Source organism: Sarcophilus harrisii, chromosome 3 (assembly GCF_902635505.1).
Source record: "Sarcophilus harrisii chromosome 3, mSarHar1.11, whole genome shotgun sequence".
Taxonomy (NCBI): domain Eukaryota; kingdom Metazoa; phylum Chordata; class Mammalia; order Dasyuromorphia; family Dasyuridae; genus Sarcophilus; species Sarcophilus harrisii.
The window spans coordinates 599621752-599682699 of record NC_045428.1 but is presented as its reverse complement, the minus strand read 5'-3'; the positions used below and the strand labels follow the sequence as shown (position 1 = coordinate 599682699).

The window sequence follows — 60948 nt, the reverse complement described above, 5'->3', positions numbered from 1 at the left end:
ACCTCCCTGAGTGAAATAAGGACGGCTTCTGAAGTCAGAGCTAGACACACATTTTTGCAGTGGCTACAAAGAAGAGGAACACTGCAAAGTTAGCGTAGGGTTTGCAATCAGTACCAATCTAATCAATACATTAGGAGACCTACAAAAAGAAGTGAACGAGTCTCATGGCAATGAGATTGCCATTTGCAGGAAAATGCCATACTACTATCACAGCTAGGATGGCAGGATAAGGTACCAAACACTGAACTGCAAACATTCAGACTCTAACACAGAGAGTGCAGCTCCAATGGGCAATACACATTGTCCAAATTCCAAACACATGCTTGCCTACAAGACTATTTTATGGAAAACTCAAACATGGCGGTCAGAAAAAGTACCACAAGGTCTCTCTCGGTCTTTCTTAGGAACTTTGGAATTGATCGCATGACATGGGAGACACTGGGTCAGGACCACCCAGCATGGCATGCCCTCATCACAGTGGGTCCTGTGCACTACCAGCAAAGCAGAATTGAAGTAGCCCAAAAAAACTGTAAGAAGCACTTATCCCTACAGCTCCTTCCTTCTTTCTCCAGAGGTTGAACATCAGTGTGTCCGTGTGTGGGGACCACAAGCTGAACAGATGTCAGTTAACTGCTCCCAAATTTGCATATCATCCTTGCACAGAGCCCATGCTGATCTTCGCTGTAGCATTCCAGTTTTAGGACGTGCGCCAAAGCGAGCGCTGTTAACTATTCTCTTTCTTTTTTAAAAATTATTATAGCTTTTTATTTACAAGATATATGCATGGGTAATTTTTCAGCATTGACAGTTGCAAAACCTTTTGTTCTGACTTTTCCCCTCCTTCCCCCCACCCCATCCCCCAGATGGCGGGTTGACCGATACATGTTAAATATCTTAAAGTATAAGTTAAATACAATATATGTATACATGTCCTAACAGTTATTTTGCTGTACAAAAAGAATCGGACTTTGAAATAATGTACAATTAGCCTGTGAAGGAAATCAAAAATGCAGGTGGACAAAAATAGAGGGATTGGGAATTCTATGTATGGTTCATAGTCATCTCCCAGAGTTCATTCCCTGGGTGTAGCTGGTTCAGTTCATTACTGCTCTATTGGAAGTGATTTGGTTCATCTCATTGTTGAATAGGGCCACGTCCATCAGAATTGATCATCATATAGTATTCGCACTGTTAACTATTCTCAAAGCAACTTTGATGACGTTGACTGAGAATAGCAGCAGTAACACTTGTAACAGCAGTGTGAAGAATGGACAGTGGATAGCCATGCTCATCAGAGCCCCCAAGAGGAACTAAGAGTGTCAGGAAACCACTCAGTCCCATCCTGTTCTAAGAGTATTAAGAGAGCCCAGAAGGAGAAGATTCTACTTGTTCAAGATGGGACATGAAATTTATACAAGGTTTTGCAATCATTCCTTTTATTTTTCTCTTCTCTCAATAACTTTCCTTCCCTAATTCTCTCAGCCAAAATTTGTGCCAAAAACACAGAATGGTGTCATGAGGTGGTTGTCCCCTCCTTCAGGTTTGGGGTCTGTCAGCTGGAGAAAAGAGAGATATCACAAAGTGCATCTGGGGTCCCTTGGAGCCTCCAACACAGCAACTGCTTGTGGAAAAACCACAAATCAAGAACTATCAAAATAAGTAATCCTAAAGGAATTTAAAGAACATACATTGAGCTTAATACACTCCAGCCAATTATTGCATTTGAAAGAGGGCATAAAATATCTTATCCAGGAGAAGTATGAATGGAAAAGATGATCCAGTCATGTAACAATGGACAATAGAACAATATTGCTGAGTTAGTGCCCTAGAAATATTAAAAGATCCAGAAGGCAGCCTTGAGTGCACTGAATGGATTCTTTATGAGAATTTATAGAAACATTGAGGCTGAGAATCCCATATGATAATCAGGATACAGTGTTTCTCAATATAAGAGCCAAAGAAGCTCCCAATCAGGATACAGTGTTTCTCAATATAAGAGCCAAAGAAGCTCCCTCTAGTATATCTGCTCTCCAGTCACTTTACCAATGTCTAACTTGCTGCCATCTCAATCCCTTTCTTCTTGTGCTGACTTCACAAGTGGAACAGAAAGCTCGTTTAATTTACAGTGTAAAAGTATTTCCTGATTTCAGAATAAATCTGGAAAAGTTTACACCAACTGATACTGAGTGAAGTGAGTAGAAGAGAACATTGTATTCAGTAATAGATTTAGCTATTCTCAGCAAGACAATTCTGAAACTGGAGTCTGAATAGAAATCAAAGCTACTATTTTCACTTTTATGTTTTCATGGTTTTTTTTCTTTTGATCTGTTTCTTCTTTTACAACATGACTATTATGAAACATAATTACACATACATCCTGTACTAAATTGCTTATCATTTTAGGAAGGGGGAGGTAAGAGAGGAACTCCAATTTTTTAACAAATATTAAAATTATTTTTATATGTAATTGAAAAAGTAAAATCCTCTTAAGGATCCACCCCAAATGTTCAATAAACTGTAGTCAAACATTCCAAGCTAGTATTGATATGATCATCCGGTCAGACATAGTGTACCTTCACTCTAACATAGTCATTTTGGTCTTCAAGAATAAAGGACAATAACCAACTGACCTCCACCGACCTTCCTCTCTTCTCTCTCAACTTTCCTTGACTAATTTTTTTTGGGGGGGAAATCGGGTTTTTTTTTTTTTAACATGATTTTTATGGAAATGTTTTGCATACATTTTTATGAGGGATGGGAGTGGGGAATAAAAGGAGAAAATGTGGAATTTAAAAAACAAATGTAAAAGAAGTTTAAACTTAACTGGGGAAAAAATGTCTTTTTATTTCAAAAATATAAAAAATGATGCTGACAATGTTACCCCATGCAAATGCTTTTCAATTTCATAAAATCCAAAGCATCTTTGAGTTTTGTTTTTTTTTTAATCATAAGACTGCTTGTCCTTTTGATGCTTATCTTGGTGCCATTAAGATATTACTTTAAATCTAATGTCTATAGAGCTCTTCAAGTTTTCTAATGTCCTTTCTGAATAGGAAATCACTCCTGCATGTGTTCTCAGATTAAACACTAGGTTTTTTTTGCAAATCTATTTGGGGTTTTCTGCTTTTATTTTGTTCAGTACCAAAAAGTAACCTTTTAGCACTCTGACATGGCATTAAATCTGGAAAACACTGATTAAATCCTCCAAATTGCCTCATTTCTTTAAAATGTTTTGTAGTTTCATATAGTTCTTCAGTGTCTTCATAGGTACTTGCTAGATATTTCTACTTTTTTGTTGCGGCTTGAAATTTCTATTCCTTCTTAGTTTCACAAAGAAACAGAAAGTTATATCCTAGTAACCAGCTTCCAACTCTCACGGAATGCCTGAGTTTAAGTAAATTATCACAGTACTCACAAAATAATTAACTCCTCTTGGTATTTCTTAAATTTCTTTTCCTGACACCCAGCATGTCCAGCACTAGACCCCATAACAGCAGAGACAAATAGCCGTTTCTTTTCCTGAGAAAATTTCAGCGTCTCTCTCAAAATAATGGTAATTCAGATAACTTTGATCATATTAAGGGATACCTGAGTTTGAATGTGTTAGCACATCTTATCACAGGCTTTTCAGCACTGTGATAATTTCAATATGAGCTACCCAACTTTTAAAAATACATGTTTTATTGAATTTTTATCTTTTACATCAGTTTTCTTGGAAAGACTGATACAAAACTTCCTTGTAACAAAGCAAAACAATCAAAACTTCCAAGAGTGATTGTAACTTTCAATGTATGTTGTTATCCCCTTCCTCAATGTCATGAAGTTTCCTAAAACCTCCATTAATCAATTATGCAGTTTCATTTCCATATGGTAGCGTTTTAAATCACATTAATGTAGTTGTATATACTTTTAAGTCATTCTATATCTTCAAATATTCCCAGATTTCTCTGGATTCTTCTATTCAGTCATGTCTTTACAAGTATTCCATTATGCCATTTTTTTTGGCCTTTCACAAATCAATGTGTACTCACTCATTTACTACCAAAGTGCTGCTATGAAGTTTAATACATGATCTTTATATGGGATAACATGCTAGAAAATGGGATCTCATTTTACTTGCATAATTTCAAAAATTGCTGTCCAGAACTGACCAATTCAGGCCCATTTATGTTTTATCAGTGTGTCTGTTTGATAAGGATTCCTTGATCCAATGCAGGGAATGAATCTACCAAAGGGGGGAAAAAAGAAACTAACTTCCAAATGAACTATTCACAAGGAGTCAGCTCAATTAAGATCATTGCTATTTAGAAAATCCTGGACCGTATTACTGCACTGGGTAGCTAAAAGGGTTAGTTCTCTCTTTCTCTGCCAAGCAGGCTGGTATCAAACTGCAGAACTAGCCTGATGGAAACTGATAAAATTCATCTCACTTCTAAATTATCTCACCATATTATGGATTACTAGAAACCGTCTAGTCCTGACAATTATCAAAAGAATCCTCTGAAAAATCATCAAGAGAGTACCTAGCCCTTTTCTACCATACATCTAACAGAGTGAACACATAGGAGGACTGGACTACTGAACATAATAAGGACTTATAAGGGAATAGGAAATGGGCACAAAAGGTACTTCTGGGCATAGGGACTCTTCTTAGTAGATAGTATTTTGGTTTATTATATAGAATAAAGTGTAAACATAGGGAGTGACATGCAAAAGGGACTTGGAAGAAATGCGCAAAGTGCACTACATGTGGATTGGTTTTGTCTTCTGGGATTTTCATCTGCCAGTATATTGCAACTGTGGTTTAATCCCACTGATTATTGACACCAGTAATGCTCGAGTCCAAAGAGAATTTAATTAAGTTGCCCGTTTATGCTTCATTATACTATGGTTCAAATTTCCCAAACAAGTTGTAGTAGATTCATTGAACCAGGGTCCAATTGTTATTCAGACCCAGCTGGGAATTTGCTGAAAACGTCACCTTCCCTCGCAAGAAGTAAAACCAAATATATGAAAGTAATGGAATATTATTGTTCTATAGGAAATGATGAGCAGCCTCATCTCAGAAAAGCCTGGAAACACTTACAGGAACTAATGCTGAACAAAGAGAGCAGAACCAGAACGTTATACATGGTAAACAACATTATGTGAGGATCAACTGTGATGGACTTGGCTCTTCTCAACAATGCTGTGATTCAAGACAATTCCAATAGACCTGCCATCTGCACCCAGAGAATCATGGAGACTAAATGTGGATCGAAACATATTAATTTCACCTTTTTTTTGTTTTTCTTTCTCATGTTTTTTTCCCCTTTTGGTCTGATTTTTCTTGTACAATATGACAAATATAGAAATGCATTTAAAAGGATTGCACATAATTAATCTATATCAGATTGCTTGCTGTCTTGAAAAGGGTGAAGGTAAGGGAGGGAGAAAAAATTGGAATACGAAAGTCTTACAAAATGAAATGTTGAAAACTACCTTTACATGAATTTGGAAAAAATAAAATACTACTGAGAAAAAAATAAAATTAAAAATTAAAAAATACTTTAAAAAAAAGTAAAACCAAAAGTTCATTATTCTCAAATTCCTATTATTAAATGGGATGGTTTCTATCTCACAATAGTTAAAACAGAACTCCTTCAAGTTAACTTTGAGTTCCAACTACTCATAATTGCAACTACTATAATTGCATTCCAGACCTCAGGTCAAATGAGTAGAGTGGACCCTTCCAAGCAAGTCCCAGGATTAATTATTTCAGAGAAACTACACTATCCATTCTCCTATTATGATAGGAAAGCCACCTGTTATTTAGTGACTATTTTTAATCTTTTGCTATCAATTTATTAAAATTACTTATGAAACTTGTTCCATAGGGGCTGTTTCAGAATCTAGTCATACAATTTCAACAACTAAAATAGGCAGCATTCTATATTAAAAATCTTTTATTATTTATTACTATGATTATTACTTTTCCCTTTGATTCCCGAATAACTTGTGAAAATTTTTTTTAATATTTTGACTTTCAGTATTTAACAAGTAACAAGACTAAAGGAAGCATAGACTAGTGGGTGGGGCACCAGACTGTCAGGAATACCTGCCTTTAAATACTGCCTCATATACTTATTGGCTATATGATTCTGGGCAAGTCACTTAATAACTTTTCCTTTGTGTCGTCTATAAAATGAGGCAGATGGACTCGATGTCCTTTTAAAGTCCTGTCCAGCTTTAAATCTATGACCCTTTGATCCTATGAAGTATATCATTTCCCATACTAAAACACCACAGTAAAATTTCCACATGAAGCCTGTAATAAAAAGTTAAAATATACATGCAAGAATCAATCCATGATTGTAGTCATAGTCTTAGTTATAGATGAATTCTGAGGTGGTCGGTTTCCCTATGGGTTGAAATTAGAGCTTTTCCACAATGATCACATTTACACTAACTGTCCAACAGTATGCAACCACTGATATTCTCAAATGTGTCCTCTCCAACCTCTCACTGATTATTATACTTAAGTGATTTATCTCTAGTATGAATTTTTTTATGAGCCTTATAAGTTTGCTTCTGCCTAAAGGACTTCCCACATTCATTACATTCAAAAGGTCTCTCTCCGGTATGGATTCTCTCGTGTTCGGTAAGGTAATGCTTCTGAGTAAAAGCTTTTCCACATTCGTTACATGTGTAGGGCTTCTCTCCAGTATGGATTCTCAGGTGTTTGCTGTAGGATGTATTGTAAATGAAGGCTTTTCCACATACATTACATTTATAAGGCTTTTCTCCAGTATGAATTCTCTGGTGAACAACAAAGGATTCTCTCAGGCTGAAATCTTTCCCACATTCAGTACATTTGTATCGTTTCTCTTGATTATGAGTTTTACGATGTATGCGAAAGTATCCCCGGTTTCTGAAGGTTTTCCCACAGTCATTACATGTGTAACGTTTTTCTCCATGCTTTTCCTTATGCACACTAAGTCCTCCCCTGTCTCTGAAAGCTTTTCCACATTCACTACATTTAAAAGGTTTCTCTCCAGTATGAATTCTTTTATGAATGTTAAGCTGTCCCACCACCCGGAAAGCTTTACCACATTCGTTACATTCAAAGGGCTTCTCCCCAGTATGAATCATTTTATGTTTTTTAAGATTTGCCTTCTGGCAAAAAGTTTTCCCACAGTCAATACACTCATGGAGCTTCTCTCCAGTATGAATTTTCTGGTGACAAATAAAGGATGTTTTGTCAGTGAATTCTTTCCCACAGTCATTACACTTATATGGTATCTCTCCAGTGTGAATTCTCTTGTGTTTCTTGAGGCATATCCCTCGACTAAAAGCTTTCCCACATTCATTACATATATAAGGTTTCTCTCCGGTATGAATTCTTTCATGCTGAATAAGAACACAATTATCAATGAAAGCTTTCCCACACTGTTTACATTTATATGGTTTCTCTCCAGTATGAATTCTCTGGTGTTTACTAAGGTTTCCAAACTGTCTAAAAACTTTCCCACATACATTACATTCATAGGGTTTCTCCCCAGTGTGAATTCTCTGGTGTTCATTAAGGTGTTTATATTGGCTAAAAGCTTTCCCACATTCATTACATGTAAAAGGTTTCTCTCCAGTATGAATTCTTTGGTGTTGATTAAGGTGTCCTTTTTGGCTAAAGCCCTTCCCACACTGATTACACTTGTAGGGCTTTTCTCCAGTATGAATTCTTTGGTGTTTAACTAGGGATGAATCAATGCTGAAAGCTTTCCCACAGTCATTACACACATAGGGTTTCTCTCCAGTATGAATTCTCTGATGTTGAATAAGATGTGCTTTACGTCGATAAGCTTTTGAACATTCATTACATTTAAAAGGCTTCTCTCCAGTATGGATTCTCTGATGCGCAATAAGGCATGAACTACTGCTGAAGGTTTTCCCACACTGAGTACATGCATGATGTTTCTCTCCATGTAATCTATGATACTGAAAAAGGTCTGAGTGATAAATGATAGGTTTCTTGCATTTATAGTTACAAATTTTCTTCCCTAAGGAATTCCTATTGTGATCAATTATGTCTGACAACTGTTTGAAGCTTTTTCCAAGTGTGTCATGTTGATGGTGCTGTACTCCTGTAGTTCTTTGTCTGGGAACCAGAACAGACCCTAACTTGAACCTTCTCCCAAAAACATTCTGTTCATAAATATCCAATTCATTAGAAGATGTTCTGTGACTGACTGCAATTTGCTGGGACCACCTCTCCTCTTTTCCCTTATGATCTTCCAACCAGACATTAAAATCCCAAGCTTCACCTAACTTAGAATTCCAAATGGGATTCTTTGTGAATCTCTCTTTGGTTGATGCTCCCATAAAAATGTCGTAATTTACAGATGGCTCCTGGATCTCATATCTTGCATGCTGAATAAAGGAGTCTGAAATAAGCAAAAAAAAAAAAAAAAAAAAGTGAATATTCATGTTCACTTTGCTGCAAGGAAGGAAACTTCTTTTGTTTTGTTAAGTTCCATCCTTCATCAAAGAGAAGGATAACTCATTGGAAAAAGGAAGAACACTTTTTTTTCTCAGAAACTGAGTAAGGAAGTGTGGAAGAAAATGAAATGTTAACAGAGTATCTAATTATTGAGGGTTATTTAATTAATCATTAAATTCAAAATAGCATTTCCCACAAAAGTTATAAATTTGTTATTGTCTTTTTAAGAAAAACATTTAAGATGTCAGAGAAAAAGTCTTTGTAGTGAGAATTTTAAAAAATCACTTGGGAAAAATGGTTCAATGCAAATTACTTTTCCACATGGAGTCAGGGAAAGGTTTCATCAATGAGATTCATTTGGATGAATGTTTAAGTCAGCTGAAAATTCTAGAGAGTTCATGAAGAAGCTGAGAAGCTGCCAGAGTCTCCCTCTCTCTATAGTACCTCACCTTGGAACCTCCTCATTGTCCATGGATTTAATTACTGTCTGCTGATAATTCTCCAATTCTCCTTTTTAGTCTCAATCTTTGTTGACTACCCATCTCTCATCTCCCAACTCCCAACTGCCTTTCCCACATCGGGAATCAGATATCCAGCAGATACCTTCAACTCAACTGGTCTCAAACAGAACTTACTATTTTTCCCCTTAAAAAGTCCCCTACTATTTTTCCCCTTAAAAAGTCCCCTTCTCCCCCCACATTCCCTAACACTGCAGAGGGCAGTGCCATCCTCCAGAAGCACAAACCTGGAGTCATCCTGGACTTTCTTACACACTGTTTCCTCCTCCCCCCAGCCAAGGTGAGGCCAAGGCTTGCTGCTGGTGTAACTTCTGCAACATCTCTCTGATACAGGCTCCTTTCTCCCCACAGACCCTGCCCCCATCCTGGTACAGCCCCTCCATCATCTCTTGCCTGAGTCTCTGTAGTAGCTTGCTGAGGGGGAAGGAAGTGGGGAGAGACTCTGATCTATCCTCTTTTCTGCCACTAAAAGGATTTTCCAAACCTCAGTCCTGATCCCATCACAAAGAGCCCCTACTCAATAATCAGCAGTGGTTTCCAATTCCATCCAGGAATAAATAGAAAATGGTCTTGGCAGTCCCTGGCCTCCTCCTACCTTTTCCACCTGACTCAGCACGACTTTGCCACATGACCTCTGAGCTTCTCTACGAACAGCACTCTGTCCCGTAGTTCTGGCTAATTCCTCTACTCCAACTACTGACCTTAACTCCTTAAATGCCAAATAAAACCTCACCTCCTACAAGAAGCCTTCCCCAAACCTTCTTAGTGCCCTCCTGCTGTTATCGTTTATTCTCTTTAGCTTATATTTTATAGTTCTTTGCATGCTGTCTCTCCCATTAGATTGTAAACTCTTTATTGTTTTCTGCCTTTTTTTGTATCCCCAGTACTCAGAACAACACCTAGCATATAATAAAAGCTTATTAACCTCAATGAGTGAAGTGACTCAAGTTGTAAGTCAGATCACAAATGCATTTGAACTTTATTGTGGAATATCATTTACAAGAAAAATAATTTCTCCAAGGCAGCTTTCCAGTTTTCGTAGAAATTCTTGTCAAATAGAATATAATATGGTTTTGATAACTAAAACTTTGTAAGATATAGCATTTGGGAGCTAGTCCCCCTTCATTATTGTTTCCATAATAGCCTATATAATTTTATTCCTCCAAATACATACAATAATATTATTGTTCCTATTACTACAAAATATTCCCTTGGCAATTTGAATAGTTTATAGCAATATATATATTAACTTAGGAAATATTTTATTACACTGGCATGACTTAGAAACAAGTAATTATTTAAGCTATTATTTATTTCTTTGAGACTCTTAAAGGTACTGAATGTGTTTTGGTAGACTTGACTCTATCAGATGATAAGATAATATAAAAGTTGGTAACCTAATGCACTGCTTGTGGAACTGTGAATTAATCTGACTGTTTTGGAAAGCAATTTGGAATGACAACAAAAAAGTGATTACAAAAAGTCTTGACTAATAGGTTTTGTTACTCAGCATATACAAACAAGCAGATAAATGACAAAAAGTATATTCACCAAGATCTTTATAGCAGCATCTTTTGTAGTAGCAGACAACTAGAAACAAAGTAGGTATCTATCAATTGGAGAATGGTTAATAGTATACAAAATATGTACAAAAATACATGTAATATGTACACATAATATGTAAAAAATGCACAAAAATATGTAAGTATAAATGTAAGTAAAAATATAACAAAGAATTTTTTTTTTAAATTCTTTTTTAGTGTTTGGCTGTGAAAGGAAGGACAGATATAGAAAAAAAAGAAGTCTGTTCTTCAAAAGAAATAATAATAATCCTACACAGTCATTTCACAAAAGAATTTTTTATCCCATAACCACAAAATTTCAGAACTGGAAGGACCTGAGTTTCAAACTGAAATTTCTCTGAAAAGGAATGACATCAGACAAATAATTACCTGGCTTTTCCTCAAAATCTTCAAGTCAAAGGTAGTACTCTACTTATTGATAAAAGCCTCTCTACTTTTGGATGGCACTGTGAAGAAATTTTCCCCTTTAGGTAGCCTAAATATGAGTTTATGCATTTTACCATTTTAAGGAAATGCAATTCATAGTATTGTTTTTCAAACAGAAGTGAGTTTTCTACAAAAGCGTTTTCAGTGGATATATTCGAATTTTGTTTTTGTTATTGGTGTAATTTATTTTGCTAAAACTTATTTTCATAATTCTGAATAATTCAGGCACAAATTCAATTTAACGATTTAGTTGCGTGTGGGGGGAGGGTTTCATTTCTGTAACCTGTTTTCAACCAACATTCATCAGAAATATGGGTCTTTAACTTTGCAGTAAGGATACAAAGTAACCATATCAAATGATGACAAAGATTATTCATGCAGATAGAGAAGGAAAGAAAATGCCAAGGAGATCTAAAGTGAACTGACATATAAGGAAGTCACTACAATTAAAAACAAAAAACAAAAAAAAAACCCAGTACCAAGTAGGTAACAGGACCCTGAACCCTGGGTGAGTTCAAGAGACAAAAGCACGAATGTAAGAGATGCTTTCAAGGTATAATCTAGGGGAATCTGTCAACTGATTCTCTCTTTCTTTACCCACTGCATCCAAAAACATTATAGATGTGATGTGGTGATGTCAAAGTCAAAAATAATGCTGTAATATATAAGAAAATCCTTGGGGGGAGTTGGGGGAAATGGTTTTAGACATGCTGAGTCTGCGGAGGTCTCCGAGACAGTTGCTGATGGCATTCCAACTGAAATACACATGAAAACCAGAGACACAAAGCTGGTCATGGAAGCTCTCTATGGGACACAAGTGAAAATGCCTGAAGAGAAGATAAAGAAAGGAGGAAATGCCCAGAGAAAAATCTTATTTTAACAGATTTGTAAGAAAATGAAGCAGCGGGGAAGAAAGACCAATTAAAGAAATGAGAAGAAAACCTGGACAATATAGTGTGTTTTAAGCTAATAAGACATAAGGGATTAAAAAGGTAGAAAACAATCAATATGCTAAATAAACCAGTGTAAGTCATTTCCTCCCTAAAGTCTGGGTTCCCCTACATCTCTGTAAGTACCATGGATATGCACAGACTCAATCTCAATAAGGATGATGGCATAACTTTGGCTCCCCAGTTTTTCCCACACAGTCCTATTCATCCCTCCTTAGGCAGCCCTGGAGAACTTCCACTCCTAAGAGTTTCCTGTAATGAATGTTATACCTAGAGTAGAGACACACAATTGACATGAATCTTCCCCTAGCAAAGCTCTTTTAACTACCAGACTCAAAGGATCCACAGACTAAACCCTTCCCAGGAGCAAGGATATAACATGACTAACTATGGGCCACTTTTTAAAGCATGGTAGGAACAATTGGAATACTTAGGCAGCCTGTCTAAAAGTCTTTTCAATACTGATAAAATTTGACTATATTTGTAGGCAGACAAAGTATCAGTGAAAAGATGGAAAATATAAGAACTAAGAGGGAATATTATTGTTACAAGAATGAGTAAGATGAAAACAGAAGCACAGGCATTTCTAAGTAATGCCAAGTGAAGCAGAACTAAAAAAAAACAATACTTGCAATAATTACAATTATGCAAAGGAAAACACAAAAGATTCTGAAACTGAATACTCCAAAATGGTAAGGACTAAATCTGGGTCCAAAGAAGAAACATGAGAAGACACTTCTCCCCATTTCTGGAGAGGGGTAAGGAAAAGCACAGATAACAGTGGACCTTTCTGGTACATTGTAAGTTTTGCCAAACTATTTTTTCTCTTTCTTCTTTATCAAAAGGGATGGTTTTTCCTGGAGAGATACATTGGGACATATAGACAGCATGAAAATAAAAAAACATAAGCACTTATTTTAAAGAAGAAAAAGAAAACTGTTGCTATTGTCCTAGATGACAGGGAAAGACATCTTTACTCAAATTTTATTGTGACACATCACGGTGACACCAGGGCAATCTTCAGAGTTGTGCTTGTGAGGCAAGCTCTGGGCCAATCCTACTGAGATCAAGTGGCTTTTGGTACAAGAGTATATATTAAATGTGATGTCCAGCCTGGCAAAATTAAGAGCCTCATCATTTCCAGGTTGGCTAAAAAATGATGAGATGAAATAAAATGCAAAACGACAATAGATACATATCAAATGATAATATAAGTCAAGTGCTTTGCAAACCTGAACATGCTGTACAATTGTACAATGAAGCATCCAGCCATAGCAAATCACAAAAACGATGTACTACGACAGAGAAGTCACAACTGTTCCTATAGGGAATACTCACTTTGAGGAAACCACACATTTTCTTAAGTAATGAAGAAAGTAGGAATGGAAACCAGACAGTAACATTTTCAGAAAGAAAATGAAAGAGATAATCTGGAACATGGTCAAGAAAGGCAATAACATAACCTCAAAAGAAGGTAAAATCAAAAATGGCACAGGTTTTTGTTTTTCCTTTTAATGTAGGCATGAAAGTTTGAAAGGAAAAGAAAAGGTATCTTTAAAGAAGCTAAGTAAAGGATGGAAAATGAAGGAGAAACAAAGCTGGAGAGATGAGAAGGGGAGGAAGGCTGAGCCCCAGAGTCCAGAGGGGTGAGCCTCCGACAAAAGGAAGAGAAGGGCGACGGGGCTGCCCAAGCTCAGGAAGGCCTCGAGGAGGTCCCTCGGACAATGGACCTCAACAGACCAGCTTCTACCACACCACTTCCCCGCGCCTGGGCCTCCAAGGAAGGTTCCCCACCCATCATTCAGGGGGACCCCAATCTGACTGAGCCCCTCAGCTCTCGTTGGCCAGGACTTCCCTCACTCACCTTGACAAAAGCCTTGCAGGGCTTCTCTCTCAGCTATCCACGGCGCTTCTCCTCTCTCCAACTGGGAGATCACATGAGGCTTGGGGGCTGGCAGACCTCCTGAAAGGTAGAGCAAGGCCAAAATGTCATTACAGGAGTAACCCCAGATGCCCTACAGCCCCATTCTCTCTGACACACAAAAAGGGCCAGGAGGACACCCTATCCCAGCACTGCTTAGATTTTTTTCCACGAGAAATTTTTATGTGACCCTGAGTAAAAAGGCACAGAAAATAGGCACACAGATCAAACATTTCCTGATAATCTATCATAATTTTGTGACCCCTCACATTCAGGTATGAGACTGTATGGGGCTGTGAGCCACAGTTTTAAGAAGCTGGGCTCCAGTTGTGCTGCTCCCAGGAAATATGGAACTAAGATCACAGAGTCCATGAGACCAGAGATTCAGAGCTGGAAGGGCCTGCAGGGGCCAGCTGGTCTCACCCCTTTATTTCACAGATGAGGAAAATGAGCTGATGGGGAATCAAAGAAAATCAGTGAGTTATAATCCTGCCAAGAAGAAGGAAATCTCTGGTGCCTTCAGAGGTCTGCAATGGGATTTCAGGGGACTACCTGAAGTAGAAGGACTACCACAAAGCCGATTTCCAGTTACATAAATCAAAGACTCTTTCCTTGAGGCCAGGAAGGAGCTACACTGAGCTCCTCCCATCTAGAGGGACAGAGACAGGCAGCACACACCATGGCCATCATGCTGCTCCTGGAGTGTAAGCTCCTCAAAGGCAGGATTTTACTTCTTCCTGGGGCTGTCTCCCCAACATCACATGTCAGAGGTGCTTAATCCATGGTGGGGAATCACCGCTCAGACACTCCTAAAGCATGGGGCCAAAGGAAGGGCACCTAGTGTCTGCCTCTATTTCTAATGCTGGGCACATGGAAGCCCCTTTATAAAGGCTTGTTGATCTGCAGACTCTGGAACTGAGGTTCCCTTCTCAGTAAAATGGGGATTATGGCAGTACTGACCTCACAGGTTTGGGATAGGATCAAATGAGAGAACACGTGATTCAATACAAATGTCAGCCAGCCATGGTTCCCATCCCCACCACCACTCAGGTCTGCCCCTACACACTAAGGCAAGCCCCACAGCACTTCAGCCAGATCACAGCCTTCACAAGTAAGAACCCCCGGCCAGCCCAACGGACAGACACACCAGCTCACGGGGCCAAGGTGTCCTTACCAAGGGAGACAAAGTTCTGATAGTTCTCCAGCATCACGTCTCTGTACAGGTCCTTCTGGGCCGGCTCCAGGTGTCCCCACTCCTCCTGGGTGAAGTCCACGGCCACATCCTGGAACGTCATCAGTTCCTGAAAGAGCAAACGTTTGTGCTTCCTCAGGAACCATCCATCACGTGACCCACAAGGGCGACAGGAAACCGGCTGGTTCTAGGAGCTGTCTGTATCCCACCTCAAATGCTTCTAGGGGCCTCACCTGGTACAAAATTCGACTGTCACAGAGTCGGCACTAAGAGCAACAACCATGGCATAAAAACTCCTTTGTAAACAGACGAACCGCATTAAGCAAAGTCCAAACTCATATATTTTAGGCAGAATAAAGAGGAAGGCCACAAATAATACATTAAGGTATAAGCTCTTGTCAGTACCAATTAACAGTATCTTATTCTTTCTCTCATAAGAGAACCTGTCAAAAATGGTGAAAAGATGAGAATATGAGGGGAGAGATGTAAATGAATCAGAAGTTGCCATGACAACTGTATTTGGGGGTAAAATGTCAAATGACAAGAAAGGAGTGGGAATAGCACTGCTGACAAATGGAGAACAAGAACAGCAAAGCTATGTAGGGAAAAGGGCAACAATTCCAACTTGATGTTCTCAGGACTCCTTTCTACTCTTGAAAATCATTTAAGCCACACCCAATGGCTTTTGTTTATGTGACTTAGATCTATCAATATTTGCCATATTAAAGATTTAAACATGCATGTATTGTCACAGGCCACTGAAAGGACATGGGGACCCCAGACCACACTTTGAGGACCGCCAGCACCGAGCAGGAGGAGGATGCCTACCAGATTCACTGTGACTGGGTCCTGTGTCCCTTGGTCGGAATCTGGCAAAGTCCATGGGCCCCTTCTCAGGTGGTTTTTAAGTGCCTCAAATACATAAGAAAGGAAACTATATTGAAATAGTTACAAAATATTAAAACAAGTTCATGGGTCCATTAAAATCTATCTATGGAAACCTTGGTGGCCCATAAACCCCAGGATAGAACATGGCCTTGAGATCACATCACATGAGGCTCCTTTGAAGAAACTGGGACTAGTTAGCCTAGACAACAGAGATATAATCACTGGCTTTAAATATCTGAACAGCTGTCATGTGCAAGAAGAGAAGAGCCAAGAATGATGGGTAGAAGATGTAGAGGGAAATTTATGTTTAAGGTAGGGAAAAACTTTCTAACATTTAAAGTGATCTCAAAGTGAGTGGATGCCGTTAGGAAATAGTAGCCTGGACCTACTACAGACCATCAAAAAAAAAAAAAGAGTTGATAATGTCTGATCTATTAGAATAGGATTTTGGGGGAGGGACTGTGGCTTTACTCAGTCCCTTCCAACTTAGATTTTGTGACATTCAGAACATCAACAATTGCATTTATAGATGATCACAAGCTGCAATTCTTAGCCTTTCTTAGCCTTAGCCATCATTCTGCCACATGCTCTGCCTAAGGGAAGAAAAGGAAGGTCTTGTTAAATGTGTCTTGGGATCTAGTAGGTGGAGGTTAAATAGGACTGAAAAACAGATAAGAAAAATGGAGAACCAATAATATATACCTTTAAAGTACACAAGGACTTCCCACAAGAGAAGCCCTTGGTAAACTGGAAAATTACAAAAACTATTTTCAGACCCTAATGTAATAATCTAGAAGTAAATCACAATGATCAGTTCCTTATTGAACTCTTTAATATATCCTCTCGACATCTTTTGGACTAATGGCTTGAAAACAGGTGCAGTGCTGAGTATAGCAGCCTCTTGAACACACGCCAGCTGGGGCCACCAACTTCTCTGAACTTCAGGAAAACTCCCAGAGATTTATTAATCAAGGTTTGGTGGGGTTGTGTGGTAGAATAAGACACCAACACCAACCAAATCCCAACTCCAGGACAAGTGGATTTCTCTTTTCTCATTATTACAAATGGATCTAACTTCCCATTTATTCTCTTCTGTGGTTTTTATTTCATATTCATTTCGGAGCATTCGGCACAGTACATTATATATACTGGTTCAATTAACAAAAGTTCTCCAGAAGAAAACAGGAAACCAAGACAATGGGAAGCATGCCCAATAGGGTCTCATGGAAAGAATACAGGGGCAGTTCGATGATCTGTGGATGGAGCTCTGGGTGGGGAACAGAGAAGACCTGAGTTTAAATCTGGCCTTTGACACTTGGGAGTTGTATGGACATGGCACCCTTGCCAAGCAAACCCCAATAACAGAGCCACAAAGAATCAATGAGGTGGAATGCCTGGACAGTGAAAACAGAACACAGGGCATTGAGTCCAGAGACCTCAATCTCATAGATTCTGCAAAAAGGTGACTTTAGGAAAGACCCACATAAATGGACACAGAACCAGAAGGATTGCTGCAGTGCTGCGATATTAGGAGCTAAGGCTATTTCCCAAGCTAAAGCTGGCAGGCAAGTCAGCTGTGCCCTAGGTCAAGTCTAAGACGATCCTCTATGCTCAGCTGCTAGCAAGATGTATTGCCAGCACCAACTGGAAATAAGGATTCAAAAACTTGAGAAATAATTCCTTGAAAATGAGAATAGGGCAAGGGGAACCTAACGAAGTTGTAAGGCAACAAGAAATTATAAAATAAAATCAAAAGAATAAAAAAAAAAAATGAAGAGAAAGTGAAATATCTCATCAGAAAAAAATGACTGAGCTGGAGAACAAATCAAGGAGAAATAACAGACTCCCTGAAAATATGATTTAAAAAAATCTTGTGGCAGATCGAAGGCACAATGGATAGATCATCGGCCCTGGAGTAAGAAGAACCTGAGTTCAAATCCAACTTCAGACACTTAACACTACCTGTGTGATCCTGGGCAAATCACTTAAGTCATTTAACCCCAATTGCTTGGACTCTCAAAAAAAAATAATTTAGATGCAATAGGAGAAATTATCAAGAAAAATTGCCTTGAAGTTCTAGAACAAGAAGGCAAAGTAAAAATAGAAAAAGTCCACAAATAATCCCCTGAAAAAGATCCCAGGAGGAAAACTTACAGGAATATCATGACCAAGTTTCAAAGTCCCCGGGTTGAGAAGAAAATATTGGAAGCCACATGAAAAAAAAATCAATTTAAATAATGATTACATAATTCCTAGCAGCTACTCCATTGAAAGATCACAGGTCTTGACATACCATACTCCACAGAGCAAAATAGCTAGTTATCACCAAGGGTAACCTTCCCAGCAAAGTTAAGTAAAATCCTGAATGAAAAAAAATGGACACTTATTAAACTCAAAGACTTTCAGATTTCTGTGACAAAATCCCCAGAATTTAAGGGAAATTTTGACACACAATATCCAGGAGAAATATAAAGTAAACATTAAGACCAATTATAAGGGACTCAATTTGTTTACTTCATATATATGAAAATTATAGCAGCACTCTTATTGAGTGTCATCATCATTTGTGTAGTTTAAAAGAAAGGTGAGATCTGAGCTGAGTACAATGGAGTGGTTCTTAAAAAAAAAAATCTGTATGGAGAAAGAAAAAGGAGCAATTATCTCATACAAATGAGACATAAAAGGAAAAACTGAATCAGAAGAATCTGGGGAGGGGATTGTGCTGGAATGTTTCTCTCATTGGGAACAGGTTAAATTAGGAACAATGTATATAACTAGAAGATATAAAAATTTTCTAATTTCAGAAACAAATAAGAGCACCAGGAGAGAGAGTGGATAAGGAAGGGACTTAGACAAATCGGTAAGTTTAAGGAACAGGAAGACAAGATAATGGGTAGAAGTAAAGCAGAGGAGTGAGGAGGGATAAGGTAATAGGGTGAGAAAGATAGTGAGGAAAAAACAGGAAGAAAGAAAATACACAATAAGTAATTGCAGTTTAGAATGTGAATGGAATGGATTTACCCATAAAACAGAAACATTATAAAAATGTGATAAACACAAAAATAAATTAAAGAGCAAAAGTATAAGCAGGGATACAAAACATGAACTCAAAGTTAAAGTTAAAATATATTTTATTAAAAGTGGAAAAAAAGAGAAACTACACTGTATCAGCAATGATTATTCAATATTGTTTTAGACCATTTAAAATACCTAGACAGTATAAAATAACTGAGGAACCATTTCTACTTTGCCTTCTCGTTCTAGAACTTTAAGGTAATTTTTCTCGATAATTTCTTATATTATATCCAGATTTTCTTTTTTTTGACAGGGGCAAGGCAATTGGGGTCAAGTGACTGGCCCAGAATCACAAAGCCAGATTCTCCTGACTCTGGGACCAGTGCTCTATCCATCATGTCATCTAAGCTGTCCCCTTAGTCTGACTACTTCTCCACAGCAACCTAAACACATTTTTAATACAAATAAACTCTGTCCTAAATACTGAAGTAATATTTATTGTTCCTGGGTAGGTAAATAATATTTTAAATGACAATTTTACCTAATTTATTTATTCAAAGACATCCCAAGTATATTATCAAAAATTTATTTTACTGGGTTAGAAAGATTAATAACAAAGTTCATTTGGAAGAACAAAAGTCAGGAAATTCAAAGAAACCAGAGAAAAAGATGTAAAGGAAGTAGATTCAGCAGCATCAGACCCAAACTATATTATAAGGTGAGAGCACTGCTGAGTATAAAACAAATAATTTCTACTATTTTAAATTACAACTTTTTTGGATAAATAAAATCTATGTAGCCAAGAAGAGAAGAATGCACAAAAATGGGGGAAATTTTTTTCATGGACAATCTCTCAGGAGGTGTTGGGCTGGACTACTGCAGTGATATAGCAGATGATGAGCTGGTTGATTTAGAAAAACTGGGGGGGGGGGGGGGGCAAGGAAGGAGCTGTTAGGTACAGTGGAAAGAACGTTCACTTGAAGTCAGGAAGATCTGAATAGAAATCTGACCTCAAGCACTTGACACATGGTAACTGTGTGACTCTGGTCAAATCACTTAATCCCAAATTCCTTACAAAAAGAAACAGAAATAGGAAAAAATGGAAAGACTTGACTTATGAAGGAAGATGCTATCTACCTTCAGAGAAAAAGATAATAAGAAATAACCAGAGTATAGTCTTACCCATATGTTTATAGCTGTATATATCCTTATACATGCATGTTTGTAGATATTTATACATTATATCTATATATCATTGATAAATAGATACATGTAGCTATATACATGTACATATAGCCACGTTTTCTAGAGCTGAGCAGAGGAAGGGAGGAAAAGGAAAAATAAAAGTAAAAAGCACACAGCAGAGAACAAAAGAAAACCAGCAAGGAAGAAAACCTGGACAACTCTGAAAACAATGTGCAGTATTTATTACATAAATTTTCTTGACACAGAATTATTGTTTTACATCGAATTCTCTGTGACCAGCTGTGCATATATGGCATTTTTTTCTCATTTTGTATTTAAGTTTAAATTTTTTTTAATTTACAAAATGAGAGAAGTGATCATGAATGAGACACCTTAATTCCCTCTGCCTCGGGAGAGAGGAGAAACCCAACTCACCATTGACCTGGCCATCAGAAGTCCAGAAGCCATTCTCCACTCCTCTTTGTTGGGGAAGGGCAGAATACGGAAAACCTAGCATGAGGGGAAAAAAGAATTCATGAAGGAGACACTCACCAAGCGACACAAGCTGAGCTGGCCGAAGTGTGTTGATTCTTACAGAGTAAGAGAACAAAAGGACCCCCCTCTTCTAACAACCAGACAATGGCCCTCAGACCCCCTTTGCCCATGTGACAGGCCCCAAGAACACAACTCTGGCCACACAGAACTGGGACACACTTGGGTTGAATTTCGGGACTTCACCAGTGACCACACTGAGAATTCAAGCCCCTCCCTTGCCTCTCTCTCTTTATTTCCCAGAAAAGGCATTTTTGTGGAGTTCCTTCCCTGACGCTTGTTCCCGGGAGACATGACGTCAGAAAGGTCACCGAGGCCTCCGGGGAAGTGGCCCGGGAAGGGGAGAGGGCCCTCGGACTCCTGCCAGGTAGGGGGTCGCAGGCGGCTCATTGCACTAGCCTGCCTCAGTTTCCCCTCTGTAAAACAAGGCTGGTGACCCCAACCTCCTTTTGCTGGGGAGGATCAAAGAGGCACGTTTGCGAGCTTGCAGAGGAGCGGGGGACACGGCAGCAGGGCAGGGGCCGCCTCGGTCTATAACTCCCTGTTATTATAACAGACCGACCGCACAGCATAAGGAGGCAGAGAGAGGCCCCATGAGACCCTATCTGTAAAGCCCTGAAAACCTAAGGTGTCCCATAAATGCCGCCACGGCCGTGCTCTGGGGTCGTTTGGGACACCGTGGGCTGAGCTCCTCCCGGGGATCCCGGGTCTCCGCTAGGGGGAGGGGAGCACCACAGGCGGCCCAAGTTCATGGATGGCCAGGAGTGGGAGAAGCCCCAAGGGAAAACTCCGGCTGAGGCAACGCTCGGAGCCCACGCTCCAAGGCTCCACGTTCCAAGCCCCTCCCCAGGAGGAAGCAGGGACAGCCCCGCACGCGACCCAAATCGGAGCCCGAAGGGGACGGCCCCGAGCAGGGCCCGAAGTCGCCTGGCTATTCCCGCCCCTCCCCCCAGGTCACGTGCTTTCCGTCCCCACCTCCCAAGGCTTACCGCACTCCTGGCGCCTTAGGCTCGGCTCCTCCACAGCTCCGGACCCGTCCCGGCCAGGCCGCTGCTCCCGCACCTGACCCAGCCCCTGCCCGAGCTCCCGCACGACCCCTACGGCCTCCAGACCCGCCCGACTCCTGCGAACGCGACACCGAGCCACCGAGACCGCGCACGCACGCGCGCACGTTCGCGGACTCACGCACACGCCCGGCCTGGAGCGGAGTCCGGGGCGCGGCTGGGAGGCCGCCCACCTTCCCTCCCGCTCCTTCCTCCCCTGCGCGCACTCACGCACTCAGCTCGCACGGGGAATGGGCCCTGGGGGAGCTCTTCCCTCCCTGCCGCACTAAGTGCACCCAGGACCAGCCGCGGCGGGAAGTCCGGCGCCGCCGAAGACTGGAGAACGTGGGGTTGTGACCCCAGCGTGTCCTCGCAGATGCATCCTGGGAAATGAAGTCAGTCAGCGAAAGGAAGGAAGGAGCCGGAAGCTGTTGGGGAGGGAGAGCTATTAAGAGGCTGGGAAATGTAGGCGCGAGACACCTTCTGCGCAGACGCACCTCCGTCTGCCACGTGGCAACGTCAAGAATACCCCATCCCTCCTCCCTTAGCCTTGTATTGTGGGACCCCCGGAGCCGCTCCCGCCCCCCTCGGAGCCGCTCCCACTTCGGCTCTCTGCCAAAGGCCGGCGAGGCTGCCTCCGCCGAGGGGTCCCAGGGGGTCTGCAAGCAGAGCTTAAGGGCCAGGGGCCATGAGGCGCGTCCAGCCTGCGGTCCTCCCGGGGCCCACCCCAACAAGTGATTGATTGACGTGCTCACTGTTACCTGCGGGGCATCCCTGTGGGGGGGTGGAGTTAGAAACGAGCTCTTCCCTGAGGCTGCCCTGCCCGGTTATCTGACCTTGCTTCAAGTTCTGGCCCCCGGACGCCGCTGCCGCCCTCTTCAAGCCATTCACGCCCCCCCCCAGTTTGGAACCCACCGGGCAGAGCCAGCTCCGCGCCCTTTATCAATCCGAAGCAGCTCCAGAAGATGAGCCCTCCGTTCCTTTGCCCCAAATGAATTGGGGTCCCCACTCCTTGGTGGGGGGATAAGGTGGTACAGCTCTCAGGGAGGATGAATAACCCCAAGGCTTAGAAATCGTTAGAAATGATATATTTCTTCCCTTAGGCTGCCCTGCCTCGATTTACTGAGCCCACAAATAGTGGCTGTCAGATAACAGCCTATTGGTCACCGATAATGGAGTTTCTGAGACTAATGAGCAACAGTAATGAGGTACAGCACAAAACAAAATTGAACGCCCGTCACTGGAACGAGGGATGTTTCAGCCTAAAAACACACCTCCTGAAGGCTCCCTCCACCTTTCCCACCCTGAGCTCTGCCCAGAGAACGATGGGTACTGCACCTGCACAGAAAGTCAGAGCCAGACCCCTCTTCAACTCCACCTTTAAGCCATAAAATGAGCATATTGGTGCCATGAAGCATGCAGTCTCTCTTACATTTTCCTATAAATTGACCTTCCTGCTCCTGCTTCTTTGCTAACTTGAAGCTCAGTCCACTATTAGGAGAGTAAATGAATCCTTGCCCCTTAACTTGGAGACAAATTGAGCTTGTGGATTCTCCCCACGACCCAAATCTGGGGACTCTAACATTGTTGGGGTGCCTCAGACCTCCGGCAATCACCACTTGTACTGTGGGACCTGTTTCCTCACAGACGAGATTTTTCTGATAATTGTCCCTCCTGCTTCCACTTGTCTAACTGTTCTGACTGCCAGATTTTCATCCAGGTTGTGCCCACCAACTCAGGGGCTTCCTAAAGCTCTGCCCTGGGACCTCTTTTCTTATATGTTCCACCGAGGGATGGAGCTTACTTTTTAGCCTAGGATATTATATAGGTACCATGGGGATTCAAGGTTTAAGTGAAAACTGTGCTATATGCAATAGAGGTGGGATTCAAGTGTTCTGTTGGGCTCCAGAGGGCAGAATCTGGGGGAGAGGATTGTGCTGCACAGAAGTAAATGTAAGGGGCAGCTAGCTGGTGCAGTGAGTAGAGCACCAGCCCTAAAGTTAGGAGGACCTGAGTTCAAATCTGACCTCTGACACTTAACACTTCCTGGCTGTGTGATCCTGGGCAAGTCACTTAACCTCAATTGCCTCAGCAAAAAATCCCCATGGAAGTAAATATGGCTTGATGTTAGAAATTTTCTAACAATTAGGACTGCTCCAGAATAACTGTTTGGACATGTATACTTATTTTGTATTTAATTTATACTTTAACATATTTAACATGTATTGGTCAACCTGCTATCTAGGGGAGGGGGTGGGGGGAAGGAGGGGAAAAATTGGAACAAAAGATTTGGCAATTGTCAATGCTGTAAAATTACCCATGCAAAGAACTTGTAAATAAAAAGCTATTAAAAAAAAATTAGTGCTACTCCCAAATGGCATGAACTTCCACGGGAGGTCCAGAGGTCCCTCTTTATTATTCAGGACATCTTGTCCCTGAACTTGAGAAACATGTTTTTCCAAGGCATTCTGCAGGAGGTTTTGACATGGAGTCAAGCTGGCCAATACACGAGTCCAACTTTGCCTGCCTTCCATCCCTCACAGCTTTCTCCTCATTATCTGCTCTTGTTATGGCTCCTGATGCACCTGGGAATAGAAGCTTTATTGGATGTGTACATCATTGTTTGAGCCAGAAAGGAGACATTTAACACTAATAGTTCAGCCAACATAAAGATGAACCACATGACATATACCAAATTCATTAGTTCTGGGCCTTGTGGGATGGTCTCTCCTCTTGGGGTTTCAAGAAGGGACCATTATCCTAGAATTGAGATTGGAAGGAAAACACTGCAGCACTGTTGGAAATTTAGTAGGAAATTTTCCAGTTCCTAAGAACCATAAGCGGGGCCCCCTTTGGATATTGTATATTCTTCCCTATCCTGAGGTTAGAAGGGAAAGCAGGGTTGAGGTAGACAGAAATTCCGCCCTATCCTGACATCAGGAACTGATGAAGCTAGCATAGAGCACGAGACTTGGGGTTTTCACCACAGATTACACCCCAGTTTCTTCCATATTATCTGGGCTGTGTTTACTCTCCCAAACTCCCACTGGAGAGTGTAAGCTTGTAGAAGTAACGCTAAAGGTTTGGGAAGGTTTTCTAATACTATTAGTCCATGCCCACCCCATCTGGTGTTTTTCCCCCATTGGCAATCAGTCCAATTGCCATGATCTGGCCTATGTGAAATGCCCACATTGTAATTTTGCACAATTGGACTCTCCTCGTACTAATTAACTGATTAACATCGATTAGCTTTTCAAAGGGACATTTATGGAGAAGATATAATAAGAAAAAAAACCTCAAAAAAAGAAAGAAAGGAAGGAAGAAAGAAACACACCACAAGAATCCGTTCTTCTTAACTTCCTCAGTCTCTGGGAAGAGTACACTCAAGGTAGGAATTAAAAACATTCACTCCATTATATTTACTATGGGTTTCGTGGAGTTGTTGGACAATTTGCTCCCTTGCTTATAAAACATAGGGTCTCTCCTTTAGAATCAATCCACAGCTAAGCTGAGGCAAGTAAATTGTTCCTAAGATCTGTCTCCTCATCAGACTCAGCCACTGTGGCTACCAGCCCATCCTGTTGTCAGATGTCTGATGGCTGTGCAAGACATGCTAAAACTCCCAAGGTCATAGCCTAGTCTGTAAAGGGACCAGACCCCCCTTCAATGGGGGGACCTCAAATTTTCCCCACAACCTGAGATGCCCCATTACCCCCAAAGCCTAGTGCAGATGGTACAAAAGAGGCAAAGTAAAATAGTGTCTCATTGGTTGATGAACTTTGATTTTGACCATCAAGAAGGGCCAGAAATGTTGTATCAGCATGGGTAGTCAGAGGATAGACAAGGCAGGGGTCATCTCCACAGTCTAAGTGATCATACAACATGAAATGCCCTCATGTTGGGCAAAGGAGGGGGGAGGGAGATATAAAATAAGTTGGGGGACTTTTCATATCCTTAGGCCATCTCTGCCATATGGGGTTAGTCATGATGATAAAGCAAAAAGAGGGGAAAAGTCCAGAGAGTCTCTGGCCTTGGTCACTTACTCATCAGGATCAAAAGGTAGCAGTCCTCTAGTCACCATTTTGTGGATAGGCAAGTGAACTTTATAGTAGTTCAAAGTTTAAACACCCCAAATTAATATAAGAATCATATCTAAACTGTATAAATATATATACATATATTGCATTTAACATATACTTTAACATATTTAACATGTATGGAACTACCTGCCATCTAGGAGAGGGAATGGGGGGAAGGAGGGGAAAAGTTGTAACAGAAGGTTTTGCAAGGGTCAGTGCTGAAAAATTACCCATGCATATGTCTTGTAAATAAAAAACTATAATAAAAAAATGTAAAAAAAAAACGAATCATATCTAATTATCTCTAAATTAAAGACACATAATATATATTAATATTAGTTGACTAAACTAACTAAATGTACATGAATAGGCAAGAAATAATCCCTACCCCTTTGAAATCACACTAAACCGAATAATACTTATTGTAAATAAACCAAAGATCAAGATAGAGGTTGAAATTCATCTAGCATACATACTCAATCACCTAAGATAAGGAAAGTATTTCAGAGATGAGACACACTTGGCATAGCCACATGCAGGCTGGAGTAAGGAAAATAACATGAGGTCCCCCACTTGGAGACCCATAGTTGTTCTTGCCTGGCTCACCACTGGGGAAGAGAGAGATCCCAAGTGTTTAATCCTCTTGTAAGCACGTTCATTTCTTTACTCAGTTGCAAATTTAAGCAAAATCAAACCAAAAAAATTAAAAAGCAAAATTTTTAAAAATTAAGAGCAAATTACCACACAATAAGCCCAGAGAATATTTGTGCATGCTAAAACAGGGAAAGCACTCTCCATCAAACATCTTTGGAAACAGACTCACCAAACCTCCCCAGGTGATGGCCACAACACTAGAAGAACTGAGATCTCAAAGGGTCTGTGACCCAAGAAAAAATGTTGAGAACTCCTAAGTAAAAATGGAAAGAAAAACCACAAAAAGATGAATTCTGCAAAATTATAAAAACAAAGATCTAACAAAGAGACAGGAGGTCCTCTCATCCCATCCCTCTGCAGAGATGGGAGCTCCATTATATGTTGCTTATATTTTAAAATGTTGACATAATAATCAGTTAGGCAGGTTTTGTCTCTTTCTTTTTTGACTTTTGAAAATACTACATGTTATTTAGGATGACTTTGGGAGGGATAAGGAGAAAGATACAGGGAGGGGAGAAGCTTTAGTGATGTAAAAAATATACATCAACTAAAGCTTTTTTGGGAAAGGACATATCTAACTCTCAAGTTTACAAAATTCTATTCTCAACAAATCCATAAAGCGGGGAGTGAATGTAGGAAGATAAAAGAGAGATGCAGAGAAGAGAGGGCAATGTAGCTAGTGTTGGGAGCCTGTACAGCCCAAAGTGGTAAGAGTCTGAAGCAGTTAGGGGACACATTTGGGCACTCGAGCAAGGCCTTGGTAGAATTAGATGGAGATTCCAAACAAGCACTTCATTAAAAATGAAACCGGGGTGGATCTGAAAGGCCATTTTATCAGATTTGTTCCTTATTGGAAAACTCATGCCCGGATCTGTGTTTCTGGTAATAAGTACTTCCACAAGCCCCTGGACATATGGATACTCTTCCTTGGTTGCCTCCACTTGATCACACACCAGGACCCATCAATGCTAAGAAAACAAAGCCAATGCCCTTGCACCTATTCCAAGTTCCAAAAGCTTGTGGAAATCTTACTCTTACTTTTCCAACAATCCAAACCATCCAAATGTATTGTCAGAGAATCTAATTACTGCACTAGCAACTGATAGCTGCTTTTCTTCTTCATGTATTCAAGCCAATCACACTAAATTGTAGCACCCCATCTGCCTAAAGAAATATATCCTAACAAAGTTTTGCAAGGATCAATGTTGACAAAATTATCCGCGCATATGTTTGTAAATAAAAAGCTTTAATAAAATTTAAAATAAATAAATATATATATATATTTTTAAAGAAAGAAAGAAAATAGAAATATATCTTAGGGACCCACCCACTGTTTTTCCAGCCTATTACTACATCAGCTGCTGCCACTGGCCATGGTGCTGCTTCCCTACTGAGTATTCAGTATTGTCCCTTCCCCCTCCTTTTACTTCTTATGATGAGACAAAAGTTTGGATTTGAAATTCCCATCAGCAAAATCCTTCTCATGTTTGGAAACAAGATTGCTGTGATTGCTGAGCTCACAGTGAGTTGTAGGCTAACTTGTTCTGCATGCCAGATTTATAGTTTTAGCTCAAACTTGGGCCAAATTCCTCTCAGTTCCTATGGACCAAGTTTAGGTAATTATGTAAATCTAAGCTCAAACCATAGTAGGGAAGGAGCTACCTGCATCAACATCACCCAAATATGGAGGCCATGTTAACTAGAAAGGAACCTTCCCTATGAGGTCAGTGGAAGGGTTTCCTAACACACCCATTCACCTTCCTCTCATATCATCCCTAGGGTCACTTGCTCCAGAATCCTTCTTACATAATAGTTTAGTATATACTATACCAACAAATTAACTTTCCTAAGTCTCCAACGTCGATTAGGACTATATCATTTGGTCTGTCTCATCCAGCCATATATACTGCCACAATAGCACAAACATTAAAAGGCCCACTTTTTGAAGGCAGGAACCATCTTGCTTTTCCATTTGTTTCTCTAATACTTAGCATGGTTTTTGCACATAGTGCCTAATAAGTGCTTCATTCACTCATTAAATCATTACGTATGTTCCACTGCTTCTCATCCTTAGTGCTGACTAGTGAGCTATTACCACCAGACTAAAGGTCTTTGAAAAACATAAAGAGCTTTATGTGTCAGTTATTATCACTGTTATTTCCTATTTTCTTTGTAGGTTCAGTTAGAAATAGTCTGAGAACAAGTCACTATCCTGCTGTTCTTTCATATTGAATGTCCTGTAGGACAATCCTGTAAGACATCTGCAGCCCACCAGTGGAAGAAATGACTTTTGGTAATTGAATAAGCTACTCAGACAGCCTTAGTGCTGATTGAGCAAGCTGCTCCCACTAGCTGAGGTGCTCTGCCAACCTTGAAGCATAATATAAATGCCATCTATCATTATCAATATTATATAATTATGCCGAACTGAGGGCCATCAATTCACTCAAATCAAGTCTGAGGGGAAAACTTAGAAAGAATTGTGAATAATAAGATGGTGGTGGTGATGGGGAGACAGGAGGGATAGTGAGGAGGCCCAGAGAGACAAGGACTTGCAAACAAATGATCAGACAGGGATACAAGTGCTGAGTGAGGAAGAAAAATAGAGAAGAGTTTAGAAACAAAGAGAAGGTGGCAAGGAAAAGAGTGCATTGCCAGTATAATTAGCCAAGATTGGTGAAGTCTAAGAGCAGGGAAATCTAATATAGGCATGGGATGTGTCTATATAAAGAAAAAGGTTACAGGAAAGGCAGTCACAAGAATAGCTCTGAAGGAACCATGCAGATTGGTTAGAATGTGTTAAATAAAACCTAATGAGGTATGTCATAAAGAAATAAAGTTCTATGTTAACACCATATTTGGTGTGTACGTTTAACTGAAACTAGTTAACTGAAACCTGTTGAAGGTCAATAAAAGGAGCAGTTTTAACTCCTGAAGGCTACATTCTCCACTAATTTGAAAAAAAAAATGGATCAGCCACAAGGGATAACCAGCTGGTACTTATGTAAAGTGCCATTCCAGGTGAGCACTTTCTATGGTTTAGCTCTGTTTATATTACTGACTAGAGCAGGATGATCATCTCTCTTCCTAGAAGCTTCATGTCAATCAATCAATCAACATTTATTTAGCATCTACTGTATGGTAGGATACAAAAGGAGGAAAAACATAGTCCCAGCCTTTAAGGAACAAACGGGGAGATAACATGCAAGTGTGTACAAAGCAAATGATATATAGGATAGATAGGAATAATTAACAGAGGGAAGGCACTAGAACCAGGAGGGATTGGAGAAGCTTCCAGTAAGAAATGGGATTTTAATTGTGATTTCAAGGAAGTCAGTAGGTAGAATTGAGAGGGAAGAGGGCTCTGGGCATTGGGGAACAGCCAGAGAGAATGAACACAGTCAAGAGATGGAATGCCTTGTTTGTAGAACATCTAGGGGGCCATCATCATTGGGTCAAAGAGTATATGTTGGAGAGCAAGAAGATAGGGGGCAGGTTATAAAAGGCTTTGAATGTCAAACAGAACATTTTGTATTTGATTCTGGAGGTGACAATGAATCCCTGGAGTTTGAGAGTGAGGTGCTTTAGGAAAATCACTTCAATGGCTGAAATGGATGGATTAAAGGGGAGAAAGACTCGGGAAGAGCAGGACCTTCAGGCCACTGCAAAGAAACATGAGGTGATGACGTGTATACCAGAGTGGGGGGCGATGTCAGAGGAGAAAAAGGATCCTTACATGAGAAATGTTGCAAAGGTGAACTCACCAGGCCTTGGCCATAGATTAAATACAGGGGCTGAGAGGAAGGAATACAGGGTGACTCGGAGATTAGAAGGAAGGGGATATTCTCTACAGTAAGAAAGGAAGGAGGGAGACATGGGAACTGCTGGACTTAATCCGATTTTGAAGCATTTGAGAATAATGTCAAAACTCACAACTATATCCTAAAGATAAGAACTGTCACAGAATTTGGGGGCATGAAAGGATCTCAGAGTTAATTAAACAAGACTTCCTTTTACAACCTGAGAAATGGCCATTCAATCTTATCTTATCTGGCTTACTTGGGTTGTGGATTGCTTACCCAAAGGGAAGAATATAATGGCAGGCCAGACCAGTCAGTTTGATTATTACTTTAATGGGGGATACCTATTCTTATTGCTTGGGATGAGTAAGAAGAAAACAGGGAAAATTGGACTGAAATGTTTATTTGGACATGAGAATTAAAAAAGAAGATATTTTGGTGTGTTAGAGGAAAGAACCAAATGTCTAAGTGTGTAACAGGGCAAATGAGCCAAGGCAGGGAATTGATAATAAAGTAAAGAAAGAACAAGTGGGTTATATAAGGCTTGACTTGAGTTTTTTCTATATGATTCTGTTGGGGACTTATAACCAGAATAATATTGATTGCTAGAACCAAGAAAGCCACAAACTCACTAAAAATTGATTCTTTTTATTCTTCAACATAGTTAGGATATTCTCAACAGTGTTGTCAACTAATAGTTTTTTATTTCTTCCCACAGCAGTTAAGATGTAACCATTACTGGGTTATAGAATAAATTTTCTGGAATTCTTCTGTAGGTACTATTAAAGATCCTATACTATACAACGCTATTGTTTCTTAACAGCAGCCAACATGTAATAAAGGGGATATCAAACATGATTTTGATGTTTTTCTTTCTTAAAGCACCAAATGATATACTAGAGCATGAAAAAAAAATCAGACATCTGGACTTGAATGTTTAACAAATGACAAGATTATATGACGCATTGCCCATGGTATTATATCCCCAAAGTTAATGTTCTATATAAAGTCTCTGAGGGATAAAATACACACCCTTCAGTTGTCTCAAAGTCATTTCATAGTTTTTCTTCAGTATGGATTCTCTCATGACTTTCCTAAGCTTGTGCTGAAGGCTTTCCTACATTCATTGCACCTTTGGAGACTCATTAGTATTAATTTCTGTTTGTTCTATATAGCACCATTTGTAGTTGAAGTTTTCTCGTATAATTTACATTTAAAGGATTTCTCTCTAGTATGAATTTTCTTATGTGCATTATAAGTTTGCTTCTGCCTAAAAGCTCTTCCACATTCATTACACTTAAAGGGTTTCTCTCCAGTATGAATTCTTTCATGTTCAGTAAGGTAGTCCCTCTGAGTGAAAGCTTTTCCACATTCATTACACGCAAAGGGTTTCTCTCCAGTATGAGTTCTCAGATGTCTACTGTGGGATGTATTATAACTGAAAGCTTTCCCACATATATTACATTTATAGGGCTTCTCTCCAGTGTGAATTCTCTGATGAATAATATAAGATGCCCTTAGGCTAAAGTCCTTCCCACATTCCTTGCATTTATAGCATTTCTCTTGCGTATGAGTTCTCTGATGAATACTAAAATATCCCTTGTATCTAAAGGTTTTCCCACATTCATCACATTTGTAAAGTTTCTCTTCAGCATGCTTTTCTTGATGTGCACTAAGGCTTCCCCTCTCTCGGAAAGCTTTTCCACATTCATTGCATTCAAAGGGCTTCTCTCCTGTATGAATTCTTTTATGTACACTGAGACTTCCCCTCTCTCGGAAGGCTTTTCCACATTCACTACATTCAAAGGGCTTCTCTCCAGTGTGGATCATTTTATGTTTTTTAAGGTTCGCTTTTTGGCTAAAAGTTTTCCCACACTCAATACATTCATAAAGTTTCTCTCCAGTATGAATTCTCTGATGATAAATAAAGGATGCTTTGTCAGTGAATTCTTTCCCACATTCATTACATTTATAGGGTATCTCTCCAGTATGAATCCTTTTGTGTTTCTTAAGATATGTCCCTCGACTGAAGGCTTTTCCACAATCATTACATACATATGGCTTCTCACCTGTATGAATTCTTTCATGCTGAATAAGGAGATAATTATTGTTAAAAGCTTTCCCACATTGGTTACATTTATATGGTTTTTCTCCAGTATGAACTCTTTGATGCTGATTAAGATTTCCCAACTGCCTAAAGACTTTTCCACATTCATTACATTCAAAGGGTTTTTCTTCAGTATGGGTTCTCTGGTGTTGATTGAGGTGACCCCACTGACTAAAGGCTTTCCCACATTCATGGCATTTATAGGGTTTTTCTCCAGTATGAATTCTCTGATGCTGATTAAGATTTCCTAATTGTCTGAAAGCTTTCCCACAATCATTACATTTATACGGTTTCTCTCCAGTGTGAATTCTCTGATGTTTGATAAGGTAGGAGTCAACACTAAAGGCTTTTCCACAATCATAACATTTATAAGGTTTCTCTCCAGTATGAATTCTCTGATGTTGAATAAGATGTGCTCTACGCCTGAAGGCTCTTCCACATTCAGAACAGTCAAAGGGCTTCTCTCCAGTATGAATTTTTAAATGCACAGTAAGACACGAGTTGTTGCTGAAGGTTTTCCCACATTCATCACATTTATGAGTTTTCTCTCCACTATGTATCTTACGGTATTGAAAAAGATCTGAGTGATAATTGAAGGGCTTCTTACATTTGTTATACTTATAATACTTCTTCCCTGAAGGGATTCTATTATGTTTAAATATTTCTGACAAATATTTAAAGCTCTTTCCAAAAGAATCATATTTATGGAGATGTTTTCCCATGTTAGCTTTCTGTTTGGTAGTAATAAGTGATCCCAGTTTGAGCTTTTTCTCCAAAGTAACACATTCACGAAGACTCAGTTCATTTGAAGTTGTTCTTTGACTGATTGTAACTTGTCTGGCCCATCTCTTCTGATTACCCATCTGTCTCTTCAACCTTGCATCAAAATCCCAGACTTCTTTTAAGGCAAAGTTCCAGCAGCTATTCTTTGAGAGTCTCTTCTTGGATAAATTTCTCATGGAAATACTCTTAGTTGCAACTGACTTTTTAGTTTTATATCTTGTCTTTTGAATAAAGAAATCTGAAAGAAACAAAAAAAAAATACAACTATTTATTTTTTCCCAGAGTTGGAAGAAAGGACATTGCTTTATGGTATATTTTAAATAGATTCTGGCTCACATCAAGAAGCATGAAGATTGAGCAAGAAAAGCTGGAAGAGTTGTTGTAGCTTATTTCTTTATAAATGATTTATTAATATTCTTTTTTCTTTTAATATTACTTTAACTTCCAAACACCTCCTCTATTAGAAGCTACTGTTCCATCTACTACAATATGCCTTTCTCAATTCTCCTTAATCTTAGTGCTTTTCCTTTGAAACTATACCCAATTTATCCTATACAGTGTTGTTGGTTTTCCTTCATTCTTGAAGACGCCCATGACATCAGAGAGGTGTTGCCATGACACACAAGTGAATTGGATTTAACTGAGGGAAGGCTGTGCAAGATCACCTCCTCACTTTCCCTTCCAGAGCTATCTGGGCCCAGTGGCAAAATCTAGATCTTGATGCCTAGAAATGACTCTGGATGAAATGGGAGACTTTTGGCCTTTTTAAGCCAAGGTTTTCATTAGGTCTTAGTTTGATTCAGTGATTAAGGCAAAGAAATTTTCTCATTGCTAGACTGGGAGCTCCTTGAGAGCAGAGACTGGGCTATATACAGTACATGGTACACAGTACACTTTAATGTTTTACCGACTGCCTGTTTTTGAGTCAGTGATAGGTTTGAAATTGTTGCTTTCAATATAATTTGACATTTACTAATGCCATTCTCTCTTTTCTGAGTTTTTCTTTTGTTTTATATTTTTAGTTTTTTTTTTTCAATTTATTATTATCCAATTCTAGAAAGTATCTCCTTCATATTTTTAATGATATAGCATTAAATCTATAGACAGAAGCAAATATATTATCTTTACTGTTATTATCATTCCTATTTAGATATGAATAGTGAACACTTCTTAAATTATTTAGATCTGTCTTTATTTCTGTAAAAACCATATTTCTAGAGAATGACTTTAAAAAAGAGTATTCAATGAAATAGAGATAGACTGGGATGAAATGTTGGAGAGTACAATATGCACTTGAACGATGCACAAAAAAAGAGATGTAAATGAAAGCATTATGGATCAACAAAACAGGATAAATACAATGGACAATATTGATATTACCATGCAAAGCACATAGCCTTCTTTTCTTTACGGAATTCATCAGTTAAAAAAGAGTACAATAACAATCAAGATTTTTGCTATTTTTCATTAATTGTTTTTGAAGAAAGCATTTCATTTGTTTATTTGTTTGTTTACAAAGTTTATTTGTGTTCCTATTTATATTAATCTGATGTGTTAAAGCTACATTTGTCATGTTTAAAAATTTATAAGGAAAAAAATTAAAGGAGAATGAGGGATGGGATAACTATGCGTATTTATTAGCAGTCAAATAAATAATAGATAAATAATAAATTATTTATTTGTCTGTCTTCTCAGATCCAGTTTTACAATCATTTTATCCATCTCTTTATGCCTTTTGGATCCATCGCCCTATTTACCATAAATTCCCTGTTATGAAGATTTTGCAAACATCTTCTGGAGAAAAATCTCAAGTGTTATACCAAAGGACTCAGTACTTGGTCTTCATTTGTACCAAATTTTTATCAATGAAATTGATGAAAATATAGAACTCCTTTCTAATCATTTTTTAATTTCATGCATATATTTCACTATCTTTACATTTTTAAAAATCAAATTTTGTTTTGCTCTATTATACACATTATGGGGGTTCTTCTGAAAGTGTACAATTCCCCCCAGATACTTAAGTAAAACAACATAAGAGTGATTGCAACGGATCATAGATGCAACCTCAAACTTAAGCAGTTTTCTCATTGTTAAAAGAAAGGGCTTTTATGCAGCAGTATCATTGCTCATCAATGCTTTTATGTGAATTTTACTACCCTTTTAAGGTGAAATTCACATACGAATTTCATTGGTACAAGGGAACTCTCAGTAAGGAAAGGCTCTCTACTAATGAGGGTCAGCTCCTATTCTGCAAGTCTGGAAGAGGTGAATGGTTCCCTGAGAGGTTAAGTGGGCTTGCTGATGGTCCCACAAGCACTCCGGATCAGAAGCAGAACCTGAACAATAACTACAGCAATGGTGACAAGAAGAATCATCACATGTGATGAGAGCCATCTGCACCCAGAGAGAGGATTGTGGGAACTGTGGATCACAACATAGCGTTTTCACTTCTTTTGTTATTGTTTGCTTGAATTTCATTTTCTTTCTCTTTTTTTTCCCTTTTTGATCTGATTTTTCTTGTGCAACAAGATAATTGTATAAATATGTATACTTATATTGAATTTACATATTTTTTATCATGTTTAATATATATTAGATTATTTGTCCCCTAGAGGGAAGGGGGGGAATTAGAACACATGGTTTTGCAAGGGTCGATGTTGAAAAATTATCCTTGCATATGTTTTGAAAATAAAAAGCTTCAATGAAAAAAAGAAGAATCATATAAAAGTTCTCCCTATGTAATTGTAATGAACAGTCTTCCCTATAGGAGAGATGAAGAGATGGAATTACAGCCAACCTCTTACTGCAGGGATGAGACTCTTGAGTAAGAAATATTACATGGTTCATCTGATGCAGTCAAGTATGGATTTACTTTGCTTAAATGATTCTTTTTTTTCTTTATTAAAAGAGAAGGTTCTCAGAGGATTAGGCTTAGAAATGACTGTAATATCAAAACTTACACAATAAAAAAGGTTTGGAAGAGCTGCTATGGGAAATGTAGTCAGTCAATAAGAGATTCCTGAGCACAGCTAATAAGGGTATGGCTAAGATCATGAACTATAAATTGTACAGAGTGAAATCAGCCTGATTTTACAATTTTTATCGCATTATTTTGCGAAGTCAGAAAAGCAAAATCAGATGGTAGTGGTTAAGTAGGGATGGAGATTCGAAGATAAAAGGAGATTCATGACTAGGAGATGAAGAGCCTGATGATCGACCCCCCCATAATGGAAGATGAATAAAACAGGCACGGTTAAGTTTGGGGGAAAGAATACAGCTTGGATACATGACAGAAAACATATGACCATATGGTCAAAGGTCCTGTGGATAAGGATTACTATGTCTGAGCTGGCCCAGGAGGAAGCCTTGGGGCAGTTCATCTTGTGTATGTGGTGGAGGAGCCAAACTAAAGTGCAATGGCCTCAGGAAGCCATGGCTTTAAGCCCATTACTAAATATCATGGAGACTCTTATTGGGCTCCTTCTTTGAGCAGCCCTTTAACTCTGGGCTTCCCTTGAAGTTACTTGAGAAGGAACAGGAGAACCCAGAGTAGAGCTAGGAAACCCTAGCTGCAAAGAGAGTCCTTCACAACTGAGAATGGAGGAAAACTCTCGGACTTGTGTAGAGGAACAGAGGAAGGAAAACAGAGGAGGAACAGAGAGGAAAGTGTTGGAGAAAATCTGGGTGTGAAACTGAGATTTAGTTATGAGTGGTAAGTGGTGGGAGGATGCTGCATTGTGGCAGGGGCTTCTCCAGCTTAGGCCATTAAACACTAAATCTAAGCTGGAGAGATTTCCACATGGGGGGAACGAGTGTTTACTGAGCACCTACAGTGAGCCAGCCCCATAGTGAACACTTAGAAATATTGTCTCATTCAAGCCTCACAACTCCAGCACACAAATGCTATTATCATCTCCATTTTTTTAAACTTGAGGAAACTGAGGCAGCAAAAGCTAGAAGTATCTGGCCTGAGACTATGCACTACTGGGCCACCATATAGTGCCCGCAATGGATGGTAAGTCTTTGGCTGAGCCCAGCCTTGCCAACTTGCCCAGGTCGGCCAGATGGTGACAACTGAGTTCTTCCATTATGACAGGAGTTGGAAACTACTTTGGCACAGGGCATCTGCACACGGAGAAAATTACAGGTCCTTGAAGGAATTTCTTCTGCAGGAAATCTTTCCTAATCCAAGGGTTTGTGCTCACCCTTCTAAATACCCTATATTTAATCACTTCCTATGTATTTGCATTTGTTCATTTTATATGTATGTTATTTATATTTATTTTTATAAATATATATCTATAAATTATTAATATAAATATATAAACAAATCTATTTAATATGTATATGATTTATATTTATTTGTGTACCTGTTGTCTCTTCCATGTAAATTTATTGTAAGGAGATGATTACTGTCTTTGTACTTGTATCCCTGAGTCCCTGGCACACAGCAGCTGCACAATATATGCTTTTTGGATGGTTGGTTGTTTAACGTACTGAAGGAAAGGTATTATTCTCAGAAAGGATAGGGACCAGAAGCAAAATTGTGATGAGGGCAGATGAAGTTTATTGGGATGGCGGTGAAAGGACTGAGACAACAGGAATATAGATAAATTAGCAACAAAGCCATGGATTTTTAAAAACTGTTGGTCAGATTTGTGTTATATCTGAAAAGAGAAGAGAAGGGAGTATGTAAAGGTAACATAAAAATGCCAGAAGAGAGAACGACTGTGGGAGGGGACAGCAAAGGATGGATAAAGTCCATAGTGACAGAAAAGATGGTGGAGGAAGGTAAGGATCAGAAATTACAAAGGGATCCATTTCTACCCTTGGGGACTTGTGGGCAGTGCTGCCATCCAAGGGGCAAAGCTATTAGTTACATGCTTGTGGACTAACCAGCTTCCATTGGCTCACCTTGACAAGAGACTCTTGGAACAAGGGACGCTTTCTCTGTTATCCACGGAGCTTCTCCTTTCTCCAACTGGGAGATCACATGTGGTTTGGAAAATGGAAGCCCTGTTCATAGAAACAAATGGAAAATGCTGAGGACAGAAAGCCTTCTCTTAATCCAATTCTAGCCCTTTTTGCCCTTGTTTTATTTTAATTGGTTTCTTTTGTCTTTAGATGATCCTCATTTCGAAATATGCTCTTTCACTCTCCACAATTTAAATAAGGCCTCACTAATAACAAAAATTAAAAAGAAAAAATATTCCATAAAAGTAACCAAAATATTAACCATATTTAAGAATATATACAATATTTCAGAGTCCCTCTGTTGACATCAAGATCAGTCAGAGCCAAGATCAGCAAAAGTCTTTGGTCTTTAAAGGGAAAAGTAAAGGAGATGGACAAAAACTCCACGAGCTCTCCACAACCTCCTCTCTCCTCCTTGTCCACAGCCAAAGTGACCTTGGCTTGTCTCACTCCACCCATTAATCCCTCCTACAATTCTCTGGATACACCAAAAGATTGACCCAGCAGAGAATAGTGGGAAGGGCCATTTTCCAAGCATATGCTAATAGAATATTGTCCAATCAGTAGTTAGCCTTAAGTGCTCGGTTGTCTGATTCCAGTGCACCTATTTCAGCCCTTTACACCTCTCCTCTTCATTAAAGGGAGGCAAAGTGCATTTTCTCAATACCTTGCCAGGCTAAGCTTTGTTGTTTTAATTTCAACTTTCAGTTTGATTTAGTTGACCTTTATGCCAAGAGATGACCCTTGTCTGGGACCCATTTGCTTCTGATCAAAGCAATCTATGAGTTAAGTCTACCTTTATAAAGAGACTAGCTTATTTAGTTATTTATCTTGGCATACAGTAAGTGCCTAATAGATGTTTGTTGACTGACTGCTTGCCATTATGACTGGTTACTAAAATATTTAAGATTAATCCAAGGGTGGGGGGCAGCTAGATGGTGCACTGGACAGAGCACTGGTCCTGAAGTGAGGAGATCCTGAGTTCAAATCTGACCTTAACACTAGCTATGTGACTCAGTAAGTCACTTAACCCCAATTGCCTCACCAAGAAAATAAACACAAAAATAAAAGGCTAGGCCAAACCAAACTGTATCCAGCTTTATTAAAGATATTTTTCAGCAAGCATTATTTGTAATGATGATAAACTTAGAAGCATTACCAATAAAATCATGGGTGAAACAAGGATGCCCATCATCACCACAATTATTTGGTACTATATTAGAAATGGGCTCTAGCAATAAGAAAAGAAAAAGAAATAGAAGGAATTAGCATATTCAATAAGGAAATAAAACTATCACTCTATGCAGATGAAATGATGGTATACTTCGAGAATTCTAGAGAATAAACCAAAAAGCTACTCAACAATTAACAGCTTTAGCAAAGTTGCAGGATATAAAAACAAAAATCAGCAGCATTTCTATATGTTACCAACAAAGCCCAGCAGCAAGAGATAAAAAGTGAAATTCCATTTAAAATAACTGTAGATAATATAAAATATTTGGGTGTTTATCCACTAAGATAAACTCATGAACTATATAAACATAATTAAAAAGCGCTTTTCACACAAATAAAGTCAGATCTAAACAATTGGAAAAATATCAATTGCTCATGGGTAGGCCAAGCTAATATAATAAAAATGGCAATTCTACCTAAATTAGTCTACTTATTCACTGCCATACCAATCAAAATGCCAAAAAATTATTTTATAGAGCTAAAAAATGATAACAAAATTCATCTGGAAAAAGAAAAGATCAAGAATATCTAGGGAATTAATGGAAAAAATGCAAAGGATGATGGCCAAGCTATACCAAACCTAAAACTCTATTGAAAAAGGAGCAGTTATCAAAACTAACTGGTATAGGATAAGAGAATGGTAGATCAGTGGAATAGGTTAGATAAATATGACACTGTAATCAATGACTATAGTAATCTACTGTTTGATAAACTCAAAACCTCCAGTTTCTGGGATAAGAACTCACTATTTGACAAAAATTGCTGGAAAAACTGGAAAATAATATGTCAGGAAATAAGCATACTAAAAGAAGGTCAAAATGACTATGTGGCTTAGGTGTAAAGGATGAAAAGATAAGCAAATGAGGAGAGCAAGGAATAATTTACCTATCAGATCTTTGAAGAAGGAAAGAATTTATGGCCAAAAAAGAACTAGTAAACATAATGAAATGCAAAACAGATCATTTTGATCACATTAATTTGAAAAGGTTTTGTACAAATAAAACCAATGCAGTCAACATTAAGAGTTAAAAAAAAAAAAAAAAGCCAAGATAAAAAGCAGAAAGCTGGGAAACAATTTTTATAGCCAGTGTTTCTTTCTAAAATATATAGAAAACTGACTCAAATTTATAGGAATACAAGCCATTCCCCAATTAATAAATGGTCAAAGTATCTGAATGAACAATTTTCAGATGAAGAAATTAAAATCATCTATAGACATATGAAAAATGCTCTAAATCATTATTGGAGAAATGCAAATTAAAACAACTCTGAGGTATCACCTTATCCCTCTCAGATTGGCTAAGATAACAAAAAGAGATAATGATGTTGGAGGAGATGTGGGAAAACTGGGACATTTATGCATTGTTGGTAGAGTTGTGGATTGATCCAACCATTCTGGAGAGCAATTTGGAACTAGGCCCAAAGGATAAAGCATATCCTTTGATCCAGCAGTGTTTCTACTGGGCTTATATGCTAAAGAGATCATAAAGAGGGAAAAGGACCCACATGGGCAAACATGTTTGTGGCAGCCCTTTTTGTGGTAGCAAGGAATTGGAAAATGAATAGATGTCATCAATTTGGGAATTGTTCTATTAAAAACTGATGAATAGGCTGATTTTAGAAAGGTTTGGAAAGATTTACATGGCCTGATTCTGAGTGAAACAAGAACAACCAGGAAAATATTGTATATAGCAGGATTGTGCAATGATCACCTATGACAGACTTCTCAGCAGTTCAGAGATCCAAGGCAATCCCAATAAACTTTGGATGGAGAGAATCTTGCTGACAAGAGAAGATAGAAAACATTTCTGAACATTGCCTCCTATTGTTTCTGAGATACTGAGAAGAATAATTCTATGAAGGAAAGTTAGAAAGGCTTTTGCGAACTTTCAGATAAATGTTGCTTTTTCTTAAAAGATCCTGATACAATTTTAGTTAAAATGATCAGCTAAGTCTACAGCTTGAAGTGATGGATACTATAGTTGCCTTTAAGGAATAATGTGCAGAGGAACAGTTTAGTATCATAAAAACAGTCTGGTGGACAACTAGTCATGTCCAAGGAGGTCAAACATCACCAGCTTAGCTTAGCACTGGGAGTTTCTTTTCAACAAGATGGAATGCTCATTAAGGATTCTTATGGACAATTTTGAAGATAGAAAGGACAGAACACCAAAGTTTTATGTCTCCAGAGGGGAGTTGCACTGGCTACGTGTTTTCCTGACATGTATGTTTTATTACCCCGAGCCTATTAAGCATACGGCTATTTTCCCCACAAACATGATGTGCATTGGTAGGAGTGTGCTTAAGGTTTATGGGTAGAATATTGTGTAAATATTAAATGATTTACCCAGGGTCACACTGCTAGTGTCAGAGATCTGAACAAGTCAGAATCTAGGTCTGGCGCCATGTAATGCCCCAAATCTATTCTTTACAATATTGCTATTTCTCTATTTATGTACCACAATGCAATTAGCTCTTGCTCAAATGATGGCATCTGTTCTATTTCTATTTATTTACTACCATAAAAAGTAACACTATGAATATTTTGGAACTCATGGAGCTTTTCTGACCTCCACCTCTTTGAAATGTATGTTTACCTATTGCATGGGTGAGAGGGTCTCAGTATTTCCAAACTGCTTTCCAGAATTCCAGATACATTAGTGAACTTCTCTCCCTATAACCCTCCTAACAGTTCCCATTTCCACCTTTGACCATCTTTCCCAATTTTCTGGCTGTGGTATAAAACATCAGAGTTGTTTTCATTCCCATTTCTATTTTAATTAGCAAGTTGGCGTGATCTTTCCCATGGTTCTTAAATTTGCAAGTCATATTTTGAAAATTGTTCATATCCTTGATGTATCCCCTTCTCCAGGGGAAAGAAGATATGCAGAGGCTAAGGAAAAAAAATACTTGTGAAAGATGTATTATGTTGTGTTCCCAATGAGAGTGAGGGAAAGATCACAGAGTTGACATGGGATCAAAGAAAATTAGCTTGTTTACTCCTGCCAAGAGGAAGCAGCATCGTTAGGCACCCACACTGAGATTTTAGTGGATAATCTCTGGTCTGGATCAGTGATTAATTTTTTTGGTCTCAAGGAGTCTTTAAATTCTTAAAAATTATCAAGGATCCCCAAGTTTGTGTGCCTCATGTCTACTGATATTAGTGATTAAAACATATTCGCTTTAAAAATATTTATTATTAATTTTAAAAAGCAATAAACCCAATTACACTTGAACATAACAATTTTTATGGAAAATAGCTTTTTCAAGAGAAAAATAAAATTAGTGAGAAGAGTGGTACTGGTTTACATTTTGTCTGGCTTCATTCACAGCTGGATTCTCACATCCACTTCGTGGCTCACAAAGAGATATAGTTGGAGAAAGGGGTATTTTAAATAGGCGATTATGTTTTGCCTTGTGAACTCCCTGAAAGGATTTTGGCCACCCCAGAGATGAATGGTTGGACCACACTTTGGGAACCACTAATCTGAATAAGAACAAGTGGAGAACAGTACAAAAAAGTTATAAAAAACAAAGATTTTTTTCATTTGGGAACAGGAATCAAAAACATTTTGAAATCTTTGCATTGTATAAGTGTGTGGTTTGGCAAAAGCTACTGAAAACATTTTTTGAAGTTTTTAATGGATCACATCATATTCTGACAATTACAGACAACAGTAGTTTATTGATTTGTCTCAAGAATATTTTTGAAGTTACTATCATTATATTATGCTTTCAAATTATCACTCTCTTCTCTTTTTTATGTGTTTCTAAGAGAAACAGCCAAAGAATAAGTCACTATCCTGTTTCATACTATTTTCTATATTATTAATATGAATTTTAAAGTTAATTTCATTTGTAAATTAATGGATTTAATAAATTAATATTTGTTACTTTAAAATCTGTAGACTATTGTGTAGGTGAATAAAATGGCTTCTTTTTGCCGCTGAATAAGAGTAAAGCTCATCTTCTGCAGATTGGAAGAATTTTCAGGAAGATGAGAATAAAGATTGCATCCTGTTCTCATACACAATATTTTGAAAGCTCTTCACTCTATGTGGTTTGGAAATTATAAATATTCAAAATAACATCCACCATGAGAGTCTTACATCTTTATGGTTCCATGTTATGCTATGCCCTGAATATTTCTGGGTGAGAGTTCTGGCTGGAAGGAATACTGTGGATTCCCAGAGCCCATTTTTTTGGATATTTAAGGATTTGTATTTCAGTCATGGTGATTTGTTACCTGTTTATATAATGGGAATTTGTTACCCATTAGTATATGAAGGATAGAAAGCTTCCAGTGTTTTATTCCAGCCACCCGGTCATATCTTTCTAGGCAATTGGTAGATTTTTGCAACCTTATGTTACGCAGCTTCCAAATTTCATAATCTGTATCATTTAATAAGTTTAGGATGCTTAAAGACAACCTTTCTGTAAGGTAGCAATAACCAGGTCCTGAATTTTGTTGTTATTATTTTATTATCATTATTATGTGCATTTAAGAATAGCTCTACATATCAAGTAAAAATTCAGCTTAGCACCATATTAATAATATTAATTTTAATATAGAACCTAGTAAATGCCAAATCCTGTACTAAGTGTTTTACAAATATTATTTCATTTGATCCTCACAACTTCCCCAAGAGGTAGCTGCTATTACCATTTTACAGATGGGGAAAATGAGGCAAACAGATTAAGTGACTTGCCCAGGATTACACAATTTACACAATGTCTGAGCCATATTTGAACTCAGATCTTTCTGTCTCCAGACCTAGGCACCCTATCCACACTGTACCACCCAGCTATGTCCATTTAGACATCCCATGGTCTTCAGGAAGGAAAAATGATGTTCCTGAAGCTAGTTGTCCTTACCAAGGGAGACAAAGTTCTGATAGTTTTCCATCATCACCTCCCTGTACAAGTCCTTTTGGGCCGGCTTCAAGTGCCCCCACTCCTCATGGGTAAAGTTCACAGCCACATCCTGAAAAGTCACTGATTCCTGAGAAAATAAACACATTTCGACATTTTGTTCAACATGAAGCATGAGATACAAAATTAATATCTCTTCAGAGCATTAGAAGTTTAATAGCTCCCATTTCAAATATTTCTTTAAAATAATGTGTATTTTAATTTTTTAATTATATATATTTTTAAACTGAAATTTGCATCTCTCCTTCCTACCTGCCCCCATTAGAAAACAAGAGGGGAAAAAAACCTCCTGTTACAAACATATATAGATATCAAACCAATTTCTTTACTGGCCATGTCCAAAAACCAGATACTTTTCATTGAACTGAGTCCTTTCCCCTTTCTATCAGGAGGTGGGCAGTATATTCCATCATTAGCTTCTGGAATCATAGCCTGTCATTACACTGACAAGAGTTCCTAATTCTTTCAAACTGCCACATTTACCACAATGTATACGCTGTTTTAGTTCTGCTCACTTCCCTCTGCATCACACTTCGTACAAATCTTCCCAGTTTTCTCTGAATCAATCTCCATCATTTTTTTACATCCCTAGTTGGTGTTTTTTACTTAGGTCTAATTTCTCACCTAATCTCTATCCCTTAGGGATAGGGATAGGGATAGGGATAGGGCCGCAGGTGGAACAGTGGTTAGAGTGCAAGGCCTGATGTCAGGAAGACTCATTCATCTTCCTGAGTTCAAATCTAGCCTCAGACACATACTAGCTGTGGGATCCTGGGCAAGGGCAAGTTCTTCTTTGCTTGATGACACCTTTAATCCCTACTGGTCTTCCTCGAGTTCTTCACGGACTCATGTGCCTCTCCACAGCCTTCTAGGGGAGGGCAGTGTCCAATTTAAATTTGCAAAAAGAACTCCCCACTCTACTCCAAAGCATCCCTGCAGTGTGGTAGATGAGAAGGTCTCTGCCATGAGAAAGATCCTTGTGGATTCAAGGGAGCACTACCTGAGACTCCTGGACCCCACAGAAGTCTACCAAGAATATGGCTCCGGGACGAACTCCAAGGTGGACTCCTCCACTCAGTACTTGGAGACAGAGATCCGCAATATGTTTCAAAAGCTGCCTAATTCCTACATCATTCCTGTGCAATCTGAAGACCATATTCATTCTAGGACCTTGGGGAACATGGTGACTTCCATGATGAGAGGCAGTGTTATTTCCAGTTATTTCAGAAAAAGGCCATTTTGGACAGAACTATCTTACGCAGGTGTGTGAACATATTGCCTCCTCCTGTCATGCCCGTTGCTGTCAGGTCCCAGGTACGTGGACACAAACCACTTCCTTGGAGGCAGCTGGCGGAATGTATACCCCGTCATGCATTTTTCATCCCTTTGGAATTGTATTTCAGCCTTTATTTAAATTACTGATTGCTTAGACTGTGTAGTCATCACAGGAGCTCCTTGTTATAGTCGTAGAGCTTAATGCGGTCCCACTAGCCCCAAATAGAAGCGAGACCACCCCCACTGGCTTCTCTTTTCACCCATTTCTTTTCTAGGTTCCAGATCTCTCCCCAGCTAGGAGTAGGGCACCCCATTTCACCCCCCCACCACAAGGAAGGCTTCCGCTCTTCCCTCTACATTGGCTTGCTATCAAAGAGACCTGCCTGAAAAACCTAAATGTATATGAAAATATATGTATATAAATAAATATGTATAAATATAAAAATATATTATATATATAAATATTAAAAATATGTATGAAAAGAAACAAAGACTACAGCACGATATGATCAGAACAGGCCAAGTCTTGTAAAAAACTACACCGGATATTGAAATGTCTTAGTGCGGGTTTTAAACACAAATAAAAATGCACCAAGGTTTTTGAGATACCCTGGAAACACTCAGTCACAATAAAGAAAAGAGCAAAAAAGGATTATTTATTTAGCAGTCTGAGGAGTCCAAGGCCTCAGCATTTCATCCTTCAAGGCCCTTCTCCATGTCTTCCCATAAATCCCACACAGGCAGTCCCCCCGATGTATTCTCTACACCTCTTTCCATGGCACGGGCATCCCAGCAGACACAAGCTGTCCCCTCAATTATCCTTCCTTTCACCACATGACCAACGTGTCACATGTTTCTCTGTGATTTTTCTTAAGATTTTACAAATGCTTTAATCTCTTTAAATCAACATTTGCTGCAGCTCTCTAGGTAACCCGGAGCCCCATTGTCTGTCGGCTGAAACCTCTGGGGGACTGACTTGCATCCGTTAAACTTACTTTTAGGAACTGGCGACAGCCTGACATCTGATTACTTTTACCTGCCTCATTTTTCTAGATTAACAGCTTTTAAAGCCAGAACATATTGAAATCACCTTAATTTCTTTCTGTATCCTTTCATTTTTCTCCTTTTAATTTGGAACAGATGTTGAGCTTTGTTCTAACAAGTCAATGTTCTAACTAATCAGAAGGGAGATCTTGAAGTAAACCCCCAAATCCATATGCAGCTGTTTCCCATTTATGGATAATAATCTTTCCATTTTCATGACATCATTTGGGGCAAGCTGTGTCTGGAACCTTCCAATTTTTTTCCTTAAAGGAAATAGTCATGAAGCAAAGGCCTGAGAGCTGTGGGGTCCATCAGCCTGTGGCTCGACAGCCACACTTTCCAACATATTTCTTCAGCATCTTCCCCACTCTCACTTTTGCACTATTAAAATACACCCCCAAATCCTGGCCAGTGCTGATGGACTGATGATGGAGAGAGCCATCAGCACCCAACAGAGCACTAGGGGACTGAGGGAAAAATACCACAGAGTATTTTCACCACTTTGTTGTTTCCTTGCTTTTTGATTTCTCTCATTTTTTTTCCTTTTTTGATCTGATTTTTCTTGTGCATCAAGATATTTGTGGAAATAAGTATAAAAGAATTGCACAAGTTTAACATTTTCTATTAAGGAGGAAGTGGGGGAAGGGAGGGAGAAAAATATTTGGAGCACAAGGTTTTGCAAGGGTGAATGCTGAAAACGACCTATGCATGTGTTTTGAAAATAAAATGCTTTACCCTTTGACCCAGCATCCCAAAGAGATTTTAAAGAAGGGAAAGGGACCTGTATGTGCAAGAATGTTTGTGGCAGCTTTCTTTGTAGTGGCCAGAAACTGGAAACTGAGTGGATGCCCATCAATTGGAGAATGGCTGAATAAATTGTGGTCTATGAATGTTATGAAAAATTATTGTTTGGTAAGAAATGACCAGCAGGAGGATTTCAGAAAGGCCTGGAGAGACTTATATGAACTGATGCTGAGTGAAACAAGCAGGACCAGGAGATCATTATACACTTCAGTAAGACTATATGAGGATCAATTCTGATGGACATGGCCCTCTTCAACAATGAGATGAACCAAATCAGTTCTAATAGAGCAGTAATGAACTGAACCAGCTACACCCAGGGAAAGAACTCTGGGAGATGACAATGAACCACTACATAGAATTCCCAATCCCTCTATTTTTGCCCGCCTGCATTTTCATTTCCTTCACAGGCTAATTGTACACTATTTCAGAGTCCAACTCTTTTTATACAGTTAATTATCTATTTGGACATGTATTCTTATTTTACATTTAACTTATATTTTAACATATTTAACATGTATTGGTCAACCTGCCATCTAGGGGAGGGGGTGGGGGGAAGGAGAGAAAAAGTTGGAACAAAAGGATTTGCAACTGTAAATGCTGAAAAATTACCCATGCATATATCTTGTAAATAAAAAAAGAAAAAAAGAAAAGAAAATGCTTTTTTAAAAATTAAAAATAAAATGTGCAATAATTTAACCTGAAGAGTCACATTGAATGTTCCTCTTGCTCTTCTCCAGGAGACTTGATGGATTTCCCTTCTGCCATGAAGCCTCATAAAAACCACCCTGATCACTTTATTAAACTCATTCCTCACCAGAGCCACTGCTTGGATGCAGCGCTGCCCGGTGGACAGTGACAGACCCTCAAAAGCCAGGTCTACCAAGCGGTCTCTGACCCACACTGACCATGTGACCACGGCACGTGGCTGACTCTCCAGCTGCGAGGGATCCTGCAAATACTCTAAGCCAGAAGAGCTGGATTTGAGAGGGGGTAACAGAGAGACAGAGACAGAGATAGAAACAGAGACAGAGAAAAAGAGAGAAGAGACAGAGACAGAGAGAGAGACAGAGAGACAGGGGCAGAGGGAGAGAGAGAAGGGAAGTCTTATGCCAATAAATCTCTTCTTTGATATCTTGACCCTTCCTCTGGGCCATTCATCCGGTCTTGGTAGTGTTCCCCACCTGCCTAGGGAGCCACAGCATTTCTCAGGCAGACCTCCTGCTCATTCTCCTCCCAATTGTTTACTTGGGGCAGACATCCCGTGGTCTTCCCCTCCCTTTTTCTTTCTGTCAGGTGACAGGCCCTTCTTGGCCCCATGTCTTGCCAAGCCTTTCTCCTTGACAGACTCAGCTTAAGAAGCCTGAGTCTCCCCCTGCACCCAGACCCGTCTCCAGCCGTCCTGATCTCTCTGGCCGGGGAGGCAGGCGGCTCTGAGGGGGGAAGGGAGACTGGCGACCTTGTGCAGCCCTCCTGCCTCTTACAGAAAGAAAGACAAAAAGCTCCTTCCCCCTTTCCTACAGGCCCTGGGCTCCACCTGGGAGTGAGATTTTGGTCACGTCCACTGGGGCTGGACCTTTGTCCTGGGTCACGCTCTCACCTCCCCACCCCTGCTCCAGGTGACATTTCTCCCCCTTCCCCACCTCATTTGTCCCTCAGGGATGAAGACTTTGCTGGTGCAGGGGCCTGGCCTGGGCTGGGGGCACCCGAGCGCGGATCCCCCTTCCTCCTGCCTTCCACTGATCTGCCTTGTAGCACGTGGCTCGCTTAGTACAGGGAGCCCCGGAATCCTGATGGCTCAGGGAGGAGGGCCCCAAGGGCGGCATAAAGCCAGCGGGGAGTGTTCCAGTGGGTGAAGGAAGGAGGCTGGGCTGGGCCATGCCCGGAGAACCCTGCTCCCAGCCTGGGAAAGTCAAGCCGGAAGTCAGTGGGCCCAGAGCTCTCCTCGTGCTCTTGGATTCTCCTGAGGACAGATCCCTGGCAGGGCGGCTCAGAGGCCCCAGTCACTGTGTCGGAGCCGGGGGATGGCACGTCCCACTGTGGCTGACCGGACCCACATGGACAGATCGGACCCACAGAGCCCATGTGAACAACGGGGCGGACCCTGCACACCCCCATGGCCCCTGAGGCTGCTGAAGGCAGAGGAAAGGTAGAGGGATCAGGGGGGGAATGTGTCCATGGCTGGAAAATGGGACATCTCGGGAGATGCAAGAAAACATGACTCACCAAGGCCCCGGCTCTGAGGAGACCGGGCAGGACGCCCTCCCGCTGCTTTACCTCTCCTCCGGGGGAAAGGACGCGGTCCTGCAGACTCCCTGTGGGAAGAAGGAGGCGTTGGCAAGGAACCCATATGTGCCTTCTCACGCCACAACATGGGAGTCCCGCGCAGGAGCAGGAGAAGAGCCACAGGGAGCCCGGGAGCAGTACAACCCTAAACCACGGGTTACCCCGGCCATGCGCCCCCAGGGAAGGTTATCCGCCTGAGACCGGGGGAGGGGGTGTGAATACGGATACAGCGCTGGAGGTCTTGGCAGCTAGCAGCCTCAGATACGTGATAGCTTCACCACCACGCCGGGCACTTAACACAGCTTGCCTCAGTTTCCTTATCTGTAAAATGAGCAGGAGAAGGAAATGGGCAACTCTCCAGTCACTGCCAAGAGAGCCCTGAGGGGTCAGGTCTGCAGTTTGAATTCTCAGTCCTTCCCCTACATGTGGAACTGGCCCTTCTTCCATCCCCCTTATCTGTTTGGAATCCTCATTTCACCCCGGGATCAGCAAGAAGATAATTCAAAAAAAAAAGAGAGGCTGAATTGCAGAGATCACTGATGATGGGACCTGTGTTATACTGGACGTGGAATCGGGAAGACTGGAGTTCAAATTCTGCCTAGGACATACTGGTAAGTCCTAGCCTCCCTCTGACTCAGTTTCCTTCTCTGTAAAGTGAGGGTAATAATGGCACTAAATCCCAAGGGGATGATCCCTCTGACTCAGTTTCCTTTTCTGTAAAGTGAGGGTAACAATGGCACTAAATCCCAAGGGGATGGTCCCTCTGACTCAGTTTCCTTTTCTGTAAAGTGAGGGTAACAATGGCACTAAATCCCAAGGGGATGGTCCCTCTGACTCAGTTTCCTTTTCTGTAAAGTGAGGGTAATAATGGCACTAAATCCCAAGGGGATGGTCCCTCTGACTCAGTTTCCTTTTCTATAAAGTGAGGGTAATAATGGCACTAAATCCCAAGGGGATGGTCCCTCTGACTCAGTTTCCTTTTCTGTAAAGTGAGGGTAATAATGGCACTAAATCCCAAGGGGATGGTCCCTCTGACTCAGTTTCCTTTTCTTTAAAGTGAGGGTAATAATGGCACTAAATCCCAAGGGGATGGTCCCTCTGACTCAGTTTCCTTTTCTGTAAAGTGAGGGTAATAATGGCACTAAATCCCAAGAGGATGGTCCCTCTGACTCAGTTTCCTTTTCTCTAAAGTGAGAGTAATGATGGCACTAAATCCCAAGAGGATGGTCCTTCTGATCAGTTTCCTTTTCTTTAAATGAGGACACCAAACTCCCATGGTGATGGTGGAGGTCAAATGAGATATAGGACAAATACACGGCCAACCATCCAGCATGATATGCCAGTTTTTATGACTGGATGCTTCTTTCTGCCCGCCACCTGCCTTCAAATTCAGACTAAGTGGCTGTTGGAGGAAGCCCAGAATAACTGATTGTTATCCGAGCCAGAGGCTGGGGGCTGGCGTATCAGATGGCAGTGCCCGCTGTACCAGCCAGCATCCCTTGGGTGGGCCAAGGGCGTGTCTGAGAGAAATCAACCTGAGGCCAGGACTGCCAACGGATGACCCCAGAGCTGGCTCCCCGCCCGCTCTACCCCAGTCCTTCTCCTGCTTCCTCCTGGCTTGCAGAATGGATCCTTTCCTTTGACACGGAGATGGCACCAGTGCTTCAAATCATTCCTCCTCCTGCCCCTCCCAGAGAGAGAAGGCCGGTTGTGGAGGGGGACTGGAGGTGATGATTGGGCAAGTACTCTAAGGAGGCGACCGGGTCTTCTCTTCCATTTTGTTCTACTTAATAATCCTTGGGACTGGAAAATTGATCAGCAGAGTGATACAGGTATGGAGGGTCTGCCTTGGGAAGAGGATGGAGAATGTCGAGCAGGGACCCAGCCCCTTTTCTGTATTTGGTGGATGAGGAAACAAAGGATCCCTCCTCAAAACAATGGCTGGATCCACAAAATAAAAAAGGGAAATAATTTATGTCGATAATAGTTATCAAATTTTTTTAAAAAACAAGTTCATAGACCCAAGTTAGGATGCCCTGCTTGGAGAGCCCCAGATTGTCTGGTTTTTTATATCCCCCAAATTAATTCTGCACCAGCTCTGTGCTGGGCCCCAAAGGCAGCAGGAGGAACAGTGCCCACCTGGAAGGGGCCCAGGGGCCAGCATGGACTCCAGCCCAGAGAGCCCTGCCCCCAAATGGGCAGCTCTCATCCAGGTCAGCAGCATCCTGGGGGATCCCCTGCACACAGAGGGTCAGGGCAGCTTCCTTCTGACTCAGGCCAGGGTCACTGCCATTCTCTTGGGACCCGACTCTCAACAGATGGAGATCAGGAGAGACCTCTCATGGCCAGCATCTGGCCAAAGCCCTCGTGGAGACCAGGGGCAGCGTCCCGGGGAACGGAAAACAGCCTGACCGATGGGAGAAGGAACAGCGCCAAGTGTGGAGCGGGACCGAGGTCCACCCAGCTGTCATGTGCCCAGTGTTTGTGTCCCAGACTGCTTCAACAGGCAGGGGACTGTTACGGACCCCTCCCCACAAAGGAGGGCAAAAGGACGCAATAGGAGCAAGGGGGAGGACGCTGGGAGGTCTGCAAAGTGCGTTACAAACAGCTCGCTGAGACGGGCAGCTCGGGGTGCTGGGTCAGGAGGCCCCGAATCCAAAAGAACAAGGTTTCTGACCGGGTTAAGAACCCCATCCCAGCAGGAGGTCTCAGGGGAGCACCCCAGCTTCTGCCCGGGGCTCTAGAGTTTGTCACAGCTGCCTCATCAACTCTCTGGAAGACCCAGAGCTGGGAGAGAAGCAGCATTCTGGAGGAGAAGACCCAGAGTTACGAAGGCTTCGGCATTCTGGCACAACGGCCAAAACAAGGAAGAGTAAATTACATCGGGAAAGATGGAGTCCCACAAATGAAGTTGTCTTGCTCTTAGTGATGACTTAAGTGCTAGAGGAGGGAGAATGGCAACTCACAAGAAAAGCTGAGGGTCTTAGGGGCCCACAAGCCCAGCACCGGAAGCAGCCAGAAAGAAGCTGCTCCATTCCTGGGTTTCACCACTTGCCTCCCAGTAATAGACCCTCCTCTGACATCCCCCCAAGGCAGCCTCTCCTCCAAGATCTGAGGGCAGGAAACGCCGGTCCTGCAGCAGCTCCGCCACTATTGGGAACAGGTGGCCTCCCTGGCGCCTCCCCCTCCCATCCCCCCACCCCTGAACCCCGCGTTGGGGAGCGGTTTGAGGGGGCAGGGTTCAGGGGCACCACCTGCTCCCCGCTCCTGGGAGCTCTGCTCCTCCCAGGGGAGGGGCCCCGGGGTACCCCTGGAGACCACCGGGCCAAGCCCCGCAGCAGGAGCCCCCCTTCCACGCCGGGCTCCCCCAGCCTCTGCAGGAAGGGCTTCCGGGGGCCGGTGAGCAGGTGCCCTCAGGGTCAGAGCTCCGCCCGTGAGTGAGGGGCCCAGGGGGGCGGAGGGAAGGCCCAGAGGGCGTCGGAGGCGGGGCCCACGGCTGCCCCCTGACCTCCTCACCTCTGTCCTCCAGCATGGGGTCCAAGGCCTCCATGGTCTCCCGGCGTCCTCCGGGCTCCCCTGGCCAGTGGCTCGGGCATCACGGGGCCATCGGCAGCTCCTGCTCCTCAGCTCCTGCAGGGGAAGGGTCAGGCAGGTCAGAGGGCCAGGGGCGGGACGGCTCTGCCCCTCCCCCGGGGACAGCTTCTGCCGGGAAAGGGGAGGGGCCCGGGGACTGTGCGGGGGACCCGCGGGGGCGGGGAAGGCAGGGATTCAGGGGGGCCCCCTCGGCGCGCCCCCAGCCCGCCCCGCCCGGGCTTCTGCCTCGCGTGAGCACACACGGACACCTGCACACCTGCGCGCCCGCAATCCAGTGCGCCCCAGTCTTCTTGCTCCCACGCTCATGCGCGCACACGCAGGGGTCTCCCGCTCCGCTGGGTCAGCTCGTACCCTGCGCGTGTCCGTGGCTGTAGCAGGTTCTTTCTCCGCACCACAATCCTCCCAGCTACCCCATTCACCAGCCCCGCCCCCTCCCCCCCAAGCTCCTAAAGCAATCAAGGACCAAAAAAGCCCTACATCCTAGAAGAGCCGCGCCTGCGCACAGGGTGCGCCGGGAACTACAGTTCCCACAGTCCTTTGGGCCCCAAGAAAAGAAGCGCCATGTGACCTGTGCCATGCGTGCACCTGTGTGATGTTTGTTTCCTTGCGGGGGATTCTGGGAAATGGAGTCCCCGGGGCTTGTTGAGTCCCTTGTGTTCCCTCATCCCAAGGCCTTCTTTCCTGAGCAGGTGCTTTGGGCGTGGCTCATCCTGCCCGCTGCCCCTACTGCTCAGCCCGGGCCACCACTTCCTGGGCCGTGCTCCCGGAGTCCTCCCGCAGTCATCCCATTATAGTTAACACTCATAACCTGGCCTGAGGATACCCAGCCGACAGGGTCCCGGGGCTCCGGGCTTCCCCCTTTACGCCAGATGAAATTAATATTTATAAATATTTATATTATATAAATATTTAATATATTAATTTAATCATTAATTGATTTAATTATTAGTTTTATTAATATATGTAAATAATAAATTAATATATTAAATAATATAGTTATATGATTGTATTAATAAATAAATTAACTAAATAAATAAATATAAATATTTATAAATATTACTTTATAAGGATCTTCAACAGGGGACAGGTCACAACGAATTAAATCCAGTTGGGGTCAGCATCTCAATTCCAGCTCCCCGCTTCTACCCCACCCCAATCCTGTCTTAGTGCAGACAGGGGAGTCGGAGCATTAGCAGCTCCTGGGCAAGAAGTGTCAATGCACAAGCGGTTCCAAGAAAGAAGCCTTAAAGCCAAGACTCCGAGACCTAAGAATCCCGGGTTCCAAACTGTGGTTACTTAACTCCATCCATTCCCCTGTAAAGAGCCTTTCATCTTTCAAAACCATACCGCCCACAAGGAAATCTAGAAAGTCTCTGTAGAGCAGAGAAAATATTTCTTAGAGATCCCATGCTCACCTGCTTAGCCCAAGAAAGTTTTAAAGGAATGCACAAAGAGGTGAATTATGACTAACTAGCATCCTGCAGAGCTCTGGAGAAAACCCCCCACTTTCAGGGACAGACCCCAACACACTATGGTCACCAACCCTGATCCTGAACCTCCAGGGAAGCCGCAGTTCTAGTCATGCATTTCATTTCAAATTGAGTTCCCAGTGTTCCCTGGGAAGCTCCAAAACTTTGAAAAGGGATCCCAAAGTCCCCTTCAGTAATTGCTTGATGTGGCCTTCAAGGTTTTTAATAACAGCAGCAGGGCACAGGTGGAGGAGAAGGAGCAGAGGATTAGACAGAAGGTTCAGGCTTTAACCACTGCGCACAGTGGTGGCAGAACCATGGCTCCTATCTCACTAGCTCTTGCTTTAGATGTAAAAAAAAAAAAAATGGACACTGGTCCTGAAACTGTCCTCTTGTTGAGGTTGGGAAGGGACTCCAAAAAACTGGAAGTCACAGACCAGTGTCATGAGAAGTCTCAGAACTTGCAGCCTTGAATCCCTATCCAAGTCAAGGGGCGAAGTTTATTGTAATTGTAATGTCAAATGAATGTCTAAATTCCAAGAGAATTTAGCAAAGCCAGGAGACTTTAGTCATTGACAGACAAGATTGTTAGAACAATAACTAAGGTTGTCTCTAAGTTAGAGAGTCTCAGGATCACTAATATAGCTTCCCTAAAGTCTAAGGGAAGAAATATTATTATATTCCTCAGCAGGGGGCCTCAGGATCACAGATTCCAAAGCCAGAAGATTTAGAATCACTGACAGATTGTTAGAACAGAAGCCCCTAAAGTCAAGGGACCTTAAAATTATTTCTGCCTCCCCTAGAAGCTATCTTATATCATTTCCCCTCTCAAGCACTTTGCGCCCCAAATTCATTTGGGACAAAGGGATAGAGATCTCATTTTCTGAAGCTGCTTCATGCTGATAAGGGATGTACAGCTGTCCCTGCCTAAAGGGAGCCACTGAGGAAAGGAGGCACAAGACTTGAAGATGGCAGCAGCAACATCTGGGGGATGCTGAGTGTCAGAATCAGATAATCGATGATTTTCAGGGTGAATAAATAGTGGAAGTTCTTAGCTTGGGGCCTGGAGGAAACAAATCTACCAGTAGGAATGGTAGTTCTCAGGAGGTTATTAAGATGCTTCAAGGAAGGGAGTGTAGAAGCATTATGGGTGAGTTTTCCAGAATAATTTTGGAATGGAGATCCCCCAGTTATTATGTGGGTAAGAGATCCTTTATGGCAAGAAAAGAGTGGGTAGTCAGGTTAAAATTATTCCCCTGGGAGGAGAGCTAGTACAAATGGGATGGCATCCAGGTGGAGATGGTGACTTTTGGGGATGGGGTCTTTGCAAATAATGCATGAGGGCACATATATGGGCTGCCTTGAGGATGCTGAGGGCACACCCAACCATCCTGAGTGTCCCCACTGCCCACAGAGTTCCTTAGTCTGACTAAGAAGTTATCTCCCCCCACCAGTGGGGAGCTCTCTGTGAGAGCTGGAGAGAGAATACTAAGACCAAAGCTCTCATCCTCAGAGTGTTGTTAAAGGTACCCCTGGAAAAGTGGGAAATCACAAGAAAAAGCAGGGACATGAATATAATAGCCCCAAAACGGGTCCTTCAGGCTTCAGCCTAACAGCACACACATGACAGGATAAAGCATCTTTAGCTCTGTTTGACAACCACTCCTGAGAGCCATACTCAGGAATAATCAGGTGGGAAACAAAGAAACAGAACTTGAGCGGAAGCTAAGGTTGACCTCCCAGCTCTTGCCCAGATAAGACATCCACCTGTGACAATTCAGGAAAGTATTCTTCTAAGTAACCTATGGCATTTCTCTCCAATGGTGGGTTACTGACAATGATCAGGCAATCAAATTCAAAACTCAAAACAATAGCAGTTACAGGCCCAAGAGATCTTCTCTCTAATAGCAAATTCTACTAATCACAGCTTGGGGCTAGAGACCTTATTTTAAAAGTTTACCAGGATTTGCACACGTGAGATTTTTCTTTAATGTGTTTTATATGTTTAAACATATCCTGGTGCAAAGGATCAATCATTAAACAAGCTTAGTAAATACATTCCTTGTTTAGAAATGATAAATCCTAAACAGGCTCAGTTCTCAGGGCTGATGACCCTGCTTACCTGATGGTTCCAAGAAAACTGGCAAGCTCACAAAGGAAGGGGAGTTGACATAGACCCCAGGGAAGGGGCTGAGCTTGCTGTTGCCCTCCCCAATTATTCTTAGTGTTTTCATGGGCTGTGCTGTTTGATACTTCTCCTCAGTCTGTGGAGGGGGAAAAAGGCATTGTACACCTCAAATTTGGAGGTGAACTGAGAAGCTTTCACCTCATCCCTCTTGTTTGGCAAATAGTAATTACCAACTTTAGGTTTAACCTGATGGCAATAATGCCAAAAAACTTAGTTAACAATTTTAGAATTTTCCTAAGTAATAGCCTAATAGTTTTAACTGTGATTTTTATTACCTTAAATAAGTTTTCCCTTTTGTTTTAGGGTGGAAACAACGATTCTTAAAATTGAGAGAACAGATTTTAAAACGGACTTCACTTTAGTTAAGATTCCCCAGATTTTCATTAAATGTTCTAGACAAATTGAATTGCCATTTGATTATTTTCTAATTCATGCAAATAATTTCTCTTTTTTGTTGTTTTTTTTTATTTTTTATTTTTTTTTTTTAATTTCTCTTTTATGAGCCAGGAAAAGGGTTTAGGTGCCAGTTTTTACTGACAGGGCCCTTGGAAGTGTGCCTCTAGATAACTTAAAAGCAGGCTGTTTGTAGTAATAGCAAACTGCTTTTCTGTTTTCCTAAAGTTCTCAAACACTCCTATTAACACTGTTAGTGCAAATATCCCTTTAGTGGGCTTTAATTAGAAATTTATCTGTTGGTCACATATAAAAAAACCCCATCAAGTTATCAAATAGGAAGCAATAGATCCAAAAAAGCAGTTAACATTCATGTAGCATGTTTTATGCTAAGCACTTTTGCAATCATATGATCTTCACAACAACAACTATCATTCCTCTTTATAAATCAGAAAACTAGGCAGAGATAAAATAATTTGCCATAAATTACAGAGCTAATACATTTCCTCAACTGAAACAGAGAATGGTGGACTTACCAAATGCAGAGGCTGACTGGCTTTCTCACCTCACACTGCCATGGTGGGTGCTGCCAGGAGCACACAGATCCTTCCCAGGCAGTTGCTGGACAAAACCTGCTGAAGGCTGGGGTGACTGGTGCTAGGATCTCCCTGATACCAGGCCCTCCTTCTTGATTTTCCTGACTTTAGCTCACTCCTATAAGGAAGTCCTCCTGTATTTTCCCCAGCTCCCGAGACCTGACCTAAACGATTCCCCTCTTCTCAATTCTGATGCTCTCTGGCTTGCTGATGGCTCCTTTTGTGCTTAATGGAACTCTCTGGTTACTCTGGTGTTTCCTTCCATGAGACCACCAAGTTGGGCCTCCTCGGCCCCTTTGTTTCAGCCCACCAGGCTGACTCCCCTTATATTGAGAAAGGATAAATGTCTCAATCTCTATACTAATTCTAAAAATGTTTCCCATATGCTCTATGCTCACGAGGATATTTGTTTTGTTTGTTTGTTTGTTTGTTTGCTGGGGCAATTGGGATTAAGTGATTCACCCAGGGTCACACAACTAGGAAGTGTTAAGTGAGATTAGATTTGAACTCAGGTTCTCCTGACTTCAGGGCTGGTGCTCTACCTACTGTACTATCTAGCTGCCCCTTATGAGGATATAGCCCTCAAATCATGGACCGCCTCTCCTTTGTCCATCTCCCTCCTCAGATACTCAAATTGTGAAGCAGCGAAAAACAGCCACCCTCATGGTGGCAAGTCTGTAAGGGCCTTTCACACCTCCCTCCCAGCTTGTAAACTCAAAATTGCCTTTCCTGGGTCTAAGACACCTACCTCCTATTGGGATTCCCTTATATTCTCCCCAATCTCCCCAGGAGTCTCACTCATTTTGCTTTCTGGAAAATCCCAAAGATGGGACCAATCTCTTCACAACTTTATGCCGGCATCGACTCTTCCCAAACCCAACCCCCACTATAGATAGTGCAGGCACAACCGGTTCAGGCCTCCCAACCTGAAGTCACCATTTTTAAAGGAACCTTAAATGAGTGTTCAGCGCCTCAGCTGCTGAGAAAGGCAGATCCAGTCAGATAAGTACCATGCTCTCCTTACCCAGTGCACTCAGGGTAAGTGCTCCTATCTGCTTAATACTATCTTTTTTTTTTTTTTTTTTTTTTTTTTTTTTTAAATTTAATAGCCTTTTATTTACAGGATATATGCGTGGGTAACTTTACAGCATTGACAATTGCCAAACCTCTTGTTCATGTTTTTCACCTCTTACCCCCCACCCCCTCCCCCGACCTAATTTATGCTTCTTCTCCCATTTACTGACTGGCCCGAAATTTCATTTACCCTCAACAATAACTCTGGGACGTAGAGGCTACAATTGGGGAAACGGAGGCAGGCAGGGTTATAGGGACTTTCCAAGGGTTACACGGGGGCGTCTGAGGTCATATTTAAACTTGGGTCTTCCGGACTTCCGGACTTCCTGACTCGCTGCTTTATCTCTTACACCCATTAAAAAAAATTGGCAAATACTGGGAGTCAAGAGGAGTTCCCGGTAATTTACACAACAAAAACCGTAATTTACAAAACAAATAAAGGAACCAGGCCTGAGATTAAAGTTAAAGATGGACAAGCTGGCGAGCGAATCAGGAGCCGCGTCCTTGTACGGGGTGGGAAGGTCCGAAGGCATCCCAGCCAATCAAGAGCCAACGAGCGAGGGGGGCGGGGTCAGGTGGTTTGTGCGGGTCTCTCTCACGGGACTTCCCTTCTGGGTTTGACCAGCCCTCCCGAGGAGGAGGTGACCGTGGTAGCGGGAAGAAGCCTCCCCCGAGAGGCAGGAAGCAGGCAGGCCCCCGCCTTCTCCTGTAGCGCTGCCTGCAGTCATCGGCCACCGGCCCCAAGGCCGCTCTGGAAAACATTGGGATGAGGTGAGCCTGGTGACTCATCACGCCCTACGGACTCCATTTCCCAGAATCCCTCGCGAGGGATAGCCCGTTATTCCCCTATCACGTGGTGCGCCTAGTTTTTCCTGCCCCGGAATAGGTATGGGAGGGGGAACTGTGGAGCCGTAGTTCCTAGGACACTTTATGCGCAGGCGCAGTTCCCTTGGGAGCCCCGGCTTTTTTGGTCCCGGATTGATTGTGCAACTTGGGAAAGCCGGACGGGTAAGTGCGGGGGTGGGTCGTGGGGGCGGGGAAAGTCTCAGCCCTCACAGGCTGGCCCGGGGCTCCGCCTGACAACGAAGTCAGAAATTGCACGTGTGCGCGCGTGGGGGGGGGGAGAATAAAAGGCGGGAAGCTCCCTGCATGGAACATCACGCACGTCCGTGTGCATGTAGGTGTTGTTAGGTGTTTGTGTGCGCGTGCCCCGCCTCCCCTTCGTGGGGTCCCCCACGCAGTCCCCGGGCTCCTTCCGCGGCCCCTCCCCTTTCCCGGCAGAAGCTGTCCCCGGGGGAGGGGCAGAGCCGTCCCGCCCCTGGCCCTCTGACCTGCCTGACCCTTCCCCTGCAGGAGCTGAGGAGCAGGAGCTGCCAATGGGCCCGTGATGCCCGAGCCACTGGCCAGGGGAGCCCGGAGGACGCCGGGAGACCATGGAGGCCTTGGACCCCATGCTGGAGGACAGAGGTGAGGAGGTCAGGGGGCAGCCGTGGGCCCCGCCTCCGACGCCCTCTGGGCCTTCCCTCCGCCCCCCTGGGCCCCTCACCCACGGGCAGAGCTCTGACCACTAGGGCATCTACTCTCTGCCCCTCTGGAAACCCTTCCTGCAGAGGCTGGGGGAGCCCGGCATGGAAGGGGGGCTCCTGCTGCGGGGCTTGGCCCGGTGGTCTCCAGGGGTACCCCGGGGCCCCTCCCCTGGGAGGAGCAGAGCTCCCAGGAGCGGGGAGCAGGTGGTGCCCCTGAACCCTGCCCCCCTCAAACCGCTCCCCAACGCGGGGTTCAGGGGTGGGGGGATGGGAGGGGGGAGGCTGCAGGGAGGACACCTGTTCCCAATAGTGGTGGAGCTGCTGCAGGGGCGGCTTTTCCTGCCCTCAGATCTTGGAGGAGAGGCTGCCTTGGGGGGATGTCAGAGGA

The 60948-nt window shown here is 41.6% G+C and overlaps 4 protein-coding genes and 1 non-coding gene across 5 annotated transcripts in view; 1 reads left to right on the top strand and 4 right to left on the bottom strand.

Annotated features, from left to right (window-relative positions):
- Positions 1-618: 618 nt before the first annotated feature.
- On the bottom strand, positions 619-722 carry LOC111719957. Its single transcript, XR_002769868.1, has one exon. It is a non-coding gene; the product is annotated as a U6 spliceosomal RNA (small nuclear RNA).
- Positions 723-5501: 4779 nt separating this feature from the next.
- LOC116422686 (zinc finger protein 665-like) lies at positions 5502-22521 on the bottom strand. Its single transcript, XM_031961722.1, has 8 exons — positions 22511-22521; positions 22314-22408; positions 21981-22132; positions 20590-20664; positions 15895-15978; positions 15049-15175; positions 13818-13916; positions 5502-8420 (listed from the first exon to the last, which is right to left on the bottom strand). Exons 1-8 carry the CDS (start codon positions 22519-22521, stop codon positions 6502-6504), a joined length of 2562 nt encoding a protein of 853 aa, XP_031817582.1. The 3' UTR covers positions 5502-6501.
- An 8254-nt stretch (positions 22522-30775) lies between these two features.
- LOC116423045 (zinc finger protein 2-like) lies at positions 30776-38193 on the bottom strand. Its single transcript, XM_031963934.1, has 2 exons — positions 38090-38193; positions 30776-33410 (listed from the first exon to the last, which is right to left on the bottom strand). Exon 2 carries the CDS (start codon positions 33346-33348, stop codon positions 31450-31452), a length of 1899 nt encoding a protein of 632 aa, XP_031819794.1. The 5' UTR covers positions 33349-33410; positions 38090-38193; the 3' UTR covers positions 30776-31449.
- Positions 38194-44077: 5884 nt separating this feature from the next.
- LOC105749965 (zinc finger protein 69) lies at positions 44078-53933 on the bottom strand. The gene is made up of 4 exons (XM_012545835.3): positions 53571-53933; positions 53237-53350; positions 49661-49749; positions 44078-44384 (listed from the first exon to the last, which is right to left on the bottom strand). The coding sequence occupies exons 2-4, from the start codon at positions 53268-53270 to the stop codon at positions 44244-44246; spliced, it is 264 nt and encodes an 87-aa protein (XP_012401289.1). The 5' UTR covers positions 53271-53350; positions 53571-53933; the 3' UTR covers positions 44078-44243.
- A 5757-nt stretch (positions 53934-59690) lies between these two features.
- LOC105749962 (zinc finger protein OZF-like) overlaps positions 59691-60948 on the top strand; it is a 15565-nt gene continuing 14307 nt past the window's right edge. The window contains exons 1-2 of the mRNA XM_023500126.2: positions 59691-59805; positions 59973-60042. The gene's annotated coding sequence lies outside the window, so the exon portion shown is untranslated. The remainder of the gene's footprint in view (positions 59806-59972; positions 60043-60948) is intronic.

Coding starts and splice junctions, on each gene's coding strand:
- LOC116422686 (XM_031961722.1), bottom strand. Junction 15,979..20,589: donor TTCTGATGGCCAGGTCAATG/GTGAGTTGGGTT, acceptor TATGTATTTGAG/GCACTTAAAAACCACCTGAG. Junction 15,176..15,894: donor ACCCAGTCACAGTGAATCTG/GTAGGCATCCTC, acceptor TTGCTCTTTCAG/GAACTGATGACGTTCCAGGA.
- LOC116423045 (XM_031963934.1), bottom strand. CDS start 33,348: ATGAGAAATTTATCCAAGAAGAGACTCTCAAAGAATAGCTGCTGGAAC.
- LOC105749965 (XM_012545835.3), bottom strand. CDS start 53,270: ATGGAGGCCTTGGACCCCATGCTGGAGGACAGAG. Junction 49,750..53,236: donor CCCCATGCTGGAGGACAGAG/GTGAGGAGGTCA, acceptor TTCTTCCCACAG/GGAGTCTGCAGGACCGCGTC. Junction 44,385..49,660: donor TCCTCAGAGCCGGGGCCTTG/GTGAGTCATGTT, acceptor TTATTTTCTCAG/GAATCAGTGACTTTTCAGGA.